The 57,956-nt window shown below is 41.9% G+C and overlaps 3 protein-coding genes across 6 annotated transcripts; all 3 read right to left on the reverse strand.

The window, feature by feature from the left end:
• Window positions 1-592: 592 nt before the first annotated feature.
• On the reverse strand, window positions 593-5,101 carry cfap161 (cilia and flagella associated protein 161; the record flags this gene model as incomplete). The annotated part of the gene is made up of 8 exons (XM_080762164.1): window positions 593-782; window positions 1,067-1,140; window positions 1,466-1,588; window positions 1,814-1,849; window positions 2,126-2,207; window positions 4,032-4,249; window positions 4,421-4,510; window positions 5,030-5,101. The coding sequence occupies 8 exons, from the start codon at window positions 5,099-5,101 to the stop codon at window positions 593-595; spliced, it is 885 nt and encodes a 294-aa protein (XP_080618290.1).
• A 1,068-nt stretch (window positions 5,102-6,169) lies between these two features.
• cers3b (ceramide synthase 3b) lies at window positions 6,170-19,342 on the reverse strand. Of its 4 annotated transcripts, XM_080760800.1 has the most exons (12): window positions 19,104-19,342; window positions 12,485-12,658; window positions 11,367-11,484; window positions 10,702-10,820; window positions 10,552-10,609; window positions 9,765-9,815; window positions 9,553-9,645; window positions 9,201-9,329; window positions 7,211-7,317; window positions 6,890-7,043; window positions 6,587-6,744; window positions 6,170-6,549 (listed from the first exon to the last, which is right to left on the reverse strand). In XM_080760800.1, the coding sequence occupies exons 2-12, from the start codon at window positions 12,655-12,657 to the stop codon at window positions 6,522-6,524; spliced, it is 1,188 nt and encodes a 395-aa protein (XP_080616926.1). In that variant the 5' UTR covers window position 12,658; window positions 19,104-19,342; the 3' UTR covers window positions 6,170-6,521. The 4 variants fall into 4 exon arrangements, with proteins under 4 accessions (XP_080616926.1, XP_080616925.1, XP_080616928.1 ...); XM_080760799.1 differs by having other exon boundaries at window positions 6,170-6,744; XM_080760802.1 differs by lacking the exon at window positions 19,104-19,342 and adding an exon at window positions 15,218-15,775 and having other exon boundaries at window positions 6,170-6,744.
• Window positions 19,343-20,913: 1,571 nt separating this feature from the next.
• Window positions 20,914-50,994, reverse strand: ano2a (anoctamin 2a; the record flags this gene model as incomplete). The annotated part of the gene is made up of 27 exons (XM_080762165.1): window positions 20,914-21,599; window positions 22,551-22,892; window positions 23,073-23,877; window positions 24,584-24,689; window positions 25,451-25,629; window positions 26,069-26,121; window positions 27,065-27,217; window positions 31,439-31,590; window positions 32,346-32,446; window positions 32,735-32,792; window positions 32,918-33,029; window positions 34,571-34,772; window positions 36,107-36,181; window positions 37,134-37,190; window positions 37,448-37,522; window positions 39,227-39,309; window positions 39,528-39,688; window positions 40,014-40,148; window positions 40,242-40,306; window positions 41,206-41,253; window positions 41,360-41,415; window positions 42,334-42,385; window positions 42,501-42,555; window positions 43,848-44,020; window positions 44,231-44,326; window positions 48,898-49,194; window positions 50,875-50,994. 27 exons carry the CDS (start codon window positions 50,992-50,994, stop codon window positions 20,914-20,916), a joined length of 4,497 nt encoding a protein of 1,498 aa, XP_080618291.1.
• Window positions 50,995-57,956: the final 6,962 nt, after the last annotated feature.

Below are 57,956 nucleotides of genomic sequence, written 5' to 3' on the forward strand. Positions count from 1 at the left end.
TCCAAAATCATCTCACAAGTGCGCTCGCATAACAAGTGTTTGATTAAGCACAAACTAATACATTGTAAACATGTTATATTGTTTTTAATTGCGCGATTTTAATTACTTGTAAAGTTGGAAATCTCTCTTTTGTTTTTTACATACACATACCGTTTTATATTAACATTTTAGGAGTGAAAACATATGTTTTGATGCCTGTGACAGTGTCAGCAGTTCAGACAAGGCTGCTCCGCTTGTGTAAGACAGAAAAAAAATGCGTACGCCAGCTGAGGAGCAACCGTGGATTTTCAACGTTGTCACGTTCAATTTCAAGCGTTGGCGGAAATGGTAAATGTCAAAAATGTCGGCAATTTCGGCGTGCACCCATATTTTGGCGTACGCACGGTTGATAAATGAGGGCCATTATACTAGAGTGAACAAATGACTTCTGTGGTATGCATGTGGGTAAAGCTATGATCCAGATAGATGATGAACGAGGTAAGGGTATGCTACGTTAACAAGACGCACTGCTTAAATAAATAAAAAGAAAAAAGAAAGATAAATTACTCTGCCATGTTTGCACAGGCATTAGTGTGGAATGGATCCCACAGGCTTACATGCTAGGTTCTGTGAGTGGGAGCTCTTCTTCTTCTTCTTCTGCCATTTGTGGACGGTCAAGAAGCAAAAGCCCCTGGCCTGCAGGGTCACATGTTGATAACATCCAGTGGTTGTTGTCCTGTTCGGCTCTGTGGGAGTCCAGGAAGGTGTGGGCTGTCACCTCGTACTCGGTGCCATACGGGGTCCTGCAGAAAGAACTGTCAGCTGCAGCACTACAATTTTTTGTAGGTTATTTTAACCCATTCTGACCTGAGATCAGATTCTAACAATGTCTTCTACATCCTGACAGTTTTCTGAAAAAGCTATGTTTCTATGTCAGTGGTTCTTTGATTTTTCTAAAATAGCAGACCTACAAGCTCGTAGCGCGCCGTGGCGCTCTATGAGCTTGTAAATCTGCTATTTTTCAATAGCAAACAACAAAACGGGTTCCCGCCTAAAATGGGTTTTAAATCGAAAAAGGATAAATTACCATAGCTTCTGGTCATTGAGAACAGCAAGAGCCTGGTTTGTCTTGCAATGCATGATCAGTACTTTGGCATTCGCCTGTAGGGATACAAAGAGGGAGTTACAAAATATGTGTTAAAATAATATACTGGTGTTTAATTGCTACGCATTGTAAGCTATCTCTGAATAATAGCAAATAGTAATGTCCTTGACCCCCTCCAAAACACAACATTCCAAGACTATAAAGCACTTATCTAGGTTTACTTTTGTGAATAATAAAACATTAAAATATGATGACATCATTTTATTTATGACCTAAATGGTTTAGGGTTAGACGTATATCTGTATCGTATGTTATGTACATACACTTTAACTTATAACTTTTTGTGACATAATGATTAGGGAGTGAAAGAATCAGACTTACAGGGACGGGCAGACCCTCATATTCAAGCCTCTCCTGGGGGTCATAGTGCACAATCTTCCACCATGAAATGAAAGAACTATCCTCATCCAAACTCACTTCCTGGAGACGAGACACCTTAGCACACTTTGAATCAGATCACAGTATTTAGGTTTGACTTCTACATAAATGCCCCTGATAAAGTGATAAATAAGTAGGGAGGTAAAATACATTGGCATTAATACATTGAATTGTAATTATTTAAAGAGATTTGTGGTCAACTATGATTGCTATCCACAAACCGAACATATATGTTGTCCATGTGATGATAATTACAAAATAAATCCTTAAGAAAATAATGTATTCATTCACCTTCTGAAAGGTCCGCTGGTCACTGGTCAGATACAGCTGAAGGACGAGGGGAAACAATTTTACAACCACACAGTGTTTTATTTATGAATCCCTGTGGATAAATGTCTCTTCTTGACCCATCATCAGGAACCAGCTCCATCTCTGATGGTCAAGAGCACTGGCAGGAGTATATATGTCCCTAACCCTGATGACTGAGAATGTGATCTATTTAGGTACTGTTCTGTTATAGCCTAGTTAATGATGTGCAAATTCCAGCGCCTCATATTTAGAAGTCCATGATGAGTGTGTTTACTATGTAGTGAGGTGACTCACCCCTCCAGCAAAGCCACTGGTTGTTTTCAGAGCAAAGCTTTGCTCAAAATGTAGAGTTGATCCCAGCGGACCACCATCTACACTGAACACAGAGAAGCACTGTTACACATTTATATTAATGTGTGCTGTGAATGCAAACTTAAAGGGATATTTCACTTCACAAAAAAGAAAAAAGAAAAGAAAAAAACTTTTGGTCATTTTATCATCTACTCAGGCTTATGTGAACACCCCAGACAGTTTTTACATTGCATGATTGAGTATTTTGATTTGATTCATTTTAGAATATACAAACTCCATTTTAACCACTAGACCTGTACGTGCCCGACGGTCACCAGCCAACTTGGGAACCTAATAATACCCGTTGTCATAGCACCCGTTTTAACTATTTGTCTGTCCCTTTTGTGCCCGTATCCCATACTGTATATGGAGATCTAGTATGTTGTCCTACCACCCATTTTAACTGTCTGTCTGTGTCCCACATGGAGATCTCTGTATCTGTCTGTCTGCCTGTGTCTGAGTGCAAACTGACTGTGAAAAACTGGTTAAGTAGTGGGGTTGCCATGGCAATCAATTGGCTGAGGCAGAGGCTGGAAATTGCACAGGTGAGGGGACTTAGGCTCATTAGGTCCACTTTTGTGGTGAAGAAACGTGGGTCCGACCGACTCGGTACCGGGCACTGCACTCCCTGCAGGGGTGTGGAACACGTGTGTCAAATTTGAAGTCGGTGGAGCAAACGGTTCTCGAGTTACGTGCATTACAACCGTACACACACGCACACACGCAGACACACAGTCAGAGATATGGCGCATTTATAGTAGGACTAGACCTGTACGTGCCCGTCGGCCACCGGCCTACTTGAGAGCAATGCAATTTGAGAACCTAATAATACCCGTTAACTTGTCATAGCACCCGTTTTAACTATCCGTCTGTGTGGTTAAGTAATCAATTTGCAGGTGTGGGGTTGACATGGCAATCAATTGGCTGCAGGCAGAGGCTGGAAATTGCACAGGTGAGAGGAGGCAGAGCCTGACCAGAGCCTTTTGTGGTGGTTCTGGACAACTGTGGGTCCGACCGACTCGGCAAACGGTTCTCGAGTTACATGCATTACAACCGTACACACATACACGCACGCACGCAGACACACAGAGACGTGGCGCATTCATAATAGGATGATAGATTCATCGAAAACACCCAACCTTTTTTCTGGTGACTGATATTGTCCTTCTAATATATGAGCGGCCCATGTTTTTTCATTTACTGTTTATATTTATTTAGTCTCAAGACAAAAAAAAACTAAAAGAATTATTAAAAATAAATGCAAACAGTCAATGAAAAAACATGGCCCCTCGCGTATTAGAAGGACAATATCAACCAAAAAACTGTCTGGGGGTCCTGGGCCATGGCTCAGTGGTCCATGCACCCTGGCTGGCAGCCCAGTCTGGCAGTGTGCCACGGGCTTTGCTCCCGTTCCCGACGGCCTACACTGCGTGTCACCCCCCCATCTCTCTCCCCATTTTATGACAGCCTACTATCTATCCCTCTAACAATATAAAATAAAGGCGAAAGCCACAAAAACAAACATTTTACAGAGGAAAAGAAAATGCCTGCAGGGTGTTCACATAAGCCTGAGTAGTCAATAAAATGGCCAAAATATATATATTTTTAAGTGAAATATCCTTTTAAAGTGATGGTTACCATATACACACATTCAGTATACAGCCTATATGCTTCACTAGATAAGAAAGTAAAGTGGAAAGCCCAAACACTACAATCTCTACAATCTTCATGAGGTCAGGTGCCTCTGTGTAAGCATATTACTGTGTGTGTGTGTGTGTGTGTGTGTGTGTGTGTGTGTGTGTGTGTGTGGGGGGGGGGGGGGGGGGGGGGGGGGGGGGGGGTGTAGTACCTGGTGATAATGAAGGCAGTACGTGTGCAGGGCTGTACACTTCTTCCCGCAGTGAGTCCACACGGAGCTTGAATGAGAGGATTATGAGCCTTTGACAAGTTATTGATGTCTGCATTGATACTGATTGCACTGCGCTCCCTACTTGGTCCTCCTGTATTCACCAGCATCACAACATCCCCGATGTGCAACCCACCGTCCTTTGAAGCAGACAGATTCACCTGCAACACAAGGACACGACAGGATACTGTCACCAGTGCAATTATGTAATAAATAATATAATAATTATTATAATTATGACTTTATTATCTAAATATTGAAAATACTGTATGAAAGCTCTTGACTGAGGACTAAATATTAATCAGTCTAAATAGGTATTGGCCAGACTTTACCTGTCTGAGAATGTTCTGCTTGAGGAAGTCTACTTTCTGCACTGTGAGCTCTCCCCTGGCTTTCTTCTGCAAAAACTCTTTCAATGAATCCTGCATAAAAATTACAAGTATGTTTACATAGGATTCTGCTTTGGCATGTAGGCTACAGTGGCAGCCCACTATACTGTAGCAGGTTTCTCAGAGTGGGGTCCAGGGACCCCCAGGAGGCTCCTTGAGAGGGTTCCAGCAGGTCTCCAGCTAAATTGTTACAAGAATAATCTATTTAACCACTTTAACACTATTTTATCTACTTATTGGGATATTCCATACGTAGATGCTCACAGCATGCTGCATTGTGACGTGTTGTGAGAGCTAGGCCTATATATTATTATTTTTAAATCTAGATTAATTGTGAATTATTTCAAAAATGTTTAAACAAATCTTCTCTTATGGGACTCCTGGTCCCTAGCTGCCTGGCACAAAATATGTCTAATTAAATCTATGAAAAGGTTTAACTTGCAGTTGCAGCACAATTTAAAACAATGTGTGTCCCTCCCTGCTTCATGTCTCTGATTTCTGAAAATGTGAAAAACGTTGAAGACTTTAGAGTTTAGCCTAGTCTTAACAAACCTCTTCCAAGTGTAGGTCTTCGTTCCAGTTCCCGAGGCGCACTTTATGGTGGTAGGTTCTGGTATAAGTCATATCGGATATCAGATGAGATGTAATACTAAAACAAAATTATGGTAGCTTTACTTGGTGTTGTTTTTACCACACACGCATAGTTTGTGTAATGGTATCTATGGTAACACAACATGAACGCTAGCTTGATCCTCATGGAGAAATTAGGTTTCCACTGATGATCACTAGAGGGCGTTCTAGTCGAGGCCATTGCTGGAAGTGTTGAATCAGTATTCAGACTGAGGTCAGGTGGCGACACCCAGAGGTCTATAAGGGTTTTACACGAGGTCCCAGCTAGGTCCCAATGGTCCCAACCTATATTTTAGGCGAGTGGTTTTCAACCCTTTTCATAATAAGGCCCATTATTTTTTTATCCAGCATTTGAGCCACGGACCTCTCCATTCAATGAGATTTAGCCTTTCAGACCCAAAATAAAAGATTTTATTGATGTGGTACATTAGGATAGATAACTTCTTGTAAATTGAGTAATGTAGATGTTTAACAATAATGTAACTCTTGAGCCAAGAGGACCACCTGGAACTTGAAGAAAGGAAGAGGAGCTAGCACTCAGTTGAGTAGCCCAAAGAAATAGTGGCAGGTGCACGGTTCAGGGCACTTCATGTAAAATACCAGCACTCACTTTATATCCAGTAGGATTCTTGTTTGTGCTGGTATTCTTTTCCGTGACCACCTGGAACTCCCTCAAGGACTGGTGGCCTGTTTTAGGCTATGGTCCCAACTCCCCAGCCAAAATGAGGTTTAATTTAATTACATTAACTTGAAATTGACTATTCTAAAAATAGGGTATATTTTAATAAGCCAGACTAATATCACACAAGTTGACACATTTGCCAACGGCTGATTCGGTCTGGCTTATTAGCCAGGCTATATTTTCACCCACTCTTGATCAATTTATAAAATATTATTTAGATATAATACATTTTAAGGAATGCCTTTAGGAAGAGCATTGTGGGGTCTAGCAGCCAGACAATGTAGATATGTTTCTTAAATCTTATAGTTATTCATATTATAGAAACAATTAAAATATAAACAAATAAAAAATGTTTCCTAAATGGCAAAGACGACCAAATATTAATATTTACGGTTTATTGAAAAGAAAAATCTAAATCAGCCAAGTAAAGAGAAATATGAAAATCCTGTACTCGGGTCAGGAAACAGTTCATCAAAAAACATGAAAAAGAAACACACAAAGGGTGTGTTTAGAGTTGCTACAATTTCATTAACATCAATAGATTAACACTCAGCTCCGGCAACCATGCAATTATGACTCAAACAACATCGTTCAAAGTTTATCTCAACATCATTCTGGTCAAGTGTCTTGGCTCCTCTGATGTCAGTGGGTAATTTAAGGTCAGCACTTGACTCTTGCCAACTGCTGGCATTTGGGTGTGTGGTTCTCAGACTTCATTAGTCTCTCCGTTTGTCATTCGCTGTCTGTCCGTTGGCACGACCTCCGTTTATCATTCGCTGTCTGTCCGTTGGCACGACCTCCGTTTGTCATTCGCTGTCTGTCCGTTGGCACGACCTCTGACTCCATAGGCATTTTTGTCACTCAGCCCATTGTTGCGCTTCTCCAGGGCGTCGTTCTCATGTTCCTCCTCTTCACTCTCATCTTCCTCCTCGTCACTCCTCTCATCCCCTTCCAGCTACGAAACCGAGGAGAGACAAAAGAGAGACATGGACAAAATGTGAAGGAGTACGAAGAAGGAATGTTGCTGGGACAATAAAAAAAAGACGACATGTGTAACGTATATTTTTGCTGCAAGAGTATGCACACAAACAACACAATACCTGGCCGCAGAAGGACTTATACAACATTATTGCTATAAGAACGGCCCAGTAGAGGTGAAGAATTTGCAGCAAAAACAGCATGGCGTTGAAGAAGTAGTAGCCAAAGAAGGGAGGATAAAACTCTGGAGGATAAACCCATGTACAGTGAATCAACCTGGGGAAGATGACATTAAACAGACACATTACTTTTATTTGCATAGTATTTTTTAATAACAAGAGCTTTTGCAATAAAATATAAGGCAACAAGGCTAAATGTATTGCAAGTATAGAAAGCTTCTACAATAGGTTTTTATTAAATATTTTGTTGTTAATGTAACTCACCAGAAAGGCAAAATGACAAGTCTTGTCAGTATAAACAGGAGTGTGAACACCATGAAGATGACATTGGCAGCCAACTTCCACTTGAGATAGAATAACATTTTTGAAACCTGTCAGATGAGGGAAAAGTGGTTATTCCTTATTCATTGATGTATACATTTTGAGGCATTTCTCTTTAGCTTAGTGGAGAGAAGGACTTGCAACACAGATCCTTGACCCAGATTTGAGCTCAAGACATTGCAGGACATGGGCACAAGGATTTCTTGAAAATGCAAAGACCCACACAGTTATCACAAGCACCAACCAACAGCTTTACTGAGTGGGTGTGTGTGGTCTAGCGTTCAACAAGCCCGGCCGCCCCCGAACAAAGTTCTTTGTTGTGTGGAATATGCGGATATTAGTTGTAGGCAATGAATCCCCCCCACACACACATGTCTGTGTTTTGTCACTACTGCTCCACCCTGCACATCTGCCAATGCAGAGCCCCCAATGGGAAGACATTGCTCGTAGAGCATTCAACAATCCAAATCAACAGGCTCCGAGTCCGCCCCAGCCCATAGGAGCTGCTGGACTGCCTGGCTTCCCTCACCTGAACATGGTCAACTGTGTTCCCAAGTTACCCGTCTGACAGTTCATAAAATGTTTGCTGACCGGCTTGGTTTGTGGGGGTTGCGCATCATCATACAAAAACAAAGTTGACTGGCCTATGTCTTTTTCAGAAATAACTGGGAAGACTTTAGGTAAACATGCAGAGTGACGCATTACTTTACCTGGGTTAAATCATCTTCTGATACTTGAATGTTTTGACATGAAATAATAATCCCGTAGTGTTTTATTTAATCAGTTCGCGAGCGTGATAAAACTCTTCTGCCTACACATGCAACGTTTCATTCAGGACGTGGTCTGCACCATTTTGAAATAGGGATAAACAGTCAGTTGAAACCAGTGGAAACCAGCACAGAAGTCATTAAACTCACTAAAGTTAAATTAATGACTTAATTAATGACTTTAAGTCAATAAAGTTTTGACTTTTAAGTTTTTAAATGTCAGTAAACAAAAAGGTTGGTGACAGTGTCCATACACACTCCTCTTCTGTCCGGTTCCTTTTTGTGGCTGGAGAACAAGGAAAACGTCCATTTGGGCATCCCATTTTTATTTGCTGCTGTATTTCCAGTTCCAGACACTACAATACCTGACAATAGTGTTGCTGTAGGTGTGGCCCGGTGTGACACATTTGGCCACGCCAGGCCACACCGAAATACCTGTATGCGTTTCTCAAAAAGAACAGGCTACAGCTTGTTGTCGTTATGCTGCTGCTCACTGAACACAGGTGAATGGTAAAGACACCAATGATTTGACAGTGATGTCACCGTTATGCTACACAACACGGAAGTAACACGGACTCTAAGCCGTTTATAAACCCCAGTCAGTGACGCGTCGCTGACGAATCCTTGGCATCTTCATTTTACAGAGTCAACTTTTCAACCTTCTTGCGTATCGTTCTAACCACTAGGCCGTGGTAGTGAACAGTTAAGGCCTATTCATAGTCTGGATTTTCGGTGGTGAGGTGACCACCGCTCCGGTGGTGAGCTGACCACCGGAGCTGAAATAACATTGAGCAGTGGTGAGTAAAAACAGAGAGAAGGGCTGGAGCGGTGGCGGTGGTTTGCTCTTCACCGCGGCTCGTGACGTCATGTTGTAGTTCGGTGGTCACCTAACCACCGAAAATCCAGACTATGTATGAGCCTTTACTCCCCCCGCACGCCACTCGAGCATCCATGGTGATGATGCCAGTAGTGAAAGTATTGTCTCGAATATAAGACGACTCTGATTATAAGATGACCCCCATTTTTCAAGACTCATTTGTGGAAAAATAGCATTGAATGTCAAATAGTCTAGTCCCCGATTATAATACGACTCTTTTGTTTTAGGATATTTCCATTGGTCTTATATTCAGGCCAATAGGGTAAGTCACTGCGAAATTGGGCTTTACCTCCAGAAATATGTCCGCAGAGTCATGCGTTGCCATGACGAGGGTTCCAATGCGGATATAATTAGAAAACCAGGAGAAACCCAGCAGGGTCAATGTGGCTAAATGGTGGAGAACCTGCTCCATGAAGTCCTAGACACAGACAAACAAAAACAGGCACTGTACATTATTTGAAAGAGTGACATTGAGGGATTCATTACTTTAAAATGTTGGTCAATGAATGAGTATATGAAACCTGTATTTCATATACTGTGTTTGAATCAGACCCAGGAAACCAAATAATGCAGAGTGCTTTAAAATTAAACTCTTTCATTATTGTCTCCGTTTGAGATACATACAGTAACAGTGCACTGACCTTCCGTTTCACATCACATGTGAGGCTTAGGAGCAGAGAGAGATAGAAGCCCATTTCGATGAGGTAATACCAGTACTGAGATGGCAGCATAGACTGCATGACAACACAGACATAGACATATAGAGACACACATGTCAGCACTAGATGAAATCACACTTGAAATACTGTGCAACCTTTTTATGGAGAGAAATTCAGTGGACTTCATCTCTTACCTGTTTAGGGAAGCCTTCCCAAACCTCCCTCAGATTATAAAACCAAGGCTTCTAAAAACACACAGAAGAACAATATGAGGGAGGTGATGATGAAACACATTTAAAAGCAGTGCTGGAAAACATGCTCATACATATTAGCCTAGGACAGTGAGTACACTTCATCAACGGTCAGAGAAAGTGTGAGAAAACCCTGCAGTATGAGAGGGGGGGGGGGGGTAGAGAGAGAGTACACTATTTTTTTGGGGGGATAGTGCATGCTCTGTTGCCTGCTAATGAGAGAGAGAGAGGTGTGGGGGGGGGAATTGCACCACTCAGTTCACACTGGTGTGATCTTTATATGTGCAATGAAGTAGAGCATCACCTTTAAAGTATTCTAGAGCAGTGGTTCTTGAACTTTTTCGACTCAGAGCACCCTTGTAAATTACTTTTTCATCCACGGCAGCCCTAAATTACACTGATAATTTTTAGAATCTTATCCAATCTTTCCCCCCTAAGATACAGTATGTTACAGGACAACTTTAGAGAATATCAGTTTCCATTAAAGGGCAGACTGAAAATAACTTCATACTTGATATTTAACCACTTGAACCCCAGGATATTCCTTTTCTGGGGGGGAACGTTCTCCAATACTAGCCACAAAAAGTGTCACAAAAAAGAACTGAAGTAGAGTGCAACTCAGGTCTGTCCGTTAAGTCTAGAGGGTCTAACTAAGTGATTTGAGAAATTCTCTGTATTTTAGCGTTGATAAGGAAGTAAAATATTCAGTACTAGTGGCAGTGATACTCACATCATAGACAGCTAAGATTCCCCCGATGAATGCAAAAAAGTAGAATGCACATCTCCAACTGTGAACAGGCAGACACAATGTGGGCACACAGCAACAGATGATCACACTAATGTACGTATAATTATGCACAAACATGCACAACATGCTGACCTGGCTTCACGGAACTTTTTGCGGAGGCCTGGTCGCTCCAGGTTCCTCCTTCGCCTAAACCATATTTGAACTCTTCTTTCTGACCAGCTGGTCTTCTTACAGAGAGAACTCACATCAGCCTGAGACACAAGAAGTGAAGGGATTTACTGGTACCTGCCAGGATGCCACATTGTTTCCACCTACCATGACATGGCTGTATTGCCCTGAAACAGCACTTCACTAGTAGATATAGTGGCAGTGGCATATCCTAATCTTGCATGATCAGAGATTTCTGCCTGATTTGGGGAAATCGGCCTCCATCAAAGTCCCAATATGAGATGAGTCATATTTAACAGCATTAACAGGGACAATTATTTCCATTGCTTATCTTATCTAAGAAAAATAACTGATCTACAGTATAAGCTCACAATGAATCACGTTGCCACAAGATTTGGTGTAGAGAGAAAAAAGTGCACCAAGTACAACGGCAAAGTATTCTTGGCAATTACTGGATGCCACTTCTAACAACTTTTGCATTACTATGATTGCCTTTTTGTACTGCATTGGATTGATGCCAACAGATTCATTTCGTTTCAAATGACAAAATAAAATCCATCCATCCATCCATCCAACTGAATGTCCAGTTTAGAGGGCTTAACAGTGGTAGAATAAAGTGGTTAACATACTTGCGACGGGGCTCGTGTCTGGTGGTGGAAGTGTTGTTCTAGGATGTGGTTGGGCTCAGCTGGGAGACGCACTGCATCCCGGATTCCCAAAACCTTAGCCAGAAGATCGCCCACATACCTAGAACATCCAACAGAAGAGGGTGAGAATTAAACTCATTTAGACCCGTGATTTTCAAGGATGATATGCATTAGGGCACAGACCCCCATTTGATATAATTTCTTAACTCTGAGACCTGACACGGTTAGGCTTAGATATGGCCTCTTCATTCCCCGACCTTTAATGACCCAGGGGCAGCTGAGTGGTCTTGCTGAGCAACACACTCTGCTGAAGCGGAGAAACAAGAGAGGCGGGCGACAAAGGAGACGTTGGAAAGGCAGTGGACCTGCCGTCGCCATCTCTGCTCCCTGATGCTGTTGGAGACAACAACTTCCTCTTGCTCAATGACTTGCTACTGGAAATAGCCTTGTGCAAGAGCTTCTCCTATTAGTTCCTCTTGGTGACCTGACCGAAGTTGTGGGGAGCGATACTGAATATTGCTGTATTTAGCTAGAATCTTAGCATGTCCAAAATCTAGCTAAATAAACAGAGAATTCTGTCAGGTCTTAGGCTCTTAGCATTACTGATTGCAATGAAAAGATTTATATTTTCCAGATTTAAAATCTAACAAAAACTTCTGGCAGGCACGTCTTTTGGTTAAATTATTGTCTGGGGATATTTTCTCTATGACTGTGTAGGATGCAGCAATTGAGAAATATTGACCGATTTAACATTCAATCAAGAATTCTTGGCAAGCCCGTATCTTGGTTGAATGTCCAACACTAAGTGTTGAATAAAAAACCCTTTCTACGAGACTAAGGATTCGTTTATTTCTTATTTTCATACAGACCGTTGGGTCTGATCTCATCACCGGACAAATTGGTGAGTGAAAGATTATGCATTATAAATTGAATCTTCAATGTGATCTTCCTCGTCTGAGACAGTGTACACATCGAACCTGTATGGGCCCCACTTGGTTCCACGTGTTGGACCTGTACCTAAGTCTCAATATGGTTCCCAACTATAAATCAAATTAAACCACAAATCAATGTGAGCACACACACACACACACACTCCTCACCTCTCAAACAGGTATCTGGCGAGGAGCAGACCCAGGGCACAAGGCAGAGCAGCATAGAGATGAGAAGGTTTGGCATAGACCAGTCCATCATGGTCCTCTAGATCGGACCAGGTAAGGTTACCTGGTAGCCATAGACGCTCACACCAGAACCACTCAGTGACTGACTCCAACATGCTGCCATCAAACATGGAACACAAAGAGAGGGTTACCCTTTGAACCCATGAGGGATGTTGATAGCAGAGGCCAGAGCCCCTTGGCAGCACGCGTGTTTATGCAGAATTCTGCATTTAACATGCCTCACAGACAGTCGGTTTATGTGTTTGTGGTGGTTGTAAAGCGGACTAGCCTATACACACTAAACTTTGCTGCTATTAAACTTCCATGTGGACTGGAGCAGGCGGAGGTTTAATTCGACTTTTAAGCCGCCTGGGGTCCCTCTCTGTCGGCACGGAACTTGCATTTTCCCCGGGCATGCATGCACAACACCTAATTGTTATCACTGATCCCGTATCCACAGTTGTTTGGTATTTAATCCATTTCCAAAATCACTAAGCTTAAAAAAAAAAAACATTATACATCACAGTTGTGCAGTTTTGTTTTTCAGAAGAGCCTTTAACAAATTATAGTAGCCAATACTTTTTCTCGTCAAGTCTGAAAAAAGATGTTAAAGAACACATACTGTATCGGGAGGTTGAAGATAAATCAGAAGTGAGAGACGGTTATCTTTGTTGAAATGACTGACGGTCACTGCAAACGTCAGTTGTTATGCTCTTGTGATTCGCCGGAGATCAGCAAGGATTGTGGGTATTGTAGTAAACTGTAGAGGTAGCCATGGTTCGCTCGTCCGAGGTGTCATGGCGGAACTTCTTTGCTACATTTACAAAGTTAACGTGTAGTCGTGTACATAAACGTTCAGTTTTCAAACTTAAAGTGCTGCTGCTCACCCCCGGATGTTAGAATTGTGCACGAGCGGGAATTAGCAGCCGTGCAGTCCGTATTATTTAATAAAAAGCATTTTAATCCGATCGGTGGCAATTTTCTGAAAATGTTAATAATGTATCAGGGTGCAATACACCTCCCAACCGATAAAGGAGCGTATTGAAACATACAAAAGAACTTGAGAATGTTCCCGGCGGTCGGATAGAAATGCCTTTAATTGAACAATACGGAATGCAGTGGTGCTAATTCCCACCCACGCAAAGTTCTAACATCTATGGCCCCGGGAGTGAGCACGTTATTTGAAATCTGAACGTTTATGTACACGTTACATTTGTAAATGTAACAATGCGCTCAAAATAGGGGAAGTCGCATCATGACTGTCATGATCAGGATAGGTGGGCAGAAAGAGTGGGCAATACCTTCTGTTCTTTCCAAAATGTTAAAGGACCACTTCACCACTTTTCAACCTGTTCGTGATAGGTACTACTTTTCCCCCCTTGGTCTGTGAGGTCCTAGTCTCGATACCCAGGCTTTCAATTTCGTCTGCGCGAAAAATGATAGTGAGGTCCGTGGGGCAGTTCAGAAACCCATCCACCAGTGACATCATCTTTAGACAGATTTTTTTTAAAACAAGATTAAAAAATATATATATTTATTTTACATTTTGGATAAATTAGCCAAATGTACCTATATGCCATTTCATTTCATTTTCAAAAAAATGTAAATGGGCAAATATATATTGGGATTTCTTTATTTTACCTAGCTAGTCTGGAACCAATGCCCGTAGACACTATACACTATTCACTACACTGTCTTTTTATATTGATACTTTTAGTTTTTGGCACACTTTTTTGGTTTATCTACACTTTATCAGCCATTACTACTATAGTAGCCTACCACACCTGCATTATAACCTTTATTACCTATGTATCATTAAATGTTTGCACAGACCGCTGCACCATTTCTCACAAATTCTAATCTTTAGATAACAGAGAGATAGTATTTCAAAGGGCAAGATATAACAAAAGGTTGAGGTGACACTAGAGTTGGCAACGATTAAAGAGAGCTTAACGCCCCTCTTCCTATAAAAGGTAAATGGTGCATTTATATAGCGTCTTTATCCAAAGCGCTTTGCATAGATTATGCATTATATTCACCCATTCACACACACATCCATACACCAATGCCGGAGGAAACCATGCAAGGCCCCAATCTGCACGTCATCGGGAGAAATTAGGGGTTCAGTGTCTTGCTCAGGGACACTTCGACACTGGGGGTTGCCCAGAATCGAACTGGGAACCTCCCATCCAGCTACTCTAACCCTGAGCCAGGGCAAAGGGCAAGAGATAACAAAAGGTTGAGGTGACATTAGGTTTGGCAATGATTAAAGATAGCGTAATGCCCCTCCTGTGGACTCTACCCATTATCTACAATGCAGTAAACATTGCAAAAACTATTTGCAAACGGCAATTCTCATGAGGTCAACAAGGACATAATAGGATTGTAACTAATGTTCAAGTCAATTACAACCACCTGGAAACAACCAACATACCTGGAAGAAATGTTGCCTTTGGGACAGACAAGTTTCAACAAGGGGCACAGAAGAAAAACAAGAGGTACGGTAGTTTATTATGTCATGTGTAAGGAAACTGTGCCAGCGTCATTAAAATACGCAGTCTCGTCCTTTGCCTTCACCAAGAGCTCTGAATAGGCTAATATTCTACAAAATTACTCTTATCACTTTTACCATGCCAACATGCCTTTACAAACAAGCACACACATACCCACACTCACCTTCAGAGCAGTGTAGACTGTGGCAAGCCAGTGGCTGCCAGCTACAACAATTGATATAAAATCCCACAGAGTCCTTATGGGAGAATATTCAATGATTGTGTTGCCATTCTTCAAACACACTGGAAATATATAATATATGAATATATTAACATGCTCCTTCCATTCTCCTGCGATGTTGATTTTATGTCCAAGGTAGTTTATGAGGTATGAGGTATGTCTCGTGGAGAGCGTATATTGTAGAGGTTTCGAGGCTATGGTGAAAACTGGGGGTGTGTCTGTTTTGGAGTGGTACCACCGGTTCCCTCCACTCCTCCTTTCGTACAAGACAGCACATTTGGTGTTTTTGACCTCTAGGCCTGACCATTCTAAAAAGCGGTCTGTCCTGGAGAGCATGTTTTTAATTGTGCTCTCTTCCCTAATAGGGAGTGTGAGTGTGAGGTCCCCTTTCTTTCAGTTTCGTTCCCGCGTCATGGGCACTACACATTCAATGCATTTTTTCATAGATAATACCCTTCTGGACTTTGGGTTAAAAGTTCTACTCATAATATCCTGCAGTATTTTGTCACAAGCCAGAAATGTATATAACCAAAAAACGAAAATCTTGTGCTGCTGTTTTTGTACTGGTGCCTTAGTTTACTCATATGTGAATCTAGATCATGAAATGTAGCAGAAAATGCTTCAACTTAAGTGATTGCACACAGCACAAGAAGCATACACATAGTAAATGTAGCCAAAAGCTTATATTTCATACATAAAAATTGTCACAACCTACTGTGTAATGAAAGGTAGAAAAGAAAAGCAGTGCACCTTGGCCCACAAAATCTACAAATCAAATTGTTACCACACCCCCCTGAATAATGCAAAGAATGGACAAGACTAAAGACAAATGCAATAAAGGTCAGAATTATTACAACATATGGTATGAAACATTTATTCAAGTGTCACATTCAAGTGTCACAGCATCTGACATTAATGTACAGCTGGCGACCTTTGGGGTCGCCATCGCGACCTCAATAGTTGCTAACTAAAACAGTTTTGGATGTAAAACCAGATGAGCTACACATGCAAACTTTGTGTCTGTCATGTTTTTGGACCATTACAAATGCGTTGGAATGTTTATCATTATGATTGGGTGTCTCTGGAACCCTATGGCTATGTGAAAACGAGTGAACTTTTGGCTTTTGGCATGGTTTGGTGGCATGGATCTAAGATCTAAGAATCTCTTGGGCAGACTGCAGTATGTGAGACTGCAGGGTTGTCTGTTCAGAGGTGCTGGTGTACATCACGGGCGCTCCCCAGGGCTCAGTGCTGTCACCTTTCCTGCTCACCCATCGAGATGAACCTGTTTAGTTTATTACTGCTCCAACAGTATAGTGGCAACATTTTTGTGTTGTGTTGTTTTTTTTTTTTTGGAATGTTGCCACTGCTGTTGGAGCAGCCATAAACTAAACAGGTTCATCTCGATGTTCTGGGCATCTTTGTAATGTTACACACACATTACACCAATTTTAAAGTCCCTGCATTGGTTGCCTATACATTTTAGAATAGATTTTAAAATAATTTTACTTGTTTTTAAAACATTGAATGGAAATGCACCTGTCTATTTTTCAGAAATGCTTCCTAAATATGTGTCCGGCAGACCCCCTTAGATCATCTAGTGCTGGTCTCCTAGAGATTCCAGAGACCCCTAAAAAAAAGAATATGGCGAAGCCCCCTTTAGCTACTATGCCCCTGTGCTGTGGAACAGCCTGCCAAGGGATCTACGGTTCTCTGAATCTGTGGACATTTTTAAACGAAATCTTAAAACACTTTGGCATGGAAATATCCGTAAGGCCCGGGACTATTGCTGAAATGTCAGATCCTGTGACAGTTTGTGGTACTTTAATAAATGTTGCATACAGTATGTTGAAATAATTCTGACCTTTATTTTTAGTCTTGTACTTTCTTTGTATTATTCCAATTTAAGGGGCGTGGTAACATTTTGATAGACCATCAGCCATTTTGGGCCAAGGTGCGCTGCTTTTCTTTTCTACCTATCATTACACAGTAGGTTGTGACATTTTGAATGTATGAAACATAACCTTTTGGCTAAATTTACTATGTGTATGTTTCATTGTACTGGGTGCCAATAACGTTTGTTGAAGCGTTTTTTTTTTTAACAAATTTGCTACATTTCATGATCTAGATTCACATGAGTAAACTGTACCAGTACTTGTTTCAGACGTTAGGTATATGTATTTATGACATATAAAGATTTTGTGTTGCCAAAATCAATATAACACATTTTACAAGCAAAAACAGCAACACAAGATTTTCGTTTTTTGGTTATATACTTTTATATACATTTCTGGCCTGTGACAAAATACTGCAGGATATTATAAGTAGAACTTTTAACCCAAAGTTCAGAAGGGTATTATCTATGAAACAATGCATTGAATGTGTAGTGCCCGTGACACTTTGTGTCACTTCTAGTGATTGAATCATGACTTTGTGGCTTAATGTTCCACAGGCGTCTCTGAAGTTAAGGAAAACACAGTAGGCTACACTTTACAAGACACATGCTTAAAGTCGCCCATACCTTCCAAACCATCACCTGGCTTGTTGCACCTGTGTTCCCATATGTCAATCCTTGCAGTGACACACAGGTGAACCCCGCCCATCTAATGGGTTAAAGGCACACACAGACAGAATGGCTCCTTCACATGGCCTTCATGAATCACTCATCATGTACTTAATTATCTGTTTTGAATCTCAGGTATGTTTCCATTGCTAGTTGTCACATAGAGATACAGTACCACACCTTAATGGACTGACACCAACTATTTAAGCTACGTTGACAAACAAAACTAGTTTAGCCTGTAGAACTGTAGAACCAAGTAACACTGTCCTCTGAAAGGCCATCTGCAATAACCTAATATACTGCACACCCATTCACCTTTTCAGCTAAGGGTCCCTTTCTCGGACTGCAACTGACGAGACGAGCTGTTTTGGGGGGAAATAGTGCCATAGTGGCAATTTCATTGGGAAAGAAATGCTGTCTGGCCCAGGCGGTGGCGTAACCGTCTGGGCACCCATGGTAATCCAGTCGCAGTGTGCCGCGGGTTCGACTCCTGAGCCCGACAAGGCCTTTACTGCATGTCTTCCCCCATCTCTCTCCCGTTTCCTGTCAGCCTACTGTCTGTCCCTTCAAAAAAACCAATAAAAGGCTTAAGCCGCACAAAAAAATATCTTAAAAAAAGAAAAAAAGAAATGCCGTCTGTATTACTGTATCTGTATTACACTATTATACTTATTACACTACTACACTAATATACTTATTATACTATTACATTTATTACACTTGCACTTATCGGATTGAGGGAACATAGGGCTGAGGGAACATAGGGTCTGTTTTTAAATGGGAGAACATACTAGGGCTGAGGGAACATAGGGCTGAGGGAACATAGGGTCTGTTTTTAAATAGGAGAACATACTAGGGCTGAGGGAACATAGGGCTGAGGGAACATAGGCATGACCCCAGCTTGGGAACTATATCTAATAGTCTACTAGACCCTCCAGAAAAATGTGATTATGTGATTATATAATTTACCGCATAATCAGCCAAATAGCGCAGGAGTCAATAGGCTATACTTTAAAGGGCACATAATCACACAAACCTACAGATATCGCAACTTCCCACATTTCACAGCATAATATTGCAAAATGTTCCGCATATTTTGCAACTTCCCACAATGTCACTGCATAAGATCATAATCAAGAAGTTTTGCCCGTGTTTTTCTGGAGGGTCTTCACGTGCATAATTATGTATTTATGAGCATGCGTGTGCGTGTGTGTGTGTGTGTGTGTGTGTACTGTGTATATGTGTGTGGACAGCATGGTCACTCACCTGATAGTGGGAAGAGGTTGTAGGCTTCTTTTCTCCCGCTCACTTGTTATCGTTTCTCTATCCTATTATGTGATCACACTCTCACATTGCAGTCCTCTTCTCTTCCGTTCAGCAGGGGACAAAACATGGGTTTTGTTTTAAGACTGATGCCTGAGCTTAGTTGCAGCAGTTATCTGAGTACCGAATAGTTTTCAAGCTCTGCCCTCACCTGGAAGAATTCCCTGGAATGCTGGTGACCAACAAAGGTCCCTTTCACTAGTGGGGCCAGGAGAGGAGGGGCCAATACAGGTAGTGGATAGAACTCACACAACAAGGGCAGAAGAGAGAAGAGCCAACAACACACACACTGTGACACACACACACACACACACACACGCACGCGCGCGCACACACACACACACACACACACACACACACACACACACACACACACACACACACACACACACACACAGAGGGAGAATGGGGGGTGCTACTGTACAGTATACAATAAAATGATATGCCCATCTGTGTAAAATCTGTTTAATAACTGTTGTCGTTTTCCATTAAAAAAAAAATATATACAAATACAGCAACACTATATCAGCCAGGGAGTCATTTTGCATTGTTCCACCTATTCATCAGCAGGTGGCAGCAGAGTCAACATAGTCACTGTGCCGGTCAATCACTAGCCCTGGTCCAGCATTAGAGAGAGACTCACTATAAGCACTGGACCAGGGCTAATGAATCACCATCTTCCTGCCCTTTTCTTGGCTGGTTTCAAGTCAAATTAGTGTGTGTGTGTGTGTGTGTGTGTGTGTGTGTGTGTGTGTGTGTGTGACTGTGTGTGTGTGTGTGTGTGTGTGTGTGTGTGTGTGTGTGTGTGTGTGTGTGTGTGTGTGTGTGTGTGTGTGTGTGTGTGTGTGTGTGTGTACAGTACGATTTGCAACGCTCTGCACGGCAACTCGCTCGCTTGGCTGAAGTCAGACGGTGCGCCTCTGTCGTTGTAACTGTAATGTGTGTACGTTTGTATATGTATGAGGTAAAGAAGCTATACAAATTAGTTAATTGTATTATACTTTTCTTATGAACAGAAAGTATTTATTATAATATCAAAACACTAATTATGAATAGTAAATCTACAAGCTAAACTGTTTCAATTGATACTAGTTATGCTGAATAGAATACAGAGGGTGCTAGGGTAACGTGGCAGCAGTGCTGCACGTGAGAGACCATTTCTAGCAAAGAAACTGTGGCTAGGGCTGTGTGTGTGGCTGTGGGTAAATAACAACAACATAAACATTTTTTTTTAAATAAAACAAATCCAGTAGAAAGTGTGTGAGTCACAATAATATTTCCTTCAGGCGTGGCTAAGAGAGTTCCAGAACCCGGCACTGGCGCTCTGAATTGTCCACCACTCTCCTTATTCGGAAGGTCGACGCTAAACCATCAAATGGTCTGGTAAAAGTTACAAGAACAAAAGGTTCTATGACTTTCCTATCATAAAGAAAAACAGATCCTGAAGTTCAGTCATTGTAGCAATTACTTCAGGATTGTATTCAGTAAGATAAGGATGGTAAAAAGACAGTTCAGTTGTTGTGGTTCAGTTTATCTGGTTGCTGTTGGTCTCTTTAAATGTACTTACTCCAGATATTGCATATAGAGAGAGTGAAGCCTAATTTATACTTAATTGCACACAGCTAAGTATATATCAGGATTGAAGGCGGGGGAGAGTTGAAGCTTCGAGGCACACAGAAGGGTTGAAGCTCAGCTGTAAACTCCTCCATGTGTCCGCTCTCCTTAAACTCCTCCCTAGCCCCTCTCCCTCTCCTCACACTGGGGTGTCACGATGCAGTTCACTAGGGGAAGGGGGAACACGTTCTCCCAGCTTGGTAAAGCTGGCCGAGTGGCTGGGCTTGGCAAAGCTCTCCCCAGTGTCGGGTGCTCTCTGACGGGCGGGCAAGGTGGAACATCGGCCTTTGGCCCTCGAGCGCGAAACTTGGGGCGGAGGACCTTTCAGCATGAAGAGTTCACTGGGCGATGGGGCTTTGGGCTGGGGGGTCTCGGGGTTGGCAGGTGGGGTCTGTACTTGCAGTGGGGATGTGGGCGACCCTGGTGTTTGTTCGGGTGTGTGTGGAGGGGAGAGGGGGTGCGATGAGACCGCTGCTGGACCACGTGGGCCCTGGAGAACCAAAGGAACCAGAGGAGTGTATGCGGCCATCTGCTGGAGCTTGTTGAGGCTGGTGGACTGTCTTGGCCGTGGCAGGCTGTAGCAAGGTTCAACACCTCTCTGCTGAGAAGGCAAGGTGGAGCAGCGGGCCTTGTGCCTAGAGCCCGGCTCTCTAGGTGGAGGATCTATTAGCTTGAAGAGCCTGGGTTCAGAGGCCGTACTCGCTGCAGCAGAGCCAGTGATGCTGTGGGATGAGCCTCGCTTAGATGGGGGATCATGGAGTGACTGCTTGGAAACCGAACAGGGCAACTCCACATCTCCTGCTTTGTCTGATGAGGGTTCCTCATCTATAATATTATGGGGAGAGACAAACAAAATAAAAGTTAAGTTACGGTAAGTCAAGTCAAGTCAAGTCAAGTCAAGTCAAGTCAAGTCAAGTCAAGTCAAGTCAAGTCAAGTCAAGTCAAGTCAATCAATCAATCAATAAATCAACACACGTTTGAAATCTATAGAAAATAGTTTTGATAAGAGAAAATCAGAATCACACAGCAGTCTCTTCTCACCTAACAGTCCCAGCTCTGCCATGAGGTCGTCCAGATTAATATCAACATGTTCCTCTTCCCTGACCTCTTCGTGCACATTCACTTCCTCTGCATCTGCCTTCACTTGAAAAACATGGTCCTCTGCATCTGTCTTCACTTGAAAAACATGGTCCTCTGCATCTGTCTTCACTTCAAAAACATGGTCCTCTGCATCTGTCTTCACTTCAAAAACATGGTCCTCTGCATCTGTCTTCACTTCAAAAACATGGTCCTCTGCATCTGTTTTTACTTCAAAAACATGGTCCTCTGCATCTGTCTTCACTTCAAAAACATGGTCCTCTGCATCTGTCTTTACTTCAAAAACATGGTCCTCTGCATCTGTCTTCACTTCAAAAACATGTTCCTCTGCATCTGTCTTTACTTCAAAAACATGGTCCTCTGCATCTGTCTTTACTTCAAAAACATGGTCCTCTGCATCTGTTTTTACTTCAAAAACATGTTCCTCTGCATCTGTCTTCACTTCAAAAACATGGTCCTCTGCATCTGTTTTTACTTCAAAAACATGGTCCTCTGAATCTATCTTCACTTCAAAAACATGTTCCTCTGCATCTGTCTTCACTTCAAAAACATGTTCCTCTGCATCTGTCTTCACTTCAAAAACATGGTCCTCTGCATGTGGGGATGTGGGCGACCCTGGTGTGTGTTCGGGTTTGTGTGGAGGGGAGAGGGGGTGCGATGAGACCGCTGCTGGATCACGTGGGCCCTGGAGAACCAAAGGAACCAGAGGAGTGTATGCGGCCATCTGCTGGAGCTTGTTGAGGCTGGTGGACTGTCTTGGCCGTGGCAGGCTGTAGCAAGGTTCAACACCTCTCTGCTGAGAAGGCAAGGTGGAGCAGCGGGCCTTGTGCCTAGAGCCCGGCTCTCTAGGTGGAGGATCTATTAGCTTGAAGAGCCTGGGTTCAGAGGCCGTACTCGCTGCAGCAGAGCCAGTGATGCTGTGGGATGAGCCTCGCTTAGATGGGGGATCATGGAGTGACTGCTTGGAAACCGAACAGGGAAACTCCACATCTCCTGCTTTGTCTGATGAGGGTTCCTCATCTATAATATTATGGGGAGAGTCAAACAAAATAAAAGTTAAGTTAAGTTAATCAATCAATCAATCAATCAATCAATCAATTAATCAATCAAGTTAATCAACAAACGTTTGAAATCTATAGAAAATAGTTTCGATAAGAGAAGAAAACACTGAGACGGAAGCACACAGCAGTCTCTTCTCACCTAACAGTCCCAGCTCTGCCATGAGGTCGTCCAGATTAATATCAACATGTTCCTCTTCCCTGACCTCTTCGTGCACATTCACTTCCTCTGCATCTGCCTTCACTTGAAAAACCCATTCCTCTGCATCTGCCTTCACTTGAAAAACATGTTCCTCTGCATCTGTCTTCAATTCAAAAACATGTTCCTCTGCATCTGTCTTCACTTCAAAAACATGGTCCTCTGCATGTGTCTTCACTTCAACTTCCTTCGCTTCTTTCCTTTCATCTCCATCTCCTTCTTTACCCTCTTTTCCTTCCATCTCTTTATCACCACCATCAACTTCTACATTCACTTGTTCTTTGTCTTCCTCTTTTTCTTCATGTGTTTCTGCATCTCCTCGTCCTCCTCCACCAACTCCTCCATCAGCTTCTATTCCTCCTTGGTTTCCACCTTCTTCGGTTGACAACCTGAGCTCTGGGTAGCTGTCGCTGCTCCTGCTGGGTTTGTCCAGATCGATCGCCACCTCCTCCAGCTCCTGCTCTCCTACTTGCTTCTCCTCCTCCTCCTCCTCCACCTCCTCCTCCTCCCGTTCCTCGCAAATTATCTCCTCTCCCTCAGCCTCCAGTGGTGACTCTATCAGGATGCTGATGTTGGCGAGGTTTGGTTGGTAGCATCTAGAGGCTCTCTTCGGGGAGTTCTTCTCCTGCTCGGTGCTCAGCAGATACTCCATCAGGAGAAGGTTCTCTTTCTTCAGCTGCTCGCGCAAGGAGCGTGGTACATCTGGGATCATCCACGCCACCAGCATGCTCAGGAACATGGCCAAATTCTAAGGCATGTGAAGAAGAGAGGAAAAAAACACACACAGGGTAATGTAGTCTTGAAATCGATTAAAGTGTCTTCTTGAAATGAGAAAACACAGATTGTTTATTGATTATTTTAATATTACAATTATATTCATTGCTGTCGGGAGGAAACCACCTAACTTAATTTTTGAGGTTTTTGATTTATTTTGCATGAATCAGTGCTATTGAACACCCTTCATCTCTGTGTGTTGGTTAAAATAATATTGAACCGGCCTGGGGCATGGCTCAGCGGTCCTTCCTGTCAGCCTACTGTCTGTCCCTCTATAAAAAATATAAAATAAAGGCGAAAGCCACAAAAAAACCATAAAAGAAATATAATAATAATATTGAACCAATGAAAAGTAGTAAAAAGCACTTGGACAAAACCTATTAACTCCATAAACCCTCAAACTTTCATGCACATAATTGACAATATATAGTCACAACGATGAGGCTTTGTTTTCTGCAGGTTAAGGTTATGGTTTTCTTCATTTTCTGATAAATGTATATTTTTAATTTCCTGACAAATTATCATTTTGGAGTTAGATGGTTTCTTCCAGGCAGCAGAGATAGTATAATTCATGTTCACTGTATGTGTACATACAGTAGCTGTTAAACACAACTTGCCTAAAATCAATTATTAATACTAAAGTTAAAACTAAAGTCTTAACATAATCTAGTCTTTCATACCTGGAAGAAGATTACAAAAGCCAGTCTTGCAGCAAGGAGAGACCAGTACTGTTTTGAGAATGTGTAGGGATCCTTTCCCCAGGGCGGGTCTCTGTAGTCCTTATACCTAATGCATAGAGATAGATGGAGTCATGGTTTAGTTTTTAAAGGTTTCATGAAATTCATTTTCTTTTTTTTATGACCTCAATTACACCCACACAACCTGAACTTTGAACATTCAATGGATTTTCTGTGGTCTGGCGTTTTCCCTGTGTTCTCTGAAGCTTTTTGAGCTGCAATTAAAACAGGCAAATCCCTCAACAGTGGGTCAGTGAGGGGCACGGTGGCACAGTCGGTAGTGCTGTCACCTCACAGCTAGAAGGTCCTGGGTTCGGCGCTGGGGGCGTGTTCCCTCCTCCACGTCATCAGTGCCCATACCCGAGGTGGGGTTGGCAAAATGGCCTCTCTGTGTGGAGTTTGCATGTTATCCGTGTCCCCTAGGGTAGGTACCCTCACAAAATCATGCAGTAATCATGGTCTCTAAAACTACCTCCCCCTGGCCAGCCGGGGCGTCTGATGGAGGGTAAAGGAACTGGTCGGAACTGTTCCTTCCACGCGCTACGTCCGGCCAGGGAAATTCCCCCTGTCAGAAAAAAACTCAAAGAGCAGTTACAGGCGGCTGCAATTCGAAACCGGCCCCTGTGAAAGATTAAAAGTCCCACCCCCCTCTCTATTTGTCAATAGGCCTAGATACTGTACACGCATAGATGTGTGTTTTTTCTGGTTTTATCCTCTTAGCAGTATGTGTTGACCTGTACCTTCCTTGAACTGTACCCATTCTGCAATCTGTTAATAAAATGTTCAATCAATCAATCAATCAAACCTGACCTGCACATGGTGACCCCAGTGATGAGCGTGGACGTTGGTGCCGAGCCTGACTGGAAGTCGCTGACATTGAAGTAGGACAGCGAGTGCTCTGTGTATCCTGTCATCGTGCCATTGACGCTGTACATGTACTGGTACACCAATTTAGGGATGAACTCAGATGTGAAGGAGATGACAAAAGCCTGGTGCCGAAAGACAGAGGGGGAGATCACAATGCTGCATGAGATTACCTGATCACCTGTAGAGATCATCACCAGTATGTCATCAGGTCAGCATCGGTCACACTAAACCGTGAACTTATCACATAATAATCTTTAATCATTGGGAATTATTTATGGTCAGAACAGCACAACTCTAAATCAAATCTTTACACGACATACAACCAAGAAATACAGTATAACCAATTTCTAAAAAGTGAATATGAATAGACGGTGAACATAAATAAATGAAGCTTATAATTGCATATTGGACATGAGATGATAGGATATGTCACTGAAAACCTTTGAGGGGAAAGAGTTATCACTTGTTATGCAAGGAAGGCTGCGGTCTAAGTGTGTCTCAGTGCCCATGTGAAACTTAGAGACAAGCTAAATACACACGCAAACACATGCACTCACTTACATTTGTAATGACAGAGAACTTGCTGATCCCACAGAGAATGTTGTGCCAAATCCCTGGAGATTGCATGCATCACGAAAAGAGACAAAAAAGAGAGGGAAATGTGTGTATCCACATGCATGTGTATACAGGTGTCCGTGTCCGCGCACGTGTGTGTGTGTGTGTGTGTGTGTGTGTGTGTGTGTGTGTGTGTGTGTGTGTATCATAGACTGTAAAAAATATGGACAAAGCGTTCCCCGGGTCTAACATGAACGTAAAATGAAGCCTGTCAGTCCTTGAATTGTAAGTCGCCATCTTTCTAGATCCGTTTGGGCCCAGCTGGCCCATTGGCTGGCCCAGACAACGAGGTGGGACTTCCCCCCTTCTTCTTAGTTGGTTTTTATTATGACTCGAGTGGGTGGGGAATCCCGATCATAGACTGTAACGGTAGCAGAACAGAACATGAACATGCGCGACTTTATGGTCATTTTATGGTAATTTTTTGTATAAATGGGACCATAATTTTCCAAAAAGAATATTATGACATTAGAAATGAGACTTTAAACTAGTGACTGGAAGCAAAAAGTATTCATGACCATGTTTATTAAGGTAATACAGTCTAGGTGAAGTTGGGCCCAAATACATGCATGGACTTCTATGGGGCTATGGGTTTTTTTGGGCCCAATGACAGCGCCACAACAGGCCATTATATGAACTTTCAGGAAATTTCCTTGTGGCTTCACAAAATATCTGTCTGACTGCCCCCCTGGTGTGTATGTATACTAGTATAACAGCAGACAGAGAAACAGTGAGATAGAAATAAATGTAAGTACAGGTAAAGAAGGTGAGTAAAATTTAAATTTGAGCTATATATAACGCACGCACGCACGCGCACGCACACACACACACACACACACACACACACACACACACACACACAAACAGAGAGAGAGATTGCCAGAGAGAGACTGACAGAGGATTGGTGTAAGGAGGAGTGAAGCCATGCGTGGCATTGTTTACCTATGTCTTTGCATCTCACAGCGTCTGGTCGGCGGATCTCTGTGACAAATTTGGCTGCGTCGAGCCGAATCTCAATGACATTGTTGAGCAGAGCAAAGGCCGGGGCCAGCGGGAAGGAGGCCACGAACAGAGACACAAACCCGTACTGGATGACTGCAAAAAACAGATCAACTCTCAATCATTCACAATAAACTGTGTTTACAAACAAAGGCTGAGACTATTTATTTTAATAGCAAGAGTCTTTTCTTTCTTAGGAGACAGAAATCTTTTAATAAGGTAATAAGCCTCAAAAGGCTGTGGTTTACAAAGATTTTAGAACATCTAACGGGAAAACCTCCTTAAAAGTTCTATGTAAACCACAGCCTTGTGTGGCGTATTGCTTTTATAAAACGGTACAGTACATATAGTTTTATGAAGTAAACACACAGCAAGAAAAAGATGCATTAATTATTTTTTTTACAAGATTATTCTTTGGGCATTTTCTACTTTATTTAACAGTGACAATGAATACAGAGACAGGAATGGCAATAGAGAGAGAGGGTGATAAAATGCAACTAAGGGCCTAGGTTGGATTCGAAGCCATTGGCCGGGTGCAACAACAATTGAGCCTTGATAATGGTGCTCAACCAGGTGAGCCAGTGGCACATTCACTGATAACAAATCATTCTTCTACCAAGCAATTTCGTTCTTCAGCGACATTTAGCAGAATGGTTGCCAAGCAACACACAGATGCAGCAACACAGATACAGCCATGCCTGCTGCCGTCATTATTGCCAGGATTGCCATGGCAACAAGCCTGGCAATAGTGCGTTTTCTTCCAGACCAAATGGCATTTTTATTTAATTTTGAATACTTCAGTTACCTCTAATGAAAACCTTTATGTAGTGAAGACTGACTGCATCAACCATATTATTATTATTATTATTATTAAGCGACATGATTATACAAAGATGCATCCGACGTTTGTAGCTGATTCTAGTAAGCTACAACAGCTACAAATACACTGTGTATTAGATAGATCTTTTACATCTGCCTGTGTGAACGCACCATCATTTAAATGATGCAAAAAATACCATGAGCTGTTGGATTGAGCTAATCAACTGAGATGAAGGAGGCAGGAGGTAGGGAGCTAATAGCATTAATGACATGGGCCAAGTTATTATAACATCTCTAGCCATTAGTGAAAGACATTTCAGGCTGGCCAGGCTTCTGTCAGCTCTTCAATATCCCTTTCATTTATTTCAGCAGGTATCCTTATCCCCTATACATTTTTAACTTCTCCCTCTCCCTCTCCCATCTCTTTCTCATCAACACTTAGCCGACATCAAAACACAGTATTTCAGCTTTGAATGTGGTTCAGCCAATCATAATCAAGGGCAGGAATAGTTGTATGGGGTCAGGAAATTTACCCCCATGTGTAAATATAGTGACTAAAGGAGTGTGTATTTTCGTTACGCTCCTTCTCACATGTCATTCACCAAAGGTGACGTAATGGCTTCATTTGTGCGTATCGTGTCTGTAGCTCATTTTTGCCTCACAGTCACTCGCTATTTCTCAAGCGTTTTGCCCAGTTTCCCCGCGTGTAGTACAACAACTCCGCCCATTTTACCTCCATAAATGGTAACCGGAAACTAACGCGATGATGTTTATGGTGGACAGGTCTTCAAGCTAACAGCGTGTCGGTACCATAGAGTTATATAAAAACGAAACGGTCGGTACTAGGTCGGGAAGCACCACATAGCACCACATAGCAATGAATTGCGCACTGCACCTTTGCAGAGGTAAAAATAAAATCCTATAATTTTCATCAGAGCTTTATTGATTACTGGGGTGATTGATTCCCTCCACTGTCCCACTATTGGATTTGGAAATCAAATTAAATAATGGGCATGGTCTATTTTAATCATTACGTGATACTTTGGCTGAGTCTGTCAACACACTGAGTGACCTATAATTCAGCTCTGAATGCAATTAGCCTACAAAATGCAAACAGATGGAATTTGTATCATGTCCTATTGTCCATTATGCATAACATAAGCTAGTTTGACACATTTTTTATTTTATATATATGCGGTATGTGTTGACAAATGTTGGCCACATACATATTTTATTTGAGGTTTGGGGACTATTAATTGATTCAGCATGAACACTAAAGCATTGTAAATAGGCTACATAAACGCAAGCATGGATCCCTGTAAGTCAGCCTCGGACTTGACTTGAGAATGGGCGTAGTTTACGGCCAAAGTCACTACTCTACCCTGATGATGCTTTTCTACAGATTACTATTATTTGATATATTTTTATATATTTATATAATATACATCTTTAGTTTACCCACGATTTTGCAACCAATTCTTTCACCTAGTGTCAATTATCTAATGTAATCCGCACTATACTTCCTCTGCCAACCTGGGGAGAGCAACGGATTGACCACATGTGCCCTTCTATGCATGAGGAGTCCAAGACTTCTTTTCACCTGACAGGGTCCTGGTTGGACATTGCGCGTGGAAGGTACACGTTATTCCAACTAGTTCCTTTCCCCTCCATCAGGCGCCCCGGCTGGCCAGGGGGAGGCATGTTTTTGTGAGTACTATTATTGATTTTCTTTAGAAGTTATATTGAATCTGTATTTAACACTAACCTTGTTCTTTGTTACGCAGTGTAGTAACCTAATTATCAATAGGCTTAATGGTTTTACCACCAATATTTGTAATATGTGTAAAGGTCTTTTCAGACAGGGAGCATGTGTAATATGTGTAAAGGTCTTTTCAGACAGGGAGCATGCGTAATATGTGTAAAGGTCTTTTCAGACAGGGAGCATGTGTAATATGTGTAAAGGTCTTTTCAGACAGGGAGCATGTGTAATATGTGTAAAGGTCTTTTCAGACAGGGAGCATGTGTAATATGTGTAAAGGTCTTTTCAGACAGGGAGCATGCGTAATTATGTGTAAAGGTCTTTTCAGACAGGGAGCATGCGTAATTATGTGTAAAGGTCTTTTCAGACAGGGAGCATGCGACGTAAACATTGTCGCCTGGATCGACGACATGCCTGCTCCAGGTCTGCTCATGAGGGGCGTGACTCGCACTGTTAAAAATCACACCTGTGTGAACCGAGTGGTGCAACTCCCCTCTCTCTCCCCCCTCCTCCTCTCTCTCTCTCTCTCTCTCTCTCATTAGCAGGCAACAGCGCCCCTACTGGTACTCATTCTATGATGTCTGAAATGTCTTTATTAGGAAAAATCCCTTGAGATGAACCATCTCGTTTTCAAGGGGGTCCGCAATTCACAAAATACACTTCATACATAAAGACAATTTTTTACAAACAATTCAACCAGATTTGCTCATACATACATAGGTGAACGTCACATACATACATACATACATAGGTGAACGTCACAAACATAGGTGAACACGGACAAATCTGTTCCTTGGAGTGGTTGCACCACTCAAAAAAAAGCTCAACACAATCCAGGTCTAGTCAGTCACGACTCACGGGTGTGAGCATAAAACAATTTCACAGGACCGCACCCACGTAAATACGCTTGCGTTGTCGCCCCTCAACTTCTCCGTTGAGGCCTCTCAATGAATTACTAGACATGTCAGTAGCTCCCCGTCTGAAAATGCCTTTACTGTATCCATGACACAATCAACAGTTAAAGTATATATTTCGGGTATTTATAACAAAATAAATCCCAGAGTTAAATTAATGTACCGGTATGTACTGTATACCAAAATGGGTTCCCGTCCTGAAAGGTATGATTACAAAAAGGAGTTCCCCCCCATAATGGGTTAAGACCTTACTCCTAAACAGGACTTTAGATTAGGTCACAGAGTCTGTAGTAAAAAGTCTCCTCCAGTCTCCTTTGTAGACTCTATAGGCCTCTATAGTAACCATTAACCTAGAGGCGGACTCTGGTATAATCTGGCTTTACTTTTTTCTACCTTTTGCTACATGGACACCCGCTTCGAATGTTATCGACCCAATAATCACCAATATGTTCTTAGACCATGCAATGGAGGCAAAATGGACATTTCCACATACTGCCTACCACGAGTAGGCGACTAACGAAAACATTGTGAAACTGCGATATACAACGACTTCGCTTTATGTTTACTTATGTGGCCGGTTAAGACTGAGGTTTGGGTTAGGGTTAGAGCTATTAGGGTTAGTGTTAGTAATAGGGTTAATAGTCGGACAACGTGCCAAACACGTCATCGGACAATGGCTGACAACAACGTCAATATGTAGGAAATGTTCTTACTGGCTCCATTGCACAGAGAATAAATAATCTGATAACATCCGAAACCGTCAACATGGAAGGGTAAGAGTGAATCAGAGAGAACGCTAGAGTAAGCGTAAAAATTGAAACTCACTCATTTCCATGTATTCAGGGGTCACGCCCTCGAAGGGGTCCTGGGCAAAGTCCTTGTCAAACTGCTGCTTTGGCCTCTTCTCTTCATCCTCATCCTCGGCATTTTTCTTTAACTTCTTTTCCTGCATTGCTCTGTACATCTTCTTCAGCTTCCTGGAGCAACAGCAAGCGTGGAACGACAAGGTGAAAGAGGACAAAGAACACATTGTGTAATGTCTGTTCTCAACTTTTACATACAGTAGTTACTTAAGAGTTCGACAGACAGACAGACAGACAGACAGACAGACAGACAGACAGACAGACAGACAGACAGACAGACAGACAGACAGACAAGACAGACAGACAGACAGACAGACAGACAGACAGACAGACAGACAGACAGACAGACAGACAGACAGACAGACAGACAGACAGACAGACAGACAGACAGACAGACAGACAGACAGACAGACAGACAGACAGACAGACAGACAGACAGACAGACAGACAGACAGACAGACAGACAGACAGACAGACAGACAGACAGACAGACAGACAGACAGACAGACAGACAGACAGACAGACAGACAGACAGACAGACAGACAGACAGACAGACAGACAGACAGACAGACAGACAGACAGACAGACAGACAGACAGACAGACAGACAGACAGACAGACAGACAGACAGACAGACAGACAGACAGACAGACAGACAGACAGACAGACAGACAGACAGACAGACAGACAGACAGACAGACAGACAGACAGACAGACAGACAGACAGACAGACAGACAGACAGACAGACAGACAGACAGACAGACAGACAGACAGACAGACAGACAGACAGACAGACAGACAGACAGACAGACAGACAGACAGACAGACAGACAGACAGACAGACAGACAGACAGTGTAAAATACGTACGGAATGAGGACCTCAAACACATTGTTCTGGATGAGCTGCTTGCCCAACATGATCAAACTGAGCTGAATACACAGTTCAATGAGACAGCCTGGTGGAGCACACTGTAGAAGAGATCAGGCACACATCACATCAATATGCAGTACACAGGCACACGCACCTATGGGCACGTAAGCACGTGTTTGCAGGCATCCAAAATGATCAGTGATCCTTTTGGATCATGTATTGTATTGCCATGCTTTTTGTTCTTGCTTAATTTGAGCGTCTGCTAAATGCCTAAATTGTAAATTGTGTGTGTGTGTGTGTGTGTGTGTGTGTGTGTGTGTGTGTGTGTGTGTGTGTGTGTGTGTGTGTGTGTGTGTGTGTGTGCGCGTGTGAGGAAGTGAACCCACCTCCTCCATGCGATAGTCTGCAAAGACGTAAATATAGTCCCCAGGCCGCCCAGAAAACCTGCATGAAGATGATGAGGGATTGCAGACAGACAGACGATAAGAAGATGACAAAGGAAGCAGAGCTTTAAGGATGGTGAATCTTCTGTGTTCTTTGGCAGATAGAAAAGCAACAGCTGTACAAACCTGCCCTTGAAGAAGGCCACGTAGAAAATAGGAGCAAAGGCGTTCATGGATTTGAGGAAGAACGACTTGAAGATCACCCTCTCCTCGAATTCTCCTTCTGTCCTAGGAAGCTCTGATGGAAATGAGACACAGACAGTCTTTAATATATAATATATTATAATATATTTTATAAATTAAGTAAACGGTAGATAAGATCACTATACTGCAAGTGTATGTGTACATTTATGTATGCATATCTGTCTATTGTGTATAGTGTACTATTTGTATAAATAAAGTGTCAGATGCCTGTGTGTGTAGGCACTTTAAGACAGTGGTTCCCAAACTTTTTCATGTGGACCAAATTGACACTAATTATCCCGCGGACCCCCAGTTTGACATGCTTTAGTCTACGGATCCACATTTAATTGCATTTCTATATCTGAGACCTGATGTATATTGTAAAATCTAAGTTAATTTAACTCAAGTGTACAAATGGAACCAAATGGACCCCAACAGGTCCATTTGGTTCCATTTGTACACTCTCTGAGTTACAGACTGATAAGGGTCCATTTTGTTCCTAAAAATAATTTAGCTGGGGACCCCATGGAACTCCCTCAAGGACCCCTAGGGGTCCCCGGACCCCACTTTGGGAACCACTGGTGTATAGTGTACAATTTGTATATAAAGTGTCAGATGCCTGTGTGTGTAATAGGCACTTTATATACGAAGATATATTTATATTTATAATATATCATAAAGGAGGACAAAAATGCAGGCAAAATAGTCTGATGTAGGTTATAATCTTATAGATGTTTGGCCTATAAGGATGTCCAGTAATAACAGACTGCGGTTCAGTGGCTCCAAAAGGTGCCTTTGTCCTCAGTCCTGCTGCTAACATGGTTATCAGATAGATCTATTCACTGGTTTCCATGATCTGGGGCACCAATGAAACCATTACCGTGACTAGAAAACTAGAAAACCAGTAAGAACACCTGTCCTACATCTATTGTGCCTTAAGTCAAGAAAGTTGGCATTTGAGGTTGTGTTGTTTCAATGAATCATCTTTGCTGCAAAGTGGGTTCATGGTTGTTATCAACTGGTTCCACACTGGGAGCGTTTGCACTGATCATTATTTATGATTACATTTATTGAATGATTACACCGGTAATAACAAATTATTTCCGATATTACTGTAAAGCATACTTTGTCTGTGACACTGTCAGAGCGTCTTGCTTTTGGATCGCATTACGAAATAGCCAATCTAGAAGCTTGCAGCGCATGGCACGCGATGTGAGCTTGTAGATAGGCTATTTATGGCACGTGACACACTGGCACTGGTATAAATCAGGCTTGAGAGTGGCAGGCTGTGCTCTCAATCCTCAGACCAGTCAGATCAAGGCACATGGCACTCATCATCAACACTATAATCAGCATTATAGTGTGATTATAGTGTGATTATAGTATACGTAGACTCAGAGGCTGGTCCAGGGAGACTTATTGCAGATTGTGGCCATTTACACCTCAGGGAAGTTGTCGCCGCATGGAGTGGGCAGTCACACGCGCACACACACACACACACACACACACACACACACACACACACACACACACACACACACACACACACACACACACACTATTACAGTTGTACAGTCAGATTAACAGTAACCATACCCAGCTCAGTTAGCCAGACAGCGATAGCTCCATAGATCTCCTCCAACACCAGAACCACCAGCATGTTGAGGACGATGCCAGTGGTAGTGACCGTCATCCTGACACTTTCCTTGGCCTTGGGGTCAGGGTTCATGGACCAAACCGTCAGCATGCAGATACGGTATATGGCCACCCCAATCACTGCAGAGAATGTTATGCCAACCTGATGCACAAACACAGATATTGTTATATTACATAATTTCCCTCTCCTTAATTGGCACAGACGTGACAGCTTTCTGCCCCGCTTTGTGAGCGACTTTCGCCCTATGGTTGTAGACCACAGCGGAGGGGCGCCGTCTCAAGCAAACTTGCACCATGAGAGACACCATCGAGTGGGCTAAAGCGAGCGAGTTGCCGTGTGGAACGTTGCGACTGATGGCCCAATCATAAGCTGCGGTGCTCTTTCCAGCCCTCCCAAAGCGGCATTGACACTGCTGTAGCTTGAGGGAAGCAATGGTAGATGTGGCTTATTCATAGAGTAATAAAAGGATAGAGACCGAACCGGAGCGTTAGCCCTGCCCCCCGCTATTCATTTCAATAGAAGTTGTTTAGTGGTGTTTTGAAGCACCCGGAAGACTGCCGGATGTATAATTATAACTCAATGACTCGAGCGAGTGGAAGTTTAGCCTAGCCTAGCCCGGAACCTCAATTTTGAGGTCCGGGTTTACGCACGTGACGTCATGAACGTCCGTCCACCTCCATGAAAGTGCTACAATTCCACATTTCGCCAGTAGGTAGTTAGATAGCCTTACTGGGGGCTTGGGCTTATTAGGTATTGTGGCAACTGGCAATAGATGGTATGGTGTGACATCATCATCAGAAGTTACGCAGGAACTACTTTCTGGCCTTGGCAGCCCATACATTCAAACAGAAAAGTCCTATCTATCTGATTGCATTAAACAACGTTAAACTCACTCTGCCACTCACTTTGCCACTTTGTAAGTACTATTACATTACATAACTTTGTAATTCTAACATTTGTGTGCAACATTCTTGAAAACAATGTATTGCATTTCTGGTTTGAGCTGACAGGCCCTTTTTTATGTCAATCAAGTCACCATTAATTCAAGTGGCAAATGCCAAATATATATTTTTTTTACCAGCTGCTACAAGCTATCATCGACGTGCAAGCTGCACTGCAAATATGTTCCGGGTGGAAACGAACGACTCAGAACACAATAGAGAATTTTGGTTCGTACCTAAACTACTGCGATGCAACGGACACAGAGGCGCGGGGGGGGTCATCCCTCCTCTGTCCCATAGGCTCTCTTTTGTAATGTCTATATAAAGTAATTTACTTTATTACTGACACTTCTGATGAAGGACAATAAAGATCATAGGGTATGTAGATGAGATGAGATCCAGCCAGCCAATGGCAGCGTGCAACATTCCGTCCACATATTCCTCAAATTTCTCCCTCAAATTTTGAGGACACATTTTGAGGACGCAATCTCTACAATTATTATAGTTAGATAGATTGAAGTATAATTGCAGTACCAGTAGTAGCAGGGTGGACACATTGATGAGGTAGCCTGGCAGGTGATCCTCAATATCCAGGGAGTCTGGCTCTCGCTGTAAAAATGTATAATTAATTAATAATTACTCAGGTAAACAAATGCATGTTCATATGTTTACATACATACGCACGCACGCACGCACGCACGCACGCACGCACACAGTCACACACGCACACACACACACACACACACACACATGCACACACACACACACACACACACACACACACACACACACACACACACACACACACACACACGCACACAGTAACTAGAGTATACGTTGGTTATGGTTAATATTTAATAAATGAGGAAAATGTGCCTATGTTTCTCTGCTGCAGACATGTTTTCTGGATGAACAGACAGATGAACAATCCTTCCTCTCCCTCCCCCGTTCTCTCTCTCAGTAATCTGGGCTAATCTCAGGCAGGTAAGCAGCTTTGGACGCAACCACCACCCTCAGTGTGAGAAGGGGGAATGGAGGGTCGGCATTTTCACTACAACACCGACAACACGCATGCACGCACGCACAATCGCACATACGCACATACGCATGCACGCACGCACACACGCACGCACACTGCACACACATACACACATACGCAAACTCAGAGAACTGTTGTTACGCATAATGTATCCATAGGCTGCTTGGCTCTGTTTTTTAACCACAGCTTGCCATTAATTTGCCTGAATGAGGCGTGGGTTGTGATGGTAAGGTCCCTGTCCGTGTTCTCTGTGAAGTAAAGCCTAATTCACCTCAGTGCAATGCCTGATTTATACTTGGTTGCGCATTGTTGTGTGCATTGAAAATAGCCTCACAATGTGTTGTGCTGGCTGCCTGCGACGCACAGTGGGCTTGTAGATCGGCTGTTTCAGTTGCGTGATACTGACACCACACCGGCACTACAACCAAGCATAAATCTGGTGGAACTTCTCTGCCTCCACCTCCTCCCCTCCCTCCCAATTCCTGCCCCTCCCTTCACACTCAGAAAGAGGTGCAGTGATACCTGGGAGGCCAGCATGTGATCCGTCTCTCCATCTGCGCCTTCCCGGGCCTGAGCCAACTGTATAACAGAATGAGAAGGGACAGAGAGGACGGGAGAGATACCGTAGGGAGATTATATACCTTTATTGATCCCGTGAGGGGAAATTCAGGCACCAGAGCCAGCAAAGTAGTTGTAATTTCCATCGATACAGGGCATTCTGGGAACTATGGGAACTATGCACCAAAACGAGATTCACAAATGTTTTTACTTGTAAAACTGTGATGGGACAATAAAGCACAGTAAGATGCATCCAGGATTCAAACCAAATTCAATACCTTCTTTTTGTACTTTTCTCTAATCTTTTCTCTTTTCTCCAATAGAGCTTCTTCGTATTCAGGTCTCAGTTCCTCCTGCAACACACAAAATTACTTCACTTACAGTACAATACAAATAAAAAAGTATTGGCATACAATGTAGGATTGTGCAAAGTTACGGAGTCAATTTATTATAATTTAGTTAACTATTTCATCCCAGTTTAGTAATTACCGGTGATCACCTCTGTTCTGGCAATAATTAAAAATAATTAAAAACTAACATCACTGTAGCACTAACCGTTTTTGTAGTCGCTTTATGAAAGATGGTTTCAACCGCAAATAAACTGACATAACAATGAATGTAGAAAAGCTCAACATATGTTATGTCACCTGCAGGAAGCTACATGAGTCATGGTTCAGTGTGTGTGTGTGGGTGGGTGGGGGGGGTCAGTCTGCCTTACGTGGATTATGCAGTCGACACATTTTGCACGCACCTTAATCCCATGTACAACACAGTGACTTTTATCATTTTTTTCTTGTGTGCACCATTCTAACGTCCATAAGTATGTCATGCACAGACTACACATCTGTTGCTATGCTCACACACCTTCATGTCTTATCTCAGGTACTACTGTATGTAAATAATTAAATATGTGGAAAATGTGTCTTTTTTGTTTTCTTTTGATCTCCTTTTACACCCTTCTTTTCTTCTATGGAAATAACGAGACGATGGGAACCACGCACAAAAACACATTTCTGTAAACCTGTGATGTGACAATAAATTCAGTGTGTTGACAAATGCTCAATGTTCACATATTTTGCATATTTGATGAAGTGTGCCACAGGTTACTTCGATTCGACTTGTGTTAAGTCTTGTCATCTGCAAGTTGATAAATCAGGGGTTTAGATCGATTCTGTTCTGCCTAATTGGCAATATTATCTAAACCTGGGCACAGTGATTCAGTAGAAAAATCATCCCACCTGCATGCCTCGATCCTTCAGACAGCGTGGAGGGGAAGAAAGTCCGAACATATTAACATCATTACAGAGCATGTGTGACAGACACAGGAGAGAGGGAGGGATGGAGGGAGTGCATGGTATCGTATGACCCTGGTGCTTCACCTTTTCTAGCCAGCTCACTCACTGCTTTAAGAACGGCTCAGTCGCATTAGAGTCATTAGCCTTTCATTTCCCACATGGTAGCCAAAACATTGGTGGATAAAAACTACAGTAGAGCCAGTATAGTCATTCACACATTGGCCTCCTTCATGAAGAACTTCTGTAATAGTGTCTGTTCCCACACTGTTACAAATACAATATGTAATGCTTGTGCTAAAGGTGTCTTAAAGCATCAAAGGCAATACAATATATATAATAGGCCTATTATATAATTAAAATATTTATGTGTAATTTGACTAAAATAAATCCTCCCCGGGCCAGGACGCAGTTGAGACTAAGAGGATTCATTATTTTATTTTCTCCACTTGGAAAAATGACAACTATGCGATTATCACTGTCTGTCAGTGGCATTTTGTAAAAAACAGGAAAATGCCAACTTGTTACATAATTATAATTTTTTGCATTTTCAGACTTTATACTTTTTACATAATGTTCGCCCCAGATTAGGGATGCTAGGCTAGGATTAAAGTGTTGAAACGACTAGTAGAAAAGAGTGTGTGTGTGTGTGTGTGCGTGTGTGTGTGTGTGTGTGTGTGTGTGTGTGTGTGTGTGTGTGTGTGTGCGTGCGTGCGTGCGTGTGTGCGTGCGTGCGTGTGTGTGTGTGTGTGTGTGTGTGCATACCTCCTCATCCTCCATGCTTGTAAGGTCCCATGCATGTTTCAGACACATTTGCCGCCTCTTCCAGTGCTCCAGGAAACAAGCAGCTATGCGCGCGCACACACACACACACACACACACACACACACACACACACACACACACACACACACACACACACACACACACACACACACACACACACACACACACACACACACACACACACAAGAAGAAAACAAGTTTGTGAGCAGTAATGGGGTAGGTATGTTGCTTCTAATATTTGCCTGTATCATATGAATGACTCACGTGTTGATAAACTTACCCCACAGGGACATGAAGATAGCAAAGAGGACAGTGACTCCATTGTCAAAGAGGTACGATGTTCGGGCCAATGAGCACACCGAACTCAGCCGCCAGTAGTCACACACTCCATCACACAATGGACACATGGTGATGTTCAGACTGTCATTGCATGTCTCCTGACTGAAACACACATGTAAACAAACCATGAATATACAGTACGGTATATACTACGACTACAAATAACATATAGCATGTGCAAGACCAGAAATGTATACAAAGCATACTTTGACAAAGAGCGAGATTTAAAGCACTGTATATTGGATATCTGGCATGTTTAGCCCAATGTGATTCACGGTATACTGTGTATGCAAAATCTAATATAAATAAAAATCTTGTGGTGGTATAGTGATAAATTATATGTACGATAATATATGGCCAAAGCTGTGAATAGACAATATGGCATGTATGAACCGTGGTCCTTTTTATGAATTGTTTGTGTACCTACCTTGGCACATTGGTGTCAACGCTTAATATGCCATAAATGAAGACAATGATCCCCAGTACGGAAGGAGGGATTAGCAGCTGAGTGTAGACACCCAGCCAAGCAAAATACAACCCAATCTCTTCTCCAAAGTACTTCCTGTCAAGATAAACGTTCATGTGTTATGCATGTATAGCTGCTTGTACTGATCTTTGTTTCTAAAGTATATTCACATGACTTAGTATAGTATACCTGATCAGGTCCACGGGCTGGTATTTATGCATGACTCCATAGTTAGCCCATTCTTCATGGAGAATCTGAGGCATATCACAGAACAATGTCGCAATGATTAGACACCATACAGATCAAAAGTGAAACATCGAATGAGATGATTCATCTCAGGGGTAATTCCCAATAAAGAATTTCAATATAATAATAGTAGTTTTACAAGGTATACTCTACTTCTATATAAAGACAAGTAGAAGTTGCGAGGAAACAGGGAGGGAGAGGCAGAGATAGAGCCTATTTCATCCATGCAATATAACATGAGTGAAATCAAGTTTATCAGCTTCTGGCCTGGACCGCTAGCCTAGCGGTCCAGGCCACTTGCTCCACTGCAGCCTGACGACATGTCACGAGTTTGAGTCCCGATCCTGACAACCTTTGCTGCGTGTCACTCCCCGTCTCTCTCTCCCCATTTCCTGTCTATATACTGTAGTGTATACTATCAATAAAGGCAGAACAAGCTAAATAAATAAATACAAAAACAAAAGAGATAACTGGTTGCTCTGTATACTCAAACATTAGATCCAATGATGGTGCTAAACCTTGCTTTTTTACAGTACGGTAAAAGCCCAGAGGAAGACCTACAGTGGTCGCAAATATTCAATGATTTAGCCCCTATTTTAACACATTAACTGGGATGTATTAATCAATCAATAAATTAATAAATTAATTAAGTAATTAATTAATCTGTCACCATCAGTATTTTTCAGTGAAACAAATGCTGTGTGTAGCGGTGGACGATCATCTTTTCTTTAAAAAAATAAATGTAGTAATTTTGGGAATCTGGGAAAAGATAAATAATAAATCTAAGGTAAATGTATTTTTAAAAATCTGATAACATTGAGGCGGATGGAGAAGGAGTTTTCACTTTCGGTTAATTTCCGGTTTTATCTGTCGCTTAGCAACCTAGACTCATTATCACAAAGCTCACCTGTCTATCATTCCGCTGGTCTCTCCGCCCTCTCCTTAAACACGACCCCTAGAAAACACAAAAGACCCCAGTGTTACCATTCAGTCTGTTCTTTGGATTATTATGAAACATTTTGAGAAATGAATTACTTCTAATTACTTCTACAACTACTCACATCATGTAACGAAAAGGCAGAGTCGTATACACCTCGAGCCAACAATGACGTGATGCCTGAAAAACACAAGGCAAACAGGAACATTTACTTTTAAATTTAACTCTTAAAAGTAGACCTATATTGTTTTCAGAGTTAGATTAATACTGTGGAATTTGATGTGCAAAGAGCACTGGAGTACAACAGAATCAAAATCATTTGCGGCATGGATGTTGGAAGTATATGTATGCTTCCCTTTACTGTTTTGTCTTGTATAATTGGTGCTTAAATTCATCTGACTTACATTTGTTAAACTGCCACTTTTGATACTTTTGTGTGATGCTGTAGTTTGATCAAGTAGGGCATTAATTAACGAAAAAACATTAAAATATGGAGATAAGAGGTTTCTGCCCAACAGCAACGATATGCAGTCTGATGCAGTTATGAAGAAGTAAACACAGAGTAAATTTGGCATGTTAGAACTGTTGATGCCTGCCTACGTTGACCTGGTTAGCTAGCGAGTGGAGTCTATTGTATTTTAGCCTATTTTCTATTGGCCTCATGTTCTGTTTAATGCAATGTGTTTTTGAAAAATGACTATATGGATTAGAAAGTCGAATTAATTCAGTTGTGATCTCTCATTCAAGTTGTCTACATAAGAGCCTATGATTTGCCTAGTTACTTTTAATTTTTAATTTATTTTGAAATATTACTAAGGTGTCCATGATTGATGAGGATGCATGACATAAGAGTTTCCTTAAAGGACGACTTCATACATTTTCAACATATCTTCATATATTATAGTGTTTTATTGTGGCCATAATTGCACTACAAAGAAAATGAAGCACAACACAATGTTATCTGAAATAGAATGTAGTAGTATGTAATGGAAAGAATGTAGATTAAGCACAACAATAATAACAACAATAACAACAATAGTAATAGTAATAGTAACAAAAGAATGTACGTAGATAAAGCAAAAAGGACAGATAACTCACCAGTGGTTTGGCAAGTTTGTGTGCAGGTATTGCGTGAAATGACATCAGCAACCTAGACACCAACAACATGAAAATACTATTTAGTCAATAATAATTTATTTGATTCATTATTCCTAGAAATATTAAATTACGAGAGGCTGTTGAGCATATGTTTTGTTGTGACTCACGATTCTGCTGCGTGTGGCATTGTCAAACAGGGTGTCTGTTGACTTGATGTCATACCTGCAAATAACAGAGAATAAGATACAGAATTAATTGAATGAGGACGTACTGTATACGTACTGTATACTTCACAGTAGTCTTATTGTACTGTAGCAAAACGAATAATTTAATTAGATGCGTATGATAATGTGGTGGCAAAATCCATGTAAAAATGGTATCCAAATAGGCTACCTGTTTACACCAGTGCAGAAGTTAGCTGCCTGTTCATGGCTGAATCTTACCACAAATCAAAGAAACGTGACTTTGTGGAACATGGCATTGATTAATTGTCATTTTCAGTGCTGTATATGTATGACAGTAAATTTAAACAAATCATAACATACTAGTGCTAAGTGTTCCATTTGTTTACATTTGTACCCTTTTTGAATTACAAATTCACTGAGGATTTTCCTGCATAACATTACTCAGGGTTCGATTTTATAAACAACCGCTCTATATCAGACCGCCGCCTAATCAAAGACTCAGAGGACCTGGATGAGCTGCTTGGATTTGATGCTCTAGTCTACCCAACATTACAACCATGTAAACAAACACACAACAATTAATTGCATTTGTATAGTGCTTTTCCAAGTTCTCAAAGCGCTTTACAATGGTTCATTCATTGGGAGGTGAAGCGGCGAACGGTCGACGCCAGCGTCCTCACTTCCCACATTCAAACACCAATGATGGCATGAAGGCTCACACCGACCGACTCATTGGAGGCAGTGTAGGGTTCAGTGTCTTGCCCAAGGACACTTCGACATGTAGACAGGAAGAGCCGGGATTCGAACCTCCGACCCACGGATCATTGGACGACCTGCTCTACCTCCTGAGCCACAGCCGCCCCCACAATGTCATGTAACTAAACGTTGCTCTCAAGAATGTTTTTGAAAACATTTGAAGAGAGAAATAGACGATTCAGTAATTGAAAATGTATTCCATTTGATCAACACTCACTTCCTTGTTTCCGAGGCGACTGTTTGCGCTCTGCGGGGCCATCTTGGAATACTTTCATTACCGTAAGCAAGGAAATACTTTGTTTTGTTGTCACTTTTGGGTCAATTTATTAATTCTATTAAGTAGCCATGTAATAAGCGGGATAATGTATGGCTTGGTGGTCATTGTTTATAAATAAATCACCCTGATTTATTTATTATCAATGACCGCCTTGCATAAGGAATGACCAAATGGGGGATATCAACAGCAGAGGTATGGATCGCCCGCCCCAACCCCCCCCAGCAAATCAAGCCCTACCAATACTAATGCATACATGTCTGTATGTGTTTATGTACAGTATAAGTAGTACTACTCACAGATGGAGTTTGTCTCTGATGAATACGTGTTTGAGTGCCTTAAATCGGACTCCTGTTTGTGGGTCTGTCTCGGTGTCAAACTCAGGGACGTCTGGCTGAAATGGCATGCTGATTTTGGTCATCAGTCGGTCCCACATCCCGGCAATGCCTTCCCGCTCGCGTAACTCACATTTCTGTTCAATAAACACAAACAATGAATGCAAATCCCTTCATTATTATAACACACTACCCTTCACATATAACATTGTCCCTCAACAAGTGTTGAGGGACAATCTCGTGAAACCGCTTTTCCCAAACGTATGGTTTTACACATAGTTATGTTGTGAAATGGACTGTGAATACTGCTGAACAGAGTGTCGACATGATCGCGATAAGACACTGACCTTTTGTACGGGAACTTTGATTTTCTGAAGCTCTGCTTCTCGGCTGAGTATTGGCCACGGGATGTGCAGCCGAATAAAATGTAGGCCTTGCGGCTTCTACACAACAAAAGACATAGAGACACACAAACACACATTTTATGCATGCATTATGTCACCTCATCAAGCATACATGTCACAATTCATTGTGTTAAGTTAAGTTAAAATAAGTGATTCATATACTAGGCATTAAGCAGGTGTGGATGAATATTTACAGTACACTATGTTGGTGTTCCAACTGGAAAATGTAATCAAGCAAAGTCAGCCTTGAGAGCTTGGAACTCAGCCCTAATGTCAAAATCATCATACAGTACAGTTCAACAGTTGAGTGGCAATGCCACTCACAAATTTGCAAAACTTGTGACCCCTCTATCACACCGAACTATGTTTTTTATTTCCATATCACTACGCCGCAAAAATAGTTGTATAGATGTGATAGAGGGGTCAAAGTTGAATGAAAGTTGCACTAATATTTTAGAAATAGGTCAACAATACAAATTGTTGGTGAATTAATTTACTTTTACTGCGTGGCCCCCTATGCCCCCCACAAAATGACCGGAACTACTTAATATTGACCAAAACCAGAGTAGAACTCCCACCACAGGACTCTGGCAATGAATTAATACAGTTGCAACCACTATATTAATGGCAAGTATTTCATACAGCGTATTAAGTTAAAAAATGTGCAATCATGGTTAAATGTATTAGGACCATTGCTCTGAACTGACCAATTGACCAAATGATGGCAAGGAGCTTATTTTTAAAGACTTTTGAAGCTCATTCCAAGAAGTTGGGCCATTTACAGAGAAATCTGCCTTGTCCAACTCTGTTTGAGCATGAAGGACCTTGAGCATTAAAAATAATCACTGGAGCAGGTCTGATAATTGTTTTGTGTCAACATGGAACAAATATAAGCACTTAAGCAGGGAGCAGCCATGGCTTTAAATAAAACCAGGTACCAGTGTGTGGTAGGCGGTGTGATCTAGGTGCCATCTGTGAGTGGTGTGACCGTGACAGGGGTGACTCTGCCAGCTCACAAGGGCACCTGCAGCACATGCATTGTGTTAATTAAAAGAAGGACAGGTGCTGTCACTGCTGTGTTTATAAGGGCAACGCACACTGCTTGCAGCCTGTGTGTGTTGTCCTTAAGAGACCATGTGGACTTGTGTGTGGCTTTAGCTGTCTCGACCCAGCCTCTCAATGCAACAGAGAAGACAAGCACATTATATTAGGTCTCTTATATACACAGCACCTGTCCTTCATTAAATTAACAAAATCACACCTGTGTGAAGTGAGGGGCGCTCTTATCATCATACATCATAATACATCACCTCATTCCGGCCAATTCGAATTTGCGTCCTCACCTTCGTCTTCAATGTTTGTGTTTATGCAATGTTTGTGTTTACACAAACACTCAAAGCCATATATTGTCAATGGCATTTAATGTTTGTGTTAGGACAATGTTGGACATAGGAGGGACTAGCGCCCCTCAACAATGTGCTGCAGGTGCACCAGTGAGCTGGCAGAGCCAGACCTGTCACCCCACTCACAGACGGCACCTAGATCACACCCCTGCCACACAGTGTTTATCCCACGGCCTCCCGCTTCTCAGTCCGAGAGGATAAAATGACCTTGTGTATTATACAGTAAGAAACATCAGACGCTAAGCGATTCCTTATGTGACATTGTATGTCTCTTTGCTAAGTCTGCTTGTTGATATTGATATGTTAGTCCAAGCTCTGAAGCCAAGCGTCCAAAACGGCATAAGGAAAGAGCGGCCATCTGGAGTACTGTGGTAATAACTGAGTGCATCTGATTACATATCTGCCACATCTGAAAAGTGAAGTCACTACTTAGTACTTAGCATTTGGAGGACAACCATGCAGAATAAGTAGTGCCCTCAGAGTGGCGATGCCATTGAAGACATAATAAAGCCCTTTCAACTGAACTACATGGCGCTTCATCTTGTGCTGCCTATAGGTCAAACCCTCCTACTTTGGATTAGACGGGCAAGACTGACCGTTCTAAATAAGGAACCACAATAAAACACCAGCTGAGGGAATGATACTGATTAGAAGCAGCTCGGTCAGTCATCCTTCAAGTACTAGGAAGAGTATAGCTGTATATTTAGCACTGGAGTCACAAATAGCAGCAAAGTCCAGAGAACACATAATGCTAATCAAACTATACAGTAGCCGACTACACAGCACAAATTGACCCCCGGAGAGTCTAAAATGGACCTGTAACTGGAAGGGGACCTGGCTGTAACACACACACACACACATGCACTCACACACGCACGCACGCACGCACGCACGCACGCACAGACACACACACACACACACACACACACACACACACACACACACACACACACACACACACACACACACACACACACACACACATTATTATCCAGGTACAAGCAACATGCACATACACTGTACATCCAACTAGCAAGTCATTTTCTATTAAGATCCTATAATCTGGTATTTTCTTTGTACGTTGTACTTTGTTCTACTGTCAGTGCATGGTATTCATTCTCAAATGAAACAATAGTCTCTCACCCAAACACGCACGCACGCACGGAAGTTCTCTCTTTAATTAGGCAGCAGACATGTCCCTAAGCTTCCAAAGCCAAGCTGGTTCTAATCTTTGGCTTGCATGGCAGCCACCCATTAATGAGATTAATAAAAGACACCTTAGTCCGGGGCCGTTCTGAAGAGTGCCATGTTTGGCACAGTGTGTAAAGGCAGAAGGCACAGTGTAATAGAAATGTAATCAACGGATTTCCCTGACAGACAGAACTGTCTGTCTGTCTGTCTGTCTGTCTGTCTGTCTGTCTGTCTGTCAGACAGACAGACAGACAGACAGACAGACAGACAGACAGACAATAATATGCTATAAAATGCATAAATTATGTATTGTAAAACATGCTGTAATTGCAAATGTGAAATGGTGTCTTATAAACCCATGAGGGTTGGGCACAAGGTGTGCATGACACGAAAATAAATAAACTATCAATCAATCAATCAATCAATCAATAACTACAACGAAATGCACATAAATTACACAAATACTATTTTGTAAACGGCTATAACAAGCGCATAAATTATAGTCAGGTCCAGAATTCAACACAATCACACCACCACTGACCAAGCCACCACTGACCAGGACACCACTGACCAGGACACCACTGACCAGGCCACCACTGACCAGGCCACCACTGACCAGGCCACCACTGTCAATGTGGCTGTGACACAATAAGGGGCCAAACAAGCACATGCAAAGAAAGCATACCAGCACACGAAAATACAGTCAATAAATTATTCGCCAACAGATAGGACAACACAATTACTATTGATTTGTTTTTTAATTCATCACTGATGTTATTTTTTTACAAGGAAGGTGTTGGGCCAGCTACATCTCCTTGAGTTAGAATTACTGCTTGGTGTGGATAGCCCTAGCCTCGTGTAACGATACTAATATCACTGCAATGCCCCTCCCCATATTTGCATACTGGGTCCTGGTTGGTTATAGCCTGGTTCCAGATGAATCTGGTTGGCTTGTCACCATTTTGGCCGTGAAGTCCTCCCACAATTGAGAGGGGCCAGACTTAATCTGCCTGGGGCAATATGCATTGCAAAGGAGGAAGGCTGGCTACTCCTGGCCTGGGAGCCATGTGCACAGTAATCTGCCATTACATCCAGGTTCATATTCCGTGACACATTAATGTCACAGACACAGTACAATACAGCAGCCGGCCCGAATTAGCCCTTCACTAAGTCCCTCCCCAATGCGTCCTTGTCCAATAGGCACGTTAGCAGCGAGGAGACAGGACAAGCTGTCCTTGTCCCCCATAGAGAATAGAGATGCATGTTAGATGACAGGATTTCTCCATATAAATAAATAAAATAATGGATAATTTGGTAGCAAAACCTTCAAAATGTCTTCTAAATCTATTCAACCAGGCCTGCAGTAGGCTATATATGTACTGGACAAATGTGCATGACATCATTTAAATAAACTAGAATTCCAAGGCAATGACTTTTAACGACCACCCGACCAGAGTTTTCATGTTGCACGGTAAGACTACGGTCATAAGTATTATTGCCATCACCTGGATGGGTCAGTCGTGTAACTTTCTCGACGTTAAGCTGTGTATGTGTAACACAGCCATGCAAAATAACACTGACAGCTATGAGGTGGCGAAAGATTGACCTGCATAGCAACAGTTGCTAAACTATTTGGATTGTCATTGGATAATCGCTTTTTGGGGTGGGATTTAGCGAAGGGCTAATTAACAGTGGAACTTAGTGGTGCTTAAATGCCAGGGCCGCAGCCTGCAGGGTGTGCGAGACTATTAGCTCTCCATGGTTTTGACAAAACACACGATGGAGGTCTTTTCTGATTATCAGGTGATGCCGATTGGAACATTGGTGTTTTCTAGATTAAGGATTTTAGCTCGCTAGCATTGATGCTAAATATTTAGCATCTAAAATGGACCGACAAAGCGGACGTGCATCACACTAAAACCAAGTAGATCCAGGTCGGCAGTCAAGCATCATTCCACACAAACAAAGCATCACACCTCGCATCAGAGCTGCTTGAAAGTTCACAGACAAACGTACCTCTTTATCCCGCTCGATCTCGAGTCCAGTATCTTGTAGTTCGGCTTCAAACTCCTCCCTCATCAAGGCCTTCTCATGGTCTGTCAATTTAGACTCCTCCCCATCCCCCGCCGCATCCCCAAGCTCTGCTTGAGTGTCCTGCCGAGCTACTACCACTGATTGCATACTCCCATTGGATGAAATGGAAAGGCGGGTTTGTGATCCACGTCTTTTTTTGCATTTGTAGCAAAGGATGTAGTCCACCTTTCTCTGGCCATCAGCAAAATATAGCCCGGGACCTAGCTCTATGCCAGATTCCTGTATACAAAACACAAACAAAACACCTGTATCAGGGCAGTGAGGGGTGACAGATAGGAAATGTATAAAGTATAAAATTGAGAGTTTATTTAATTCTGAGAGAGTAAAATAAACACTCAGAGATAGGGTGGTCTAGTAACAGGTACGGTCGCCCCTTTTCCATCTCGCCCCACTACTCTACCTAGCTACTACTCTACTCTAGCTGTAAATAACAAACATAATTCATGTTGGTGATTATATAATAGGTATTATTCAATTTATCATTGTTAAGATCACTCTGTATATCCACGGGCATAATAGCATGATGATGTTACACGTGTCGAAAACATGGGTTATATGGAATAAATGTGTTTAATAAAACTGCTAGAAGGATCTAAATTAACTTAATTAAGCTGTCACCGTCTCTGTCTCATGTTATCTTATGAGTATAGAGATCGACTACTATACAATCAAATAAATCTGTATACAAGATAATTTCAGATTTCAGAGAGGGAGGGAAATGCTAAATTAACTGTTAACTACATTAACACATTTCACGGGGCGAGTTGGTAAAGTGGCGAGTCGCCTGGTATTCGGTATCAGGTAAAATGAGCCAGCTAAGGTTTCAGCCTCCTAGCTCCTAGCCCTTTAAGTTTTAACAGCCAATGGCTGCACACATGTCTTGCCACAGCTGTACTTGACATAAAACAATTGATTTGATTGGTTATTATTCATGGTGGGTGGAGCAATCACTCAAATCCAGACTGCCATTGGAGACACTCGGTCAGTGTCCGCGCAAGCAAATGTTACTTGTCAATGATATGGTTTATAAATCAATAAAAGTCTAATGTACATCTACAATAAAATATTTTTAATACATGTTCTGATGGCCTTTATTTGATATAATGCAGATTTTTTTCTTAGCTAACTTATTTTGTCTGAAATAAAATGTGTTGTTACTAGTGGCCCAATTTACATGAACGTGGTTAAACTAAAATGGGCCACCCATTTCATAACAACCATATAGACCAATCAAAGCAACTGTTTTATGTCCTGTGGCATGCCATGTGCATCTACAGTATATATTGGCTGTTCAACTTTAAAGAGCAAGGAGCTAATAGGCTAAAAAATTTGGCCCATCTTAGCTGATCAGGTGGCTCATTTTACATGAAAATGCAACATCTAAAAAAGATGTGACAGCTTCAAAAGCTGTAGGGCCTAAACTAAACTTATTATATAAATTTAACTCAAACATATTGAAAACCCCAAAGTTAATCATATAAACCCCATTTAGTTTCCCAGGCTAATTTCTAAAAAGCGGCCCAAATTAGCTGACATCACACAGTACTGGTGACATATTGATGTAATGTTAAAGTACTGGCAGTGTCTAGTATTACAGAGATCTCTGCCTGCCGATACAATAGGTAAGCAGGTATACAGGCAGATTCGTTGTAGTGTCAAAAACTGGGTGAAAATCATTCTGAGATTTGGAAAAAATAGCTGCATTACACAACCAACGACATCACACCAAAACTTCATATCGGGACGGTAACAGGATTGGTTTACAAAGTAGTCATAGGCGTGTTTAGTGTAGATTTTCACTGTTCTTCTAACCCATTTAATTTAGATTTGCCCAGACGTATCAGTAGGTGGAGATCTCTTATCATGCTGGCTGCCTATATGTGAGACTATAGGTCCTACCGAAGGTGGAGGTTCTTCATCCTTTAGGGGGTTGATAAGGCCTCCGTTGGCGGCATCCAGCCCCAGGCCAGACAGCGATTGGGCCACTGACTTGAGTTTGCTGGACGATGACTCACTCATTGCTGCGGTGGAAGGCCCACGCCCTGTTCCGTTCCATCGTTCTGCGAGTAGAAATGTGTAGATGAGAGAGGGAAGACAGTTGAAAGTTGGAAGGTGACTAGGTTGTTTTGGACAATCGTATATTGCTGAAATATAGTCTTTTTCTGACATCATGGACACTTTGAAATACTAAAATATCTGGTTGCAAAAGGGGTGAAGTGTTTAGTGTCCCTTTAAGACTGAACAATAAGGTGGTGGCTGGGGTGCAGTGGGGTGGTGGAGGAGCTTTGCTGCAGATGGATTGTGAAGCAACTGAAGCAGAGCTCTAGTGTAGGAGGGGAGAGCTGTATGTCTTGTTTAGGCCGGGGATGAATGAGGTGTGATTGGTGTGTGGCTGATTGAAAGCAATCAGCAGACTGACAGCTGATTACAGTTGATCTTTTTGCGACTCCCGTGCCCTGCATGAACTAACGCTATGCTTCATGAACACCAATAGGCTATACAACAGTGTAAAACAAGATACAGCACCCGTATTGTGGAAAGAATCCACTGCTGCCAGTATGTTAAAGGGACACTTCACCCTTTTTGCAAAAAAATATATGTTAATGACGTTTAGGAGCTTTAGAACACTTTCCTGGGGGTCTTTATGTGTGTAATATGTGGTTTTAGATATTTTAGATTGTAGCAGTGAGCCTGTTGTCTCTGATGTCATGGACACTGGGCTCACTTCCTTCCTGGACTACATGTTGTCTCAGTAAGACAGCTCTCCCCCCTATCCACAAGGAGGAGCAGTGCACCAAATAATTATGGGAATTGTAGTCCAGGAAGGTAGTGAGACCAGTGTCCATGACATCAGAGACAACAGGCTCACTGCTACAATCTAAAATATCTAAAACCACATATTACACACATAAATACCCCCAGGAAAGTGATCTAAAGCTTCTAAACGTCATTAACATATATATTTTCTTTGCAAAAAGGGTGAAGTGTCCCTTTAAGAAAATTAAGAAATCACTGATAACAGTAGAATAAAGTATCCATGCAAACAAGAGCGTCAGTATCAGTGTGGTATAATTGTCCTCCAGATTTGAAGCAAACGGACAGACCAAGTCTATCTTTCTTCTGCCGGGGGAGGAGGGGGCAGAATCTGCCCAAACTGCTGAGTCCACGATCTGCTCATGGAGGGGGTGGGGCCATGGTTAGCAACCCACTGAGCAATAGCCGGCTATTAGATGTGCGTCTAAAAATGAGATAAAAAACGTCTAAAAATGAAAGTTTTCAGTTTTTCAGTTTTAGACGTCTATTCTTAGTGGGGAGGATCAGAGCTATCTAATAGAAGAGTTGCGATATTGAGGGGACAGAAAACAGCCCGGTCACGTGGTTCATGTACTAACGCGAGCCCATAGACTTCCGGTTCTTCCCATTCCAATAGAAGTCTATGTAGAAGAGCCGCCATTGGACTGGCCCTATGAAGTGAACAGAGTTTGCGTAACTCTTACTCTATGGCTCTGGCCAGGATAACTTCCAGCTTTTTCCATTGTTCTCACCTCCTCCATGCCGTCCCATTTAGCACGTCTTGTTTGTGTCTTTTATGGTGCTCTGACCCCTCAGCAGGCAATGGGCTCTATGCACACACGCCATTAATTGGAAAGTCTACTTCTCTACTTCCTTCACAGATGTTACCACTGATTCTAATGAAGGCTCTGTTCCATTCTGGTCAAACATAGTCAGGGTTCTGCTATTATGCGTGTTGGCTCACTCAAATTCAGAGCTCACAGTGGTAGGGGCAATTCCTCCCTTGAGAGAGTAAAGTGTACTTAGCAATGATCCACGTGTGCATGTATACGCACACATACATACATACACACGCACACACACACACACACACACACACACACACACACACACACACACACACATTCACATACATACATACATTGACATACAGCGCCAGACACCAACCCCTCCCCATGCATGTTAATCCGGGTTTATCATGTGTGTCAACAAACAAAGAGCCCAGATGGAAACGGAGAATATGGTAATTACAGTTCAAAAGGTCAAACAAGGCCCAGTTTATGTTTACATCAGAGGATATGGTGATGGTGATATGGTGGATGACACATTAGGTGCATGAGTATTACAAAGGACATGACTCCATGCATAAACAATAGGGCCGTAATGACACATTTGAACAGCGATATGATACGTATCACGATACATGGTTGAAGATACGATGCATGGACGACATTCATTGGCGATATGATTCAATGATTTAAAATCGGTTATATTCAATTTATAGTTCTATTTAGGAAAATAATTCTATCTGTGGACACATGTGGATATATACTGCAGGGGTTCTATTTTGCCCAAAATGTTATAATACAAAATATTTGAAAAATGGGTGTGGTTTTCTGGACCCACTGAAAAATTTCAAGATTTACAAAAATATTTATATCAATAATTTTTAGCCTAGTGGAATCATGACCTTGGGGAATCATGACCATTGACCTTTGATTCTGTGAAAAAAATAAGTTTGAATGAGTAATTATATGATACTACATTGAATAAACTTTACCAGTTAAGCGGGAAGCATAGGCTACTCCGTTTTTATAGGTAAAAACAGAGAGATGTGCTGGGGTGGGAGCCTGGGAGGTGAGTCGCTTATCACCGCGGCTCAGCGACCTCATGTTGTAGTTTTCCCAACCACTGCGATGAGTCATGAAAAACTGGAGTAGACTATGCGTGAGCCTTTCGAAACAGCAGTCGTTTACAATGTGCAACAGTTTTATGGAGTTCTAGTGTGCATGATATCCAACGGACCTTGCCCATGCATTCCTCTTTATAATAGTGATGTAGTTGACACAGTGGGTGAAGCTTATGTGCCGACAGCTGAACAGGAGCGTGTCAGCGTCCTGACAAAGGGGCAGAGGGCAGCAGGGAAAAGGGAAGCGGTCTAATATTGTCTCTCCTGGAATACAGCAGATTACACATCACTAATTCTAACAGCTGCCTGCCCATGACTAATACTAGACAACTCAAAACACACTGCACAAACTCACAAACACATGTACACACACACACACACACACACACACACACACACACACACGCACGCAAGCACGCACACACACACACACACACACACACACACACACACACACACACACACACACACACACACACACACACACACACACACACACACACAGTCAGTCTCACACACACACACACACACACACACACACACACACACCACACACACGCACACACACACACACACACACACACACACACACACACACACACACAAATGAGCAAATACACTCACGCAAGCAATTTTAATTTGGAATTCTGTGATAATTCGGGGGATTAAGGCTGAACTTTCACTGATCAAGAATGCCTTTCATCTGCGTAACCTATACTGTCCCATGATCATCATGACCTGTCCACCCATTTTATAAAGGTCATTTTAGCTATTAAACCAATTGCTTTCCATTGACAGCCCTGTCCAGTGAAAGAAGTAGCCTACTCAATATTTTACTTACTGTAAGTAAAAGTATAAATACCACCGTGTAGAAATCTGTTACGAGTAGTCCTGGCAGCAGTAAAAGTAAAAACGTAATATATTAGGATCAAAATATACTTAAAGCACCAAAAGAAACAGTGCTCACTGTGCATTCTACATAATAAACCTGATCCATTTCAGCTTTAATTATTTATTCTGAACAAATAAATATTTCTTTATAATTATTGATTATTGGTTATAATAATATTGCAATTGGTCAAGAAGAGGCGTATTTAAACTAGGATGTGTCCCTCACCTCATGATAATAATAATAATAATAATAATAATAAAACTTTATTTATATTTTTAAACAAAGACATCAATAACAGAATACATCACGTGCAAAAGAAAGAACAGTAGAAAAATAACAAATAACAATAACAAATAACAAAAAATTGGTCTTTAGGAGGGTTTTAAAATGTGTTAGTCTCAGTTCCTCTGGTAGGCTATTCCAGAGCCTTGGAGCCTTAACCACAAAAGCCCGATCCCCTTTAGTGACCAATTTAGCCTTATGGGTCACCTTCAGCAGACCCTGACCCGATGACCTTAAGGTACGTGGCGGCACATAAAATTCAACCATGTTGCATAAGTAGCTAGGCGCTAGACCATTAAGAGCTTTAAAAGTGAATAATAAAATCTTAAAATCAATGCGAAAGGATACTGGCAACCAATGAAGTGCAGCTGAGTTATATGCTCAAATCTCCTGGTGCCTGTGATGAGCCTAGCTGCCGCTTTTTGTACCAACTGTAGGCGGTGAATGAGGTTTTGGCTGAGACCAGAATACAGGGCATTGAAATCAATATAAAATATATATACGTATACATTTATATAGCGCCTTTATCCATAGATTCTATACATAGATTGTGCATTACATTCACCATACACCGATGACAGAGGAAACCATGCAAGGCACCAAGCTGCACATCAGGTGCAATTAGAGGTTCAGTGTCTTGCTCAGGGACACTTCAACACTAACTCTGGGGGAGCTCGGGTTTGAACTGGCAACCTTGCGGTTCCCATCCGGCCACTCTACCCCTGAGCTACTGCCGCCCGTTTTATTTCACCTTAATCTACAACAGTGGTTCTCAAAGTGGGGAGGAGGTTCCAAGGGGTCCCCAGCGAAATTAATTAATATAATACATCAAAACCTTTAACCACCCTAGCCTAAATATTTTATACAGCTTTTGTCCACAGAAATAGGTCAACAATACAAATGACGTTAGTTTTGTGGATTCATTTACATTTAATGCGTGGCCCCAGTGCCCCCCACAAAATGACCGGAACTACTTAATATACACCAGAACCCCCACCACGGGACTTGGGCAATCAATTAATACACTATATTATTGGCAAGTATTTCATACAACTTAAGTTCAAAAATTGTGAACTATCCCTTTAAATGCCATTCGTAGACATATTCAAAGCACAGCTCAAGGCACCTCTTTACTCTTGAGGTTTTTAAACTGTTTGTTCTTACCCATGTATTCACGCTTAAACAGCGACGGCTCCAGAAATTTGTGACTGGGGGTGCTATGGAGGGGCTGGATATTTAAAAATCTTGGTTACATAGGTTTTGAGGAGGGCCTTGCGCCGTCCCTGCGCTTAAAGGTATATTTAGTGATTTCACTTAATTCAAATATCACTTATTTTTTCTTATTTTTTAGATAATCCTCCCTACTATAAAGTGTTCTGACCTTATATAAGGAGTTCCTCCCTGTCCCCAGTGAGCCCCTGGAGTAAAAAAAACCCTAGTTTCGGTTTGGGCTTTGGGTGGCAAAGCTTTCATCCAATCAGGATGAGAGGGGCCTTCCTCCAATCATGATCGAGTGGGGCGGGCCTTGGTGCATGTGCTGTTGGTCTGTACTCTGTTGTACTTCCCCCACTGTAGAGCGTGTGCACATCTTGTTACTAGGGCGGACCAGGGTTTTTTCCAAATCAACCAAATCCCTGAATGCTCCTTTAAAGGACAACTTTAGATTTTTCAACCAAGGTTCATGTTTTAGGTTGTTATTAGAGAAAGTAAAAGATGAGTGTTATTGTTTTTTTTCTGCTTTCTTTCATTTTAGGGGTTTTAGCTGTTTTTGACAGGGGGGCGGGGGCATTTGAGCATGGGGCTAAATATATATAAAATAAAATAAAATGTTATAGCGATTTACTATAGTCCTAGACCCCAAGAAATTACATCTGGCCACAAAATTTCACAGGATCTACTGAATGTGAAGGTAGCCTATGGGGGGAAGCCACACTGTGTGTCATAGGCTCAATATGTACGTTTGACACATTCAGTAGATCCTGTGATCTTTTGTGGCCAGATGTAATTTCTTGGGGTCTAGTAGGACTATAGTAAATAATTAAAAAAAAGAAATCGCTATAACATTTTGTAAAGAAAATACATATCCCTAAAATTAAGGAAAGCAGCAAAAAAGAAATAACACTCATCTTTTACTTTCTCTAATAACAACCTAAAACATGAACCTTGGTTGAAATAAACTAAAGTTGTCATTTAATGCCTTGCCTGTTTTACTGCAGTTTTTTTGCACTTTGCTATTGCTTTTTATTGTTGTTTTTATGCTCTTTGCTATTGTTTTTTATCATCTTAAGGCTTTTTGCTTGCTTTATTGCTATACTATACGTTTGTGTTTTTGAGAGGCGCCTATGGTTTAATGGTTGTTTTTAGCTCAATGTTTGTTTTAAAAACGCCATTGACAATGAAGGGAAGATTTACGTCATCTTGTCCCTAACAGTTAAATGCCATTAACAATAAAGAGAATGTTTGTTTTGACACCTTTTGTTTTACATCACCATTACATCACCTAATCAACATGAGTTAGACTTGAATATATTAGCGCCCCTCACTTCACACGGGTGCGTGATTTTGATCTTATTTTGCCCTGTAAAGCACTTTGCCTATGACATTAAAGGTGCTATATAAATAAAGTTTATTATTATTGGCAATGAAGGGAAAATTTACGTCATATGTAGACGAGCAAATTAATCGGCTAACCTATCACATAAATTCAGTTGTTCATGAGATGATGTATAATCTAAGAGCGCCCCTCACTTCACACAGGTGTAATTTACTTTTAACATTTTAACAGCACACATTTTGTGGGGTCCCTGGCACAAACAATTTTCAGATACGACGGCGACGGGTCTGTGTCTGCGACCAAATAAATATTAACTTTGACATTAAGGTTTGAGAACCACTGAACTATAATACACCTAATTCATTGTTTCTTATAGTTTATTTATATATAGGCTTATTAGGCTAGTAAATCAATATTAATCTGCAAAGTAACTAAAGGCATCAAATAAACGTAGTGTACAAAAAAAAATAAATCTACTCAGTCTGTGTCTCATAGGAGGGCTGTGGGCAGTTCAGAAACCGTCTTCCAGTGACATCATCGATGGGGAATAC

The sequence above is a fragment of the Protomyctophum bolini genome, assembly GCF_963924005.1.
Source record: "Protomyctophum bolini genome assembly, chromosome: 4".
Lineage (NCBI taxonomy): Eukaryota > Metazoa > Chordata > Actinopteri > Myctophiformes > Myctophidae > Protomyctophum > Protomyctophum bolini.

Excerpts from the sequence above, each read along its gene's own strand:
- cers3b (XM_080760800.1), bottom strand. The coding sequence starts at position 12,657 with ATGTTGGAGTCAGTCACTGAGTGGTTCTGGTGTGAGCGTCTATGGCTA. Across the intron at positions 11,485-12,484 it reads GCCAGATACCTGTTTGAGAG|GTATGTGGGCGATCTTCTGG; the intron begins GTGAGGAGTGTG and ends TGGATGTTCTAG. Across the intron at positions 10,821-11,366 it reads AGACACGAGCCCCGTCGCAA|GCTGATGTGAGTTCTCTCTG; the intron begins GTATGTTAACCA and ends CTTGTGTCTCAG.